The sequence below is a fragment of the Nicotiana sylvestris genome, chromosome 9 (assembly GCF_000393655.2).
Source record: "Nicotiana sylvestris chromosome 9, ASM39365v2, whole genome shotgun sequence".
Classification (NCBI taxonomy): domain Eukaryota; kingdom Viridiplantae; phylum Streptophyta; class Magnoliopsida; order Solanales; family Solanaceae; genus Nicotiana; species Nicotiana sylvestris.
In genome coordinates, this window is record NC_091065.1 from 29,049,480 (window position 1) to 29,110,427 (window position 60,948).

The 60,948-nt window shown below is 41.7% G+C and overlaps 2 protein-coding genes across 2 annotated transcripts; one reads left to right on the forward strand and one right to left on the reverse strand.

Moving 5' to 3' along the window:
* Nucleotides 1–44,797: 44,797 nt before the first annotated feature.
* Nucleotides 44,798–45,208, reverse strand: LOC138877375 (uncharacterized). Its single transcript, XM_070156983.1, has one exon. The coding sequence runs from the start codon at nt 45,206–45,208 to the stop codon at nt 44,798–44,800; it is 411 nt and encodes a 136-aa protein (XP_070013084.1).
* Nucleotides 45,209–56,099: 10,891 nt separating this feature from the next.
* On the forward strand, nt 56,100–56,543 carry LOC138877376 (uncharacterized). The gene has a single exon (XM_070156984.1). It carries the CDS (start codon nt 56,100–56,102, stop codon nt 56,541–56,543), a length of 444 nt encoding a protein of 147 aa, XP_070013085.1.
* Nucleotides 56,544–60,948: the final 4,405 nt, after the last annotated feature.

The following is a 60,948-nucleotide window of genomic DNA, read 5'->3' on the forward strand; positions in this document are numbered from 1 at the left end:
TTTTCCCACCCAATTTCAGCATTTTCATGCTAAGAATGGGGACAGCTGTCCCATACTAGAACATTCTGATATTTTCCCATTTAAAACTCTCAATTTTACCCTTCTAAATTCTGCTTATTGCAATTTTAATCTATTTGACCTAAATTCTGATCATTTGATTGTCCATTAACCCCTTCGAGAACCTCCTAAAACTATCCAGGCCATTCTATCCTTGGATTCCCTGAATTGATTTATAATTACCCCTTTAAAGTTTTCAATATTACCCTTTCAAACCCCTTCAATTCCAATTGGCATTCAAACCTCCCAACTCAAACAATTAAGGCCAAATTAGATATAGACCAAAACAAAACAAATTGTCAATTAACACTTAATTAAAATCTGAATGGACTAAAACTGATCTAATTCACCTAACAAATTGTAGTTGACAAATGAACATTATAATTAGGCTAAACATATTATCATTAACATAAACTAATCTACATTATGTAAAAAAACAAAATGATGATTGGCCAGAAAAATAAAATAAAGAAAAAGAAATGTTAAACCAAATTGACAAGGGAAGGAAAATGAACCGAAGGAATACCTGAGGATGACAAACTATTAATTTCAAGCGATCAGATCCGGGGTCGATATCTTCACACGAGCAACTGACTCTGGCTCAGAGAAACAGGTATAGTGGTTGCATGTTACGATAATAACCCTAGCTTTGCCGGAGAATGTCGTCACAAGACTATGGAATTCCGGTGGATGGTAAGGTGACTGACCGAATTCCGGCGGCTTGAAAAGAACCAACACCAACGTTGATCTATTTCTCTTGCCAAGGGAACTAGCTTTACATAAATGAGTCGGCTTGAACAAACAATATCGAAGAAAAAGAAGAAAGGAGGCAGAATACTGTTTTTTGAGAATTTTAGATCTGAAAATCGGAGCAACCTATGAAGATTTGATAGATGATGTTAGGGGTCTTGGAAAGAGGAGGGTACGTGGACTATCTGGCGAAGATTTGGGCTCATTTGGAGGTATCTAGGGCAGTGGTTTAGGGCGGCAGCGCCGGAAGACAATTTCCGACGGCTAGGGTTCTTTGGAGACGTAGAAGATGAGAGACTGAAGGAGTTTAGGGGTTTGAGGGGTATGTCTCGTTCAGACACTTTTAAAGGGGGAGGGAAAGGTGATTGTCGGGTGTTAATTTGGAGTAGTTTGGAGAAGCTCCGCTGCCATAAGGCGATTTCCGGGCGGCGGAAAGAGGCGGAGCCGGCGAGGGAATCCTAGGGCGGCTAAGGTTTCTTTTGAGAGTATATAGAGATAGAATGAGAGAGGGTCGATGGGGGGTCTCTAGTTTAGGACAGTTATATGTAAAAATGGGATTAAGTTTCGAGCTGTTGGATTAAAAGAATCCAACGGCTATGATGAAAGAACGTAAAAACGAGGTCGTTTTGGGGCTAGGGCACTGGACCGGGTATGCTGGTCTTTGGGCTTGGGTTTGGATGGATTTGGGTACAAAATTTGGCCTTATTTCAAGACCAAATTAAACCTTTTCTAGTTTCTTTTTCTCTTTATTTTCTTTTTCCTTTCTTTAATTAATTAAAATCCTAAATTAATCTAATTTATAAAATTAAACTAATTATATATTTATAATATTTACAAAAATTAGTTAATCCTAAATTAATGAAGAGGAAATTACCAATCTAAAATTGAAAGCTAAAAAGGTAAAAATGAGCACAATTTTGTGATTTTTTCATTTTGATAAAGTAATTAATTAATTAATTAATCCTAAAATATGAACACAAAGTCTAATAAATAATGCATGATGTTTTTGACATTTTTGGGGCATTTTCATGATTTTAATAAAAATTAAACATGCACAAAAATGCAAACAATTAATAAAATTCTACAAAAAACCTATAAAATTGCAAACAATTGGGAAAAAATCTATTCCTTTAATTTTGTAGGAGTATTTTGAATAGGGCAAAAATCACATGCTCACAGCTGCCCCTCTTTTCTCGGAAACACGAAGAGTTTTCGGGCAAAGATAAGATGAGCAACTACGAGCGATTTTTGCCCGTTTGAAACTCCATAGGAAGCATTTTATTTTTGGAAAAAGTCTGACCGAACCTTACTTCGAAGGTTGCCTACATATCCTTGGCTATGAAGGATTCAGGTCAATGTAGTTCAGGAAGTTTTGGTAGCTGGGACTACCGAGAAACTGTGATTTCACTACTGTTGCGTCTGTTTCTGCTTGCTGAGCTCCTTATTACACCAAAGTGAAAAATTAAAAGACAAAACTAGCTAAGCGTATCAACTACGAGTTACAAGATTCCTATCTATAAACCTGCTAAAACTGGATCTTGAGTCTTGGGCTGGTTCTTCCTACAGACTCTGATCTGAATCTTGATGCTCGTTAGCTGCAAACCGCTGGTTCATTCTTCTTCAGCTTTTCGGATCAAGGCGGGACATGCAAAGCTTGTGACTTCAATCATATCTTGAGCAGTCCGTATCTTTTCTCCGCTTCTACACTTAAAGTTCAACTTCTTTTCTTGTTTTTATCTTCTTTTATTCGGATTGAGACTTCTTTTTTTGGTCATCTCAAACCTCGTGCCTCATGGTAAAACCTGTTTAGACACCATAATGAACAAACGAACGAAATTTTTCTTACCCAGTTTTCACTAGGAAAATTTTGTGAGTTATTGTAACAAAATAAACTACTTCTTTATTGAAAACAATAAAATCAGGATTGTGTATCCTTGAAAAAAAAGATTATGGAGCGAAGACCCTATATCTAAAATGAAATCATATGGGGATCGGAGGCCGTCAGTTAGAAAAATTACCAGGTTATGCTGGCATCATCTAGGGAGGGAGCCCTATACTGGAAAAGACTACTAGGTTATGCTGGCAGAGTCATCGGGTTATGTCGGGGAAGTCCTTGGGTTATGCCGGAAAAGTCATCGGGTTATGCCAGAAAGGTCCTCAGGTTATGCCGGGAAAGTCATCGGGTTATGCTGGTAAAGGTCCTCGGGTTATGCCGAAAAAGTCATCGGGTGTCGAAAAGGGTCTTCGGTTATGCCGGGAAAGTCATCGGGTTATTCCGAAAAAGGTCCTCAGGGAAAGTCATCGGGTTATGCCGAAAAATGTCCTCGGGTTATGCCGTAAAAGTCATCGGGTGTCGGAAAGGGTCCTCGAGTTATGCCGGGAATGTCATCGGGTTATGCCGGAAAATGTCATCGGGTTATGCCAGGAAAGTTATCGGGTTATGCCAAAAAAGGTCCTCGGGTTATGCCGGAAAAGTCATCGGGTATGCTAGAAAAGGTCCTTGGGTTATGCCGAAAAAGTCATCAGGTTATGCCGGAAAAGGTCCTCGGGTTATACCGGGAAAGTCATCGGGTTATGCCAAAAAAGGTCCTCGGGTTATGCCGGAAAAGTCATCGGGTTATGCCAGAAAAGGTCCTCGATTATACTGGGAAAGTCATCAAGTTATTTCGGAAAAGGTCCTCAGGTTATGCCGGGAAAGTCATCGGGTTATGCCGGAAAGGTCTTTGGGTTATGCCGGGGAAGTCATCGGGTTATGCTGGAAAAGGTCCTCGGGTTATGCCGGAAAAGTCATCGGGTTATGCTGGAAAAGGTCCTCAGGTTATGTTGGGAAAGTCATCGGGTATGCCCGAAAGGTCCTCGGGTTATGCCGGGATAGTCATCGGGCTATGCCCGAAAGGTCCTCGGGTTATGCCGGGAAAGTCATCGGGTTAAGCCCGAAAGGTCCTCGGGTTATGCCGGAAAAGTCATCGGGTTATGCTAGAAAGGTCCTTGGGTTATGCCGGGAATGTCATCGGGTTATGCCGGAAATATCTAGGGGGTGAGACTCTATGTTGGAAAGATTACCAGGTTATGCTAGCATCGACTAGGGAATGGGACCCTATGTTGGGAAAAACATAGCTAGAGATTGGAGACCCTATGCTACCATGATTTTGAACTTTTCTTCTTCTTTCTTTTTATTTCACTCTAGAATTTTATTTAGGAGAATGAATGAAGAGTTTGAAAGGGACTTCTCTTTTTTTTTATCTAACTTTTGCTGCAGAACCATTTTGGTTTCTGCGTACCTTGCTTTTATTGCACCTGCTTCCTGCGAGGTTGTTTTGGATTGCACCTATTTTCCTGTTTTCCAATGAAAGAATGATTTGTCAGTTTGAAACGGTGGTTGGTTTTGTGGCCTTGCTTATTTCAATCACTTTATCTGGGCCCAACTCTTTCAGTAAAATCTCCATTGTTTGCTGGCTCTCTGGAAATTAGTTTCGTTTCTAAAACCTGGGAATCTTGACTTTTCCTAAATTCCACATGATGATTGACCCGTATGGGGCTTGGCTTTTTCCATCTTATTTTGCCTTTATGGTCACCTGACTTTGATTTCCTTTATTTTCAAGAGTTTTTGACTCTGGAGTATCGGCCATCATGGCCAGTCGAGGTCGACTTGATGCACCTACTGAGGTTGGGTGCTTTTCTTGAATTTTAGCTTTTGTCAACAAAAACCCTGTAAAACCAATCTTGCCATCTCTTCTTTGTATTAGTTTCGGGGAGGAATTAGACCAAAAGGGATTCAAAGAAAAGTAAACAACGGACAAGATAATGAATTTAAACGAGAAGTGTCCATTTCGAATAAAGGAAAGAAGGACTTATATGGAGTGCATGCAGACTTCAATAGATATGACATGCTTCTTGGACTGGATGCCCGATCTGTGCAAACCATCCAACTCTCATAAAACCATCATAACTCATACCTCAAAACCGAGAAACCTTGCCAGGACTCTATCGGTGTCGATGGTTGTAAGGGATTCCTTTTTCGATCAGTGGTGCCCTTTGTGGGTTTTCACTAATCGACCTCTCTTATTTCTCTTCTCACCGTCGCCTTATAGTGCTCTTTGTGAGTTTTCACTAACAAGACTCTCTCATTTTCAATTTCTCAGCTCACCATCGCCTTACAGTGCCCGTGTGATTTTTACTAAGAAGACTCTCTCATTTTATTTCTCTCATTTGATTGTATCAGATCCAAGTAACCAACATCCTCCCCTTTTGAACATCTTTACCGATTGATCAGAAGGACTTTGAACAGGATTTAGGGTAAAAAGAGTTTGGATTGAATTACAATTTTGGAACATTTCAAGTGAACCGTCGTTGAACCGTTATAAATTCTGCCCTAGTTTCAACTTTTGGGGAAACATGGGTTTTTGTTTTGGTGTGACTGAACCCTAGAGAGAGGCTGCCTACATATCCTTTCGGAATCAAGTCGAACGTAGTTCAGGAAACTTTGTTTTTGATTTTCTTTTTGTTTTTGTTGTTTTGTTTTGTTTCTTCTTTTTCTCTTTCTCTCTCTCTCTCTCTCTCTCTCTTTTTACACTTTCGGGTTCCAAAGAGGGTAATCAAAGAAAGATAAATGGCTCAAAGGGTTGTCAAAGGGTTAAACGTGTTTGGGTAGTGAGAATGAAAGCCTTCGTCATCCCAGTCGGAGAATATCTGCATCGTAGAAGGGTTAAACGTAATACCTTTTGACCGTGTCCGCATTGACAGCTGCTTCGGGGTCATTTCCTTCAATGTCTCCTAAGTACAACGCCCTTTTTGGCAACAATTTTCTTATAATGTATGGACCTTTCCAATTTGGAGCAAATTTGCCTTTTGCTTTCTTATTGTGCGGGAGAATACGTCTCAAGACGAGTTGCCCCACTTCAAAGTTTTTGGGCCGCACTTTCTTGTTGTAGGCGCGGGCCATTCTTTATTGATACAACTACCAGTGGCAAAATGCGGCCATCCGCTTTTCATCAATCAGGGTTAACTATTCTAGACGGGTCTTGACCCATTTATTGTCCTCAATCTCAGCTTCAACGATGATTCGAAGAGACGGAATTTCAACTTCTGCGGGTATTACTGCTTTAGTGCCATAAACCAATAGATAGGGTGTTGCCCCAACGGATGTGCGCACAGTGGTGCGATATCCCAACAATGCAAAAGGTAACTTTTCATGCGATTGTCTAGAACTTTGAATCATTTTCCTGAGGATCTTCTTGATGTTTTTGTTCGCTGCTTTAACAACACTATTAGATTTAGGCCGATAAGGGGTAGAATTCTGATGCGTGATCTTAAATTGTTCGCATACCTCCCTCATCAAATGACTGTTGAAATTTGCAGCATTGTCCGTAATGATAGTTTTAAGATTACCAAAACGATAGATAATGTTGTAATGCACGAAGTCCACCACTGCTTTCTTGGTGACGGCTTTGAGAGTGACTGCTTCAACTCACTTTGTGAAATAGTCAATGGCAACTAAGATGAATCTGTGCCCGTTTGAAGCTTTTGGTTCAATTGGCCCAATGACATCCATACCCCAAGCAACAAATGGCCACGGTGCTGACATAGGATGTAATTCTGAAGGCGATGCATGAATCAGGTCACCGTTTACCTGATACTGATGACACTTTCGGACAAAACTGAAACAATCTTTTTCCGTAGTCATCCAGTAATAACCTGCCCGAGGATTTTCTTTGTGAGGACGTATCCGTTCATATGGGGTCCACAGACTCCTAGGTGCACTTCATTCATGATTCTTCCAGCCTCTTGGTCATCCACGCATCTTAAAAGGTTCAGGTCTGGAGTCCTTTTATGCAAGACTTCTCTACTCAAGAAGAAACTACTGGCGAGCCTTCTAATGGTTCTCTTTTGATCTCCACTGGCTTGCTAGGGATATTCCTTTATTTTCAAGAATCTTTTGATATTATGATACCATGGTTAAACATCTGGATCTATCTCAACTGCATTGTAGTAACCATGTCTTTCTCGAATTTGGGTTTCCAGTGGGCCGATGTGGACATTACCTGGATATGGCAGCATCGAGGCCAAAGTAGCTAGTGCATCGGCTAACTCATTTTGAAACTGAGGAATGTACCTGAACTCGATGGATTTGAACCGCTTGCTAAGATCTTCCACATGTTGCCTATACGGAATAAGCTTGATATCCCGAGTTTCCCATTCACCTTGAGCTTGTCGAATAATCAAGTCGGAATCTCCCGTGATTAACAATTCTTCCACATCCTAATGGATTTCCATGTTCATGCCCATAATGCAAGCTTCATACTCGGCAGAGTTGTTCGTACAGAAAAATCAAAGCCGGGTTGTAGCCGAATAGTGCTGATCAGTGGGCAAAATCAAAATTGCCCCAATCCCGACACCTTTTGCATTCATAGCTCCATCAAAGAACATTTTCCAAGCATTGGTGTCTTCTAGAATTGCCTCAACGAAATTTACTTCCTCATTCGAAAAGTAAGTACTAAAAGGATGATATTCATCATCAACAGTATTTTCATCTAGGTGATCCGCCAAGGCTTGAGCTTTTATTGTCGTGCGGGTGACACAGACTATGTCAAACTAGGTGAGAAGGATTTGCCATTTCGCTAACCTTCCTGTGGGCATCAGCTTTTGGAATATGTACTTCAAAGGATCCAATCTGGTGATGAGATAAGTGGTGTAGGCCAACGAGTAATGCCTAAGCTTCTGGGCAACCCAAGTTAGGGCGCAACAAGTTCTTTCCAACAAAGTGTACTTGGCTTCATAACTAGTGAACTTCTTTCTCAAATAGTATATGGCTTGTTATTTCTTTCCGGTCACATCATGTTGCCCGAGAACACATCCAAAAGAATTCTCCAACACTGTCAAGTACAGGAACAAAAGTTTTCCATGCTCGGGTGGGACCAACACAGGTGTCGACAGATATTCTTTGATTTTGTCGAAAGCTTTCCGACACTCATCTGTCCATCTAATCGCCGCATCTTTCTTCAACAGCTTAAATATGGGCTCACGCGTGGAAGTCAACTGAGCAGTGAACCTGTTGATGTAATTCAACCTGCCCAGCAGACTCATAATCTCTTTCTTAGTTCTTGGAGGGGGCAATTCCCGAATGGACTTTATCTTTGTTGGATCTAGCTCGATGCCCCTCCGACTGACTATAAACCCCAACAACTTTCCAAATAGAACTCTGAATGCGCATTTAGCTGGATTTAATTTCAAGTCATACTTACACAGGCACTCAAAGAACTTTCTCAAATCTCGTACATGGTCGTCCTGTGTTCTAGATTTAATAATTACATCATCCACATACACCTCAATTTCCTGGTGCATCATGTCGTGAAAGATGGCAGTCATAGCTCTCATGTAAGTTGCCCCGACATTCTTCAAACCAAATGGCATGACTCTGTAGCAGTAAGTACCCCAAGGTGTGGTGAAAGCTGTCTTTTCTGCGTCTTCCTCATCCATCAGAACCTGATGATTCCTAGCATAACAATCCATGAAGGACTGTATTTCATGTTTGGCACAGTTGTCAACAAGGATGTGGATGTTTGTCAATGGAAAGTTTTCCTTGGGGCTTGCTTTGTTCAAATCCCGATAATCAACACACACTCGAGTTTTCCCATCTTTTTTTGGCACTGGGACCATATTAGCCAACCATTTGGTATATCGAACCACTCGGATCACACCCGCTTTCAACTGTTTGGTGACTTCCTCTTTGATTTAGTCACTGATGTATGTTTTAAACTTTCTCTATTTTTGTTGGACAGGGGGATAACTGGGGTAAGTTGGCAATTTATGCACTACTAAATCAACACTCAGTCCTGGCATAAAATCATAGGACCAGGCAAACACGTCTTTGAATTCGAACAAAAGTTGGATATATGCATCCCTAGTTCTTTCATTAGCGTAAATACTTATCATGGTTTCCTAGACCTCTTCTGACTACCCAAGTTAATTGGCTCAGTTTCATTTAAGTTCTGCTTAGGTTTATTCTCAAATTTTTCTATTTCTTGATTTATTTCCCTAAAAGCCTCATCTCCATCATATTCTAGTTCTTGATTCATTATTTCACAGTTAGACAGTGTGTTAGGATCTGGGCATGAAGTCCGCAAACATGTCATATTATTTAAGTCCGCATTATTAGAACTAAAAAAGAGAGATAAGAAAAGATAACAAAAATCAGAAAGAATACAGAGAGAGATTCATAGACGATGAAATATTGATTTCATTTCATTGAATGAAGATAGAAGGGTTTACATTGGAATTTAAAAGACAATAAACTAAACACATTTGAGTTACACCTTGAAATAACTCAGAATGTAGAAAAGATGGCAAGACTGAACTACCGGACTTCCCGCCTAACTGGGAATGAAGTAGCCTTCCAATTTTGAAGTTTGGCACATGGCCCCATATATTGCACCTCAACAGTGCTTGAGCCTTCACCCGGCTGGACCATGTGAGCCTCATATAACATTTGCCGCATTGCTTCACATATGTCTTCAATTTCTTCGGTCGTGAAGGCCTCTTCTTCTTCTTCTTCTATGTACCTTGGCTTAACAAACATTCTAGCGAGATGCGAAACCAGCTGAGGCAGAACCCCCCATCGTTATTACGTTTATTAGCCCATTTTACGTTAGCTTCTGTAGCTCGGAAGACGACACCAAAGAAGTTTTCACTGGTAGTCAAAGTGATGGGCTCTGTAATGCCTTGCAAAGATGCCCCAAGCCCTTTCCCGGGCTTGTAGCCATGCTTGATCATCGCACTAGTGATCATGATTGATGTGTTTGATAAGAAGGGTTGAGGACATGGGGTTCCTTCCTCACACTAGTCTGCGACCACGATCTCAAAATCTTGGTAGACTATGTGCTCGGTACCTTCTCTAGCCTCCAGACATGGTACTAACGGGTCCCTATAAATTGATTGTTCATCTTCTCCGTGGACCACTATTTCCTGGTTTCCATGTTCAATCTTAACCATTTGGTGGAGAGTAGAGGGTACGGCCCCTGCCGCATGGATCCAAGGCCTTCCTAGGAGAAAATTGTAGGAGATGTCCATGTCCAAAACCTGAATGTTACTTCAAAATCCACAAGGCCGATGGTTAAGATCAAATCAATCTCCTCGATCGTATATCTTTTGATTCCATCAAAAGCATGTACGCCAACATTGTTGGGTCTAATCTTTCCCGTCCAAATTTCCATTCTCTGTAGGGTCGAGAGAGGGCATATGTAAACCCCATATCCGCCATCCAACATAACTTTTTTCACGTAGTATCCTTCACACTTAACGGTCAAATGAAGAGCTTTGTTGTGGGCATCCCCTTCTGGTGGCAAGTCATTTAAACTGAAGGAGATCCGGTTGACTTCAAAAAATCATTCCGCTATTCTTTCCAATTGCTCAACTGTGGTCTCGACCGCAACATATACTTCATTGAGCGTCTTTAACAGCACTTTTTGATGCTCATTCGAGCTTATCAGCAGGGACAAAAGTGAGACCTGAGAGGGGGACTTTCTGAGTTGATCAATCACGATGTAGTCCGAGGTTTTCATCTTTCGGAAGAATTCCTCTACCTCTTCAGCACTTACTAGCTTCTTAAGCGGAAAACGCTTCTGTTTGATCTTGTTCAATTCTTCCAGGTTGAGGTACTTTCCATATGGGTTCGTTTCATTCACTTCCCCTATGATTTCTTTTCCTTTGTACGTCACCACTGCTTTGTTGTAGTTCCAGGGGACGGCAGTGGGTTCCTTTATGGGATTCTATGGTGCGCGGCTGATAACCACAAGCTCAGTCAGCCTGGGTGAAATTACCGGCCCCCACACCACATAAGTCCCTTTTTGTACGTACATCTTTGGTACCTTAAGCGAGACCTTGTTTTGCTCAAACCTTTTGAGCGGACTCAACACAAACTGTTCTTTTCTAGGGGCCCTAGGAACATAGAGAACGACAACTTTAGGAGGCACTGCCCCTATCTTGGATTCCACAGTCTTTTCTACACTTTGAGGAGTGGAATTGCTTTTCTTCTCATCCTTAGCTTGCTTTGTTGCCGCTCTGTTCTTCTTTTAAACATCAGCAATGACAATGATAGCTTTCAAAGCTGGGTCGAAATCTCTATCCTCATAAATCATCCCAATGACTTGCCCGTTGTCATGAGCCGGCAATGGGTTATTAGTTACATTGGGGACCTCCTCATCCCTCAACACTACCCGTTTTTGCTCTATTAGATTTTCGATCGCCCTTTTAAATGTCCAGCAATCCTCAGTGTCGTGCCCTTTTTCCATTGAATGATAAGCACATCGGGTACCGAGTCGGTAGGAGGGTGACTTTAGGTTTTGCCTGTTTGGAGGTACGGGTTGCAACAAACCCATTTGGACCAACTTTGGGAAGAGGCTGGAATATGATCCACCGATTGGTATGAAGTTGGTTTTTCTGGTGGTTCATATGCACGGGCGTTATAAGGAAAATTATTCTGTGGTGGACGGGGATTATATGGAGCTTGGTGAGGAGGGTTATTTCTGGGAGGTGGAGCTCGGTTCTGGTTATACTGTTGTTGCGGCTGAGCGTATGGCTAGGCGTTCATCACTGCATAAGGCTGGGGAGTCATGGCGTATGCCACATCTTGGTAAGGGTAGTAATATTGCGAGGTGATGGAAGAGGAACCAAAGTAACCTCGGGGTTGATGGGGGTTTCTCAGACTTCAGGACATCATTGCCACTTTTTTTCTGTTTTTGGTTTGCTGCAGCCCCCGACCCGCTCTGGATTGCCTGAGAGGTGGCTCTTATAGCCTATTGGCTCAGAATGTAACCCGTTTTCAAACCATTCTCCACCATTTCCCCAATCTTTATGGCTTCTGCAAATGGCTTGCCCATAGCGGACATCATGTTCTAGAAGTAGTCAGTCTCTTGGGCTTGCAAGAAGACACTGACCATCTCGGTCTCATCCATTGGGGGTTTCACCTTGGCGGCTTGTTCACGCCACTTGATGGCATACTCCTGGAACCTATCTGAAGACTTCTTTTTGAAATTGGACAAAATGTTTCGATCTAGAGCTATGTCCATGTTGTACTGGAACTATCTGACAAAGTCTCGGGCCAAGTCATCCCATATGTGCCAGCGGGAGATGTCTTGGTCCATATACCATTCAGATGCAATTCCGGCTAAACTCTCCCCAAAGTAATCCATCAAGAGTTCTTCTTTTATGCCCGCTCCTCTTAACTGATTGCAATATCTTTTCATGTGCTCTATGGGGTCTCCATATCCGTCATACTTTTCAAATTTGGGAGTCTTGAAACCGAGTGGCCGGTGAACATGAGGGAACATGCACAAGTCAGCATAGGAGACACTCTTCTGGCCACTCAAGCCTTGTATGTTCTTAAGACTTTGTTCTATGCTTTTCATTTTTCGAGTGATCTCTTCTTGCTCGGGATTCTTTACAGTTCTCTCTTGTCCCATGGTAAACTCATACTAAGGTGGTTGAGGGTAAGAGTTTGGGGTGACATGATCCATGTCCGATTGAAATGGTGGTATTTGGGAAGTATAGGATGAGGGCTCAAAACTTAGCTTGGGCAATGTTGGTTGTGCCGTAGTCAAGGTTGGTGGTGCGGTGAATATGTTAGATTATACTCTAGAAATCGATGCCCGGGGGCGAACCTCAGAAGGCGTTCTGGCTAAATGGGCTAACATCGTGGGGTATCCGAATGGGGTGGTCGGGTAGTTTACATGGATGTTGGAGGTTCCACTTGTTCTGGGAATCAGCTCATGAAAACTAGGTATTGCTCTAGGCAGATCTCTACCGTTAGACCAAGAGTCCCACATTTCCAACATGCAGAGGCGTAGTGTCCTATTTTCTTCAGCAGTTGTTGACTCTGACGTCGGGATAACCGACAACGGGCTATCCTCTGAGGGGGTAATTGTTGGTAGCTGACTCTCTGACATCATTTCGACACTTCCTTTGGACCTTGTAAAGTAAGGGTGCGAAGCCAGATTACCACAAAACCAACCACCTAAAAACAAAATCTATTCTCAATAGCATACACAACAAACCAGTTAGTTTGAGACAATTAACACATAGGGAATCACACGTTGGGGAATGCAATGCACCTAGACAGTTAAATGTTTTTCTATATATTTTGCAATAGTTGCATGTCTCATCCCAGCTTTTGTGACCTCCCAGATCCTTGAATCTTTTCTTTTCTTTTGGGCTTTTCATTATTTGCTCTCCTTTCTTTGTACTCTCTCTTTTGCATTGTTTTCTCTCTTATTCTTGTTTTCTCTCTTATTCTTGTTTTCTCTCTTTTCTTGTGTCCTCTTTTCATCATTTTCTCTCTTATTCGAGTTATCTATAGCTATGACCGGATCTGATGGGGATTGTCTACGTATCACAACGCCGCGTGAATCAGATCATTATGTAGTTCATGGGATAAATGCAAAATGAAAGAAAGAAACAATTTTTGGGTTTTTTTCAATTTTTTCATTAAACTAAAAACTTCTAATTTTCTCTATTACAACGACTCCATCATATTGACTTAAGGACTGAAAAAAATAAAAACATACTCAAAGTAGACTAAAAGATTCTAAAAAAGCTGAAATACAGACTCGAAAAGAAAAATCAAGAATACATAAGTGCCTCCAAAACTACTCTAGGGGCCCGCAGGACATCAGTCGGTCTCGATGCGGGCCTACGTGCAAGATCTCCTTGGAGGCGATCCAGGTCATCCATTATCTGCCGAACAAAAGTCATCATTACGGCGAAGAAAGTGTATCTAGTTATATCCTCATACTCGTGGCATTTCATGACGATATAGTCAGCAATTCCTCTAATCTTCTCTCTAATGATGCCTTTATCTTGGAGCAGGCGCCCAATTTGTCGAGATCTAGCTTTCGGAACTTGGGTGTCATGATGGCTTTGCTCCTGCAATAGTTGTAGGTCCTCTTCCAGTCGAGACATCAATGCATAACAATATTCCATCTCTGCCTTAAAGTTCTTTGTCTGTTTAGCCATTTCACTCTCGAGGGTAGCTAGCTTTTTCTTTAGATTTGCGACCTCTCTATCATATTTTTCTTTTAATTGCTGAACAAACTCTGCCCGTCCTTCAGCGTTCTTCGCCAACTTTGCCTGGGATCTTGCCAGACTACCTTCGAACTTTTCCAAATCAGCCCCATACTCACATACTTTCCGCCTAAGACCGTTTATAAGTCTTACATTTGTTTGGCTCCTTCTCGGGTTTTCAGCAGCTACCTTCACTTTCTGGATTTGGGCTTGGAGGGCTTCATTTTCTTGCACCAATCTTTTCTTTTCACCCTCATCTGCAACGGCTTGCAAGCCACTATCAAATTTAAGATCTCTGACTTGCTTTTCCAACTTGCTTATGGTGGCCATGTATTCATTTTTCTTGGTCAACCAAGCCCATTGTTCCTGCGACGCTTCAACAAATTCTTGGATGGGAGGCCTTTTGGTTAGCCTTTCAGGTTCATCCCTTGCAGTGATTTTCTTTCTATACCAAGCAAGATAACCAGGCAAGACCTCGCCCCTGGACAATTCATGTACTCGGGTGTTCGCTGTCAAATATTGGCACTTGTTCCAAATGTGGCGAACCACTTCTTCATGAAATTGGCCATCCATACGGATTTCAACTGCATGAACACTAAGATTTTCATCCTAGGGAACTATCTGGGATCTTCCCAATTATCTCAACACCCAGTCTGGGGCATAAGGCTGGATGCCCTGAAGGCCCATTAGGAGGAAGTAAGGACCGGTGGCAGGCATGTACACAATTTATTCAACAGGAAGCAAACTTAGTGTCCACTCTATCTGCCCTGCAGCTATGGAACGAAGGCAAGATATCCAATCCCCGACCCCTTCTGGCATTTTGAACCCTGAGACCCTTATGCCAAAATCTTCAATGCAGCTTTTCCCTATAGATCCGTACTTCATATATCGAGGAAAATAACACAGGTGCTCAATCATCCACATTTGTAGTAACAAATTTCACCCTTCAAAAGAATCTGCTCCGGCTTTGCATGCTGTGAGAGCTCGGAATATCTCATTTACTATCATAGGAACGAGGGTGCTCTTAGCATTGGTAATCAAAACTTTGATGACTCCAGCTACCCGTAGATCAATATTCCCGTCCTTCCTGGGAAACACTAGAAGACCTAAGAATGCCACCATGAAAGCGAAGCATCTATGCTCTTCCCACTTTGATCAATTCCCTTTGCTACAGATTCCACTTTCCGGGTTGTCAAATCCTCTTACATGCCCGTATCGCTGTTATATGAAGTGTAGAGAGGAAAACCCACCCGCCAAATCTGTATACTGGACCTGCCTGCTTATTTTTAGCAAATCCAGAAACTTGTAAGGGGTGACGACCCTTGGAGCAACCAAGTATTTATGTCTTAGACCCTTGGTACTCCCAGCATAACCGTTATCTCCTCCAAAGTAGGTGTGAGTTCGAAGTACGAGAAATGCAGAACGTTGTGAGCTGGGTCCCAAAATGTCACCAGTGCTTTTATTATGTCTCTCCTAGGCCTGATCTTTAGTAATCCGGTGAGCTTCCCCAGGTAGTGGTTGAACTGTGTCGCCCCGGCTTACCCAAATCTTCCCACCACATGTGTAGTTCCAAGAGAATCTTGGTCATAACCTTCATTGATAAATTTTGACTCGTGCTCATTCTTCACATTTAGATTAAGGTGATTGGTTTAAAACACAGTGAATTTTATTAAAACTGATAAAAAGGGGTCATTTTGCAAAATGCAAATAAACACAGCTACTTTTGCAAATACGACCCTTCAGCACTTCAAAAGGGAATATTTTAGGGCTGTGCTTGCTAGGTGGCCAAAATTGGCAAAGAAACCGTCGGTGTCTATTCTTGCAAAAACGGCCTTCCGGCGTCCCGTCGGGACATTCGGCTATTTAGACCAATGAGGGTTGCCTACGTATCCCATACCTGGTGAGAATCAAACCCGCGTAGTTCGGTCAGTTTTGACGCAACAGAAAACATGAAGCATTTTGAAACAATTTTCCCTTTTTTCTCTTTTTTTTTTCAAAATTTCGGCAGAGTTTCGGTGTATTTTAGGCACCAGATTTTTCAAGGACAGGTAGTTATCTCTCTCATACCTCAATTTGTTTTTTATAATTTTTCTCCCTATTCTAGAAACCGATCAACATGCAAACCGAAGCAAATAATTATACAAGTAGCACGTAAAAATGCATCAGGATGGTCTTTTGATTTTTGGGTACACCTGTCCTAGACGGACCCAACCTCTGTGTTGAGTCCCCATAGTCAAATGCACATGATGCAAATAAGCGTTCCTACTACGGATACGGCATGAGGCTCTATTATTCTAGGATTTAAAACCTGGGTGTATTGTTCTAGACCTAGCTTACCCGAGCGGACAACTCGTGCCGGGGGTGCAGCGTACCGGTAACCAAAAGATCATCCGGCTTTGCAACTTGTCTGAACCTCGTTCCTAAATTGGGATATGACACTAACAGAAAATAAGTCACGCCAGCGTGCACTTCCCAGAAGATTAGAAGAGAAGGGTTTCGCAGCCGTTTTATATACAGTTCAAATAATATCAAAGCGGTAAAAAGCGACATTTAGCACATTAGGCCCAAGCATGTAATAAAAATCAGCTAATAAATAAAAGCCAAATATAACAATTATTCTAAGCTCGAATTCATAAACCCTGAACCAAAGATTTTTGGGTTCTTATCGCCAGCAGAGTCGCCAGAGCTGTCACACCTTCTTTTTACCACCGAAAGGGGATATAAGGGAGTTTTTCCAATTAAAGTGACATTATTTGAAATGGGATTATTTTTTATTTATTTCAGAGTCGCCACTTGGAATAGTTTATTTGGTGTCCCAAGTCACTGGTTTATTTTAAATCCCAAATCGAGGAGAATTTTGACTTTATTTAAAAGTCTGCGAAATCAGAAATTCTAAGTAAGGAATTCTGTTAACCCGGGAGAAGGTGTTAGGCATTCTCGGGTTCCATGGTTCGAGCACGGTCACTTAACTATTAATATTGGCCTAATTATCTTATTTACTACATGTTTAGAACCTAGTGTGCATTTTTAACTTTATAACCACTTTTAATTATTTTAACCATTTTTTAGGATTTATGGAATTATTTCTTGAACAAGTTATGATTGTCGTACACTTGTTTATTTGATACATACTGTGAATCGTGTCACGGGAACCGTGCCCACGATCTACAACATGGTTAATTTATTAATGTTATTAGAAGTTGTGGACAGGTCACATAAATGTACCCCCGAATTTGAAAATTATGTATCACAATTACGTCACGGGAACCGTATCTATAGCTATGATAATTTTATTACAAACGTGCCTAAAGCAAACTACGAATGTTCAAAGTATTTTCTATACTAGTTATGAATGTTCCAAGTATTTTTCACACTAGTCTTAATATTAATGTGAGGGCCATAGATTATGGGATTCATTTGTGAATGGCACGCCTCAATTTATTTCAAAAGGTTATACTCAACTAAAGCGAACTACGAATGTTCATATTTAAAGTTAATTTGAAATTAGTTATCACAACTACGCCACGAAAACCATACCCGTAGTTGCGATGATTTAATTAAGTGTCTAAAGCAAACTACGAGTGTTCATATGATCATTTTTTTCTAAGGTTTGCAGTCAAGTGAATGTCAAAGAATGGGGTCGGGTAAAGTGTGAATTCTGTTAATGCGGGGACATGATCTAAATGTGTTTTCCCTTGGAGCCAATGATATCACTACAAGTTAATGAACAAACTTTGACAAATCATGCCACGATTGATTGGATCCAACATTGTGTAAAGGAAACTAGTAATTACTTAACATACTTTTGACAAAATGTTAAACTTAAAAATCATTTGTATTGTATAAAAGGCTAGAAAGAGTTCAAACACCACATTGGAATCTCAAAATCCTTGCCAAATATAGATGTGCACAAATTAGCGATTTTCAAAACCTCTATACTAGTTATTTAAGTCACATTTCAGGAACACACAACATATCCTAAACTGGAGAATCTTAAGTTAATATGTACTGGTCCTAGATATGCTTAAATGAAATGGGCCCAGTTTCAAATTCTAAATCAAGAAACATTTGGGCTGCTGTAAAGAAAAAAAAGCTGAAACAACTATAATTTAAACTAAATATGGATACATCTTATACACTACCAATAATGAATAGCTTCATTGCATTTCTACAAATAATTACAGACCTTGAACTAAATTAAGAAAAGTAATCTGTATAGGCTGAAATCAAATTAATTTTGAATCCGCCTAGTGATCAACTTAGCAACATGTTTTTGAAGCTGCCTATCATTCACAAAAGACTAACCAACCAGTGGCTAGATTTGTAAATCTGGACCTCATGCCAAGCACTCACAAACTCCTGCATTATCAAATGCCAACAATACCCAAGACAAAGTGATTTCCAGAGGAGGAAGGCTTTACATACAAGAGAATGCTGCCAAAACTTCTAAATCTTAAACATTTAGGGAATTTTTAGAACTTCAAATTTATTTTAACAGTCCAAGGCTAAAAGAAAGAACTAATTTTAATGCAATGTTTCCTACTCCATAAAGTTTTGAAACATTCAACACATCTGATACTTTAAATCAAACTGGAAATCTGAGTGTTACTTCACCTTAAGTGCTCAAACTAATGCAACCAAAAATCCATGATTAACACAACATTAACAAACAAGCTCATAGTTATAATACTGTTACATGTTGAAATTTCAGACTCTGTTCTGTTAGACAGTAGACATGGTAGAAAACATTCAAACAGCGCATAGATTACCAGATTAATGGGTAGAACATTTAACAAATATGTAATCAATCCAAAGTTGCAAATCTGATGATATTTATGGCATTCTAAAAACTATTACATTTGATGAGAATGAAATCAATACCTTAATGGCCACAGGTACAACAAATATTAAGAAATATGCCTTTGACTTTGGAGAAAAGAAAATAGAAACTTAGTTTTCACCAGTAACTAGAGCAGAAATCAGAGTATTGGGGACCAAATAAAATTCATAAAAACCTGAGGAAATAGAGCTCAACAACCCAGAAAACCGCAGTAACAAAACACACTAACAACAAAAAACAGCTCTAGATTCAAACTCCATTTTTGAGGTATCTTAAGGATTCTATGTGCGTTTTCTATTATGAATGCCAGAAAAGAAGGATGCTTGAGTTTTCTATGTATTCAGAGGACCCTTTAGAGTGAATATATTGATCAAAATCTGTCCAAGAATCAGTAAAGTTCTTTTTCTTTTATAGAGTGTATAAAAACAGCAATAAAAAGGCATATTCTGCCCTAAATTCCTAAAATGTCAGATAGTACAACATCTTTTAATAGTTGTCCGTCCTTTTTCCCACCCAATTTCAGCATTTTCATGCTAAGAATGGGGACAACTGTCCCATACTAGAACATTCTGATATTTTCCATTTAAAACTCTCAATTTTACCCTTCTAAATTCTGCTTATTGCAATTTTAATCAATTTGACCTAAATTATGATCATTTGATTGTCCATTAACCCCTTCTAGAACCTCCTAGAACTATCTAGGTCATTCTAGACTTGGATTCCCTGAATTGATTTCCAATTACCCCTTTAAAGTTTTCAATATTACCCTTTCAAACCCCTTCAATTCCAATTGGCATTCAAACCTCCCAACTCAAACAATAAGGCCAAATAAGAGATAGATCACAACAAAACAAATTGTCAATTAACACTTAATTAAAATCTCAACTGACTAAAACTGATCTAATTCACCTAACATATTGTAGTTGACAAATGAACATTACAATTAGGCTAAACATACTATCATTAACCTAAACTAATCTAAATTATGCAAAACAACAAAATGATGATTGGTCAGAAAAATAAAATAAAGAAAAAGAACTGTTAAACCAAATTGACCGGGGAAAGGAAAATGAACGGAAGAAATACCTGAGGACGACAAACTGTTAATTTCAAGCGATTTGAGCTGGGGTCGATATCGTCACACAAGAAACTGATTCATGTTACGATAATGACCCTAGCTTGGCTGGAGAATGTCGCCACAAGACTTTGGAATTTTGGTAGATAGCAAGGTGACTAACCAGATTCCGGCGACTTGAAAAGAACCAATACCAACGTAGATCTATTTTTCTTACCAAGGGAACTAGCTTTACGTAAATGAGCCAGCTTGAACAAACAATATCAAAAAAAAAAGAATAAAGGAGGCAGAATACGGTTTTTTAAGAATTTAAGATCTGAAAATCGAAGCAACCTATGAATATTTGAGATATGATGTTAGGGGGCTTGGAAAGAGGAGGGGACATGGATTATCTGGTGAAGATTTGGGATCATTTGGAGGTATCTAGGGCAGTGGTTTAGGGCAGCAGCATCGGAAGGCGATTTCCGGCGGCTAGGGTTCTTTGGAGATATAAAAGATGAGAGACTGAAGGAGTTTAAGGGTTTGGGGGTGTGTCTCGTTCAGATACTTTTAAAGGGGGAGGGGGAAAGGTGATTGACTAGTGTTAATTTGGAGTAGTTTGGAGAAGTTCCACTGCCATAAGACGATTCGAGGGAATCCTAGGACGGCTAGGGTTTCTTTTGAGAGTATATAGAGACGGAATAAGAGGGGGTCGATGGGGGGCGGGGGGGTCTTTAGTTTAAGATAGTTATATGTAATAATGGGATTAAGTTCCGAGCCGTTGGATCAAAAGAATCCAACGGCTGTGATGAAAGAACGTAAAAACGGGGTGGTTGTCGGGCTAGGGCACTGGACCGGGTAAGTTGGTCTTTGGGTTTGGACGGATTTGGGTACAAAATTTGGCCCAATTTCAAGACCAAATTAAATCTTTTCCAATTTCTTTTTCTCTTTGTTTTCTTTTTCCTTTATTTAATTAATTAAAATCCTAAATCAATCTAATTTGTAAAATTAAACTAATTATCTATTTATAATATTTACAAAAATTAGTTAATCCTAAATTAATGAAGAGAAAATTACCAATCTAAAATTGAAAGCTAAAAATGTAAAAATGAGCAAAATTTGTGATTTTTCATTTTGATAAAGCAATTAATTAACTAATTAATCCTAAAATATGAACACAAAGTCTAATATGAAATGCATGATGTTTCTGATATTTCTGGGTCATTTTTATGATTTTAATAAAAACTAAATATGCTCAAAAATGCAAACAATTAATAAAATCCTCTAAAAATCCTATAAACTTGCAAACAATTGGGAAAAAATCTATTCCTTTCATTTTGTAGGAGTATTTTGAATAGGGCAAAAATCACATGCTCACAACGATATAAATCTCTCAAATGTCATATCTTATCTCAACAGATCAGAAATATCAAGTGTAATCTCAAACGGATAAGGAATACCATATAAATGCCAGGTCTCAACAAAAAGGAGAATCTCAGAATATCCGGACTGCTAGCAGTATCACGCACGATTATGCTGAGGTCTTACGACCCGATCCAGAGTGGTGTGTACACTGTCAAAGGTCAACCGGCACGAACCAGAGATGCATCTCAATATACTTCTGAGGCGTTCTGTCCGATCCACATGAAAGGAAGAAACTTATCTAATTTCAAGTCACATGCTTAAAACACAGATAGAGGAGCATAAAGTAAATATTACTTTTACTGTTTATCAAATAACTCGCCAAACAACTTAAGGTGATAAAGATCGGCCTAATATATTTCCAAATCAATTTCAATTATAGATTCACTTAATTAAGCTGGAAAAATGAGTTCAAATAATTCAAATATTAGATGATAAAGTCCTAAGTCTACCCGGACATAATATGCTTTTAGCTACGTACGAAATCTCGTCACCTCATGCATACGTAGCACCCACAACTAGTTGCACATAACAATTTTAATCCTATGGGGTAATTTTCCCCTCACAAAGTTAGACAGGAGACTTACCTCGCTCTGAAGTTCCACAACCGGCTTCAATGACTCTCTAGCACCTCAAACCAATGTCCATCGATGTGAAACTAGTCAAACAATCATCCAAACGAATAAAATTATACTCCAACACTTATAATAAATCAATTTATAATAATTCCCAACTATGCTCGAAAAGTCAACAAAGTCAACTCTTGGGCCCATATACCCAGATTCCGAAATTTTTTGAAGATAAATATTACCACAACACCACGAACTCAAATATATAATTTATTCCCATTCTATGTCCAATTTAATCGTCAAACTCCAAAAATATCAAATTCTAGATTTTCTTCAAAATACCTCAATTTCTACAAATATTTATATTTAAATCCGTATATAACTCATGTATTTAACTTACAACAAGTGGGAATAACTTACCTCATGATAGATGATGAAAATCTCCTCTTCAAGAGTTCCAAAAATTGCCCAACCAAGTGAAAATGAGAGAAATATGAGCCAAACCCCGCATAAAAATCGAGTCTGCCCAGGTCCTTCCTCTTTGCAATCGCAGAAGCTCATTCGCAATCACGAAGGCAAAAAATTAGCTGCCCTAAATTCCTTCATCGCGTTCGCGACCGCAGAGTCACGTTCGCGATGCCTCCCAGTCCCCGCTGCTTCGCGTTCGCGGTCATTGAACCGCATTTGCATAGGCTTAACGCCTCCAGTGGCAGCTCCCCATCCTTCTTCGCATTCGTGAACGACACCTCATCATCAGCTCCGTGTTCCCGACCCCTCTTTCGCGTTCATGATGTACATTTTCCATTAGCCAAAATTCCTTCTTAGCGAACGTGTTCATACTTCTTCGTGAAGAACAACACCAACCTCGGCAAAACAAGAAAAAATGGTCCGAAACCACCCCAAAACACACCCGAGGCCCTGGCACCCCGTTCAATCATACCAACATGTTCCAGTACCTTATCCAAACTTATCCAAAGGCTCAAAACTCCATGACTAACATCAAAGTCACGAATCGACGATCAAAATCCTTCTTTCAACTTTCAAACATTCAAACTTCGACGAACGCGTCCGAATCATATCTAAACACTCGGGAATGATGCCAAATTTTACGTACAAGCCACAAATCACAATAAGAACTTATTCTAAGGCTTGGAATCCCAAACGGATATCGATAACACCAAAGTTCACTTCAACTCAAACTTAGGAAATTCTAAAACCTTCAAAATGCCAACTTTCCATAATAAGCACCGAAACGCTCCCAGACCATCCGATACTGAACCCGAATATGCGCCCAAGTCCGAAATCATCATATAAACCTACTGAAACCTTCAAATCCTGATTCTAAGGTTGTTTACTCAAAATTCTAACTTTGGTCAACTCTTTCAACTTAAAGCTTCCAAATTGAGAATTTTCCTTCCGAATCAACTCCGAACTTTCCGAAATTTAATTCTGACTATGCGTAGAAGTGATAAAACATGAAATGAAGCTACTCAAGGCCTCACACCGCCAAACGACTCACTAGCGCTCACAACGACCGGTTAGGTCTTCACATTCTCCCCTACTTAATATACGTTCATTCTCAAACGTGCCAAGAATCAATCTGGAGCTGCCCATAATCGTTGTTTAACACCTCGTGCAGCTGCCCGTTCCACTACAACCCATGTGAGCACATTAGCTCAAGCCAGACTGAATATCCTTCCTGCTACCTTAGTCCACAAGCCTTAGAACCAAATTCCAACATTCGGAATTCTCTACGAGACCTGATTTTAATATACATACACAATATCAATCTTAACACGTTGAACCCAAAACATGATCATCCACCCATGCTTTAATCACACATTGCACCGCATAATTCATATGCCCCATATAACATCCTCCAACCACCATTGATGCAACTTCACGAATCTGATGCCCGTTGTATATATCATAACATATATAAGACTGGTTCCGACCCTCGCAATATTGCAATGATGAACGAGATGTGTAGAAATTCATAACCACCTGCCAGATCAATAATTCATGAAATTCCTCCGCTCAACAAGAACCCTTGCCTCATTCTGAAATGAATGGTGACATTTTCCTTATAATATACATTATATAAATCCGATTGAATTGATTTCAAGCCCGACAACCTCATCTCACCCAGTACAAGCTGCTCGATCGAGAAGCCACATCAAACCACCTAAAATCTCATACGACGACATTGATGCGCCAACAAGCTACAACTCGAATATGACCTATACAAAAGAATGAAACTCTAACAAAGATCTATATAGCCCGCACAATGAATAAAACTTCCAAACAGATTCCATGAACCTATCTCAGAGAAGAGAAACAAGGCATTCAAAAAAAGTATAAGGAACCGTACTCAACATCTCACTGTTGTGGCATGCTACCCGATCCACATATGAAACCGTTACGGCGTGTAACCCGATCCAAATATGATACCGTTGCGGCGTGCAACCCGATCCAACCATGATACCATTGTAGCATGCAACCTGATCCAAACATCATGCCCGTAGCGGCGTGCCACCCGATCCACACATAAACAATCAATAAGGAAATACCCATCAAGCCACAATGCTCATACCCATGAAATGCCCAAATATTGAACACAAGCATGCCAAGTGCATAAATACAACCCTAGAGAGACGGATAGCACCACGCACTACAAAAACCCAAGCACGACTAAGGTGGAATAAATGACTTGCATCTCGAGAGTGATATTTCTCATATAACACCTCAAGCTACACGGGATCACAATACATGCGCAAATAATCAACCTGTCTCACAACCCATATGGCATAATAGAGTAGAACATGAATTAGACAATGCTTGAAACATCATTCACTAAGCCCGAAGAATTCTCCATAAGAAATGCTACACTGACTCAACATATCTGATCTGATATAAAATATATATTCACATTAGGCCTACCAATGGACCTCAAGCCGATTCAGATCATCCCAAAATGGGCCAATAACCTACCAAAGATCCGCAATGACCCTATTCACGACATATACGAGCAACCATCTAATCCAGAACAAACTCCCACAATCCACAACCAAAGAAATAGAGTGCCTCTCAGGCATTAACTCTCCTATTAGCGGCAACACCAGAATCCTCATATCTCATTTCAATCTCTAACACTTAAATGAATAAGAAATCACACTTATACAATATTCCCGTAGGATATACTCCCACAACCTTCCACACCAGGTAGTAAAATCTACACATCTATGGAAATAGATCATGTTATATCTATAATACAAATCATGAACCTGCAATTCAATGCACAATGCCTCTTCCACAAAACAAACCATCCTCAGACTGCCAAAAAATAGTGCCAGCATGCTCTGAACATCTTAAATCCTCCCATGCTCTTCTTAGCTCGTGATGTTCTTATCAAAACCAAACCGCAACATTGATCCTCAACTTCCAATTTCCATACTGCTCACTGCTCCTAACATGCTGCTACACGAGAATACAAAAATTTCATCATAACTCCTGAACCACTAGTATAATAAACACTTCATCGGCTAGAAGCCTTTCACTTAACTCATTTCAAAAGACGAATCGCAACACACAACAAACTTCTCATAACCGCGAAGACACAGAGCTCAAGTCGTGGTCTAAACCACCATAACTCTTTCGGGATCCATTTACACATAACCAAGACATCAGAATCAAATACCTCCAAATCAATCAATTCACGGTGGTTGTCAAGCCCGCATGTACAACCACGAATCACTTGTATAGCCTTAACACACTGTAGGAACTAGTCATTTCCACAACCCTGCTGATTCAAACCAGTATTAACTGACTCAACTTCTTCCAATTTACTCCCGACCTGCTTGTGAAATAATATTTCTATTTAACACACAACAGACCTCAAACAACACTCATCCAGAGTGACCCAAGTCACGAAGCCACATCGTCTCAATACCCATAAGCCATTTTATACCCTCCACATGCACTCAATAGTATCTCCAACTGATACCCCCGTTCTGAAAGATCTCATGCGAATCCAAAGATGTTTCTCCCATTTGTCCAACACTGCACCGGAGACCGGATGATAGCATAGAATTTTCCTAAGTATCCTTCACACTCTGCTGCCAAAACTAGTCCTCAGCCACATAACAAACCCAAAATCCTTAGACACCGCACTTAAATTCTTGAACCCACTACAACAATTTCTAAGAGTCACCCACTCTAATCTGGTCTAGAATATAACCGGACTCTAGTGTTCTGTTATCACATGAACACTCCCAAAGAAACAATCAGATAAATTGTTTTCCTTGTACATCACATCCACAAGAAGCATAAACTCTGAGTCAACCCAAAATTTTCACATGAATGGATAAGGCTAAATGTAGCACAAATTCATCAAGTTCTTTGCCCGAGTTACCCTTGATGTTTTCTTTCATTAGTCATAACTAATCCATTAATGTATCGATAACCCGATATTGCCAAGCCGCATAACCACGTGACCCAAATCATAGATGGTAGACTCCCCCAGTTAGCTTTATTCTACAACACATAAATCCAAACCCCAAAATGACTACTTCTTCTCATTACCATGATCTCGCACCACCACTCCACCATATTCCTCGAAATCTCTTGTTTAACCTTCCATAACATAACTTGAATCATCATCGCTAAACACATATTTGACCTCTTGACCGCTACACCATCTTTTTCACGTGGTCCTAGCACGCATCGTAGTACATACTTCATGTTAGATAGAAAATAGAATTCTTCATATGATTTTATTAAAAATCACACAACCATCAACCTGCTCATAGAAGATAGCCCACCTGTGGGATTCCGTATCGACATCTACCAACAAATTACCTTGGTTACAACTACCACAAAGTCAGTAAACCCTCCTGAGCCTATGCTCGTCCACCATCTATAAAAGTCCATTTATTCCCCACTAGCATCAACTAAAGGACCAACTATACGTTCCAAAAATCTAATTCAATTTTCATCCCAAAACGATAATCAAGTTTCCAAACCCCTCGTCATTTCAAGCAAACTCCCTTCCATCATATTCAAACTTTCTCAGTACATTAGCCACCATCCCAAATGAAATTCATAAACTTAGTCATTGTCCACAATGATCCCCAAATTGCTCTAAACTTTCTCAAATCATATGGCAATCCTACCACATAATCCATATGCTACACTACCACTCCGACTTTGGTTAAATCGTCTCCTTAAGCAACTAATAGGCCTATGATGTTCCTACTTAACTTACTAGCAATTCAACCATCACGAGACACCTCCCACCATGTCCTTCCACATTCTTCGCTGCCCAAATATTGCCTCAAGTCAAAATCAATCTCTATAGCTCCCGAACTAATAAATTGCTACCAACTCTAAGCCTCCTCCAAGATCATCTTTCTCGAGCATCAACATTAGACCAATTCGACTCTGAAACCACTGCACACTGCCATCTCTAACAACCACTTCTTAGGCACTATTTCACAACACCCTGCCCAAAGGAAAATTAAAGAAGACCATAACATCGACGAGCCTTAATACGTTCAAACAAGGACGACGACACCACATCACAAATGATAATTTCCACCAAGTTCGAAAATATCCGATCTCGATACTTTGTCAATCAAGGCCTGAACATCCATAGTCTAATTGCTTTTCCTCCTCTGGAATTAAATATTGAACCTCTAAACCATGCACCGAGAAATCCTCCTTTCGAGTCATTTACTGCCTCGATACATAAATAAGCACCCTAATATTACATCAACACTACGCGAACAACGCATGAACATCATACTAATAGCCTCGATATCATAGGCAACAATAATACTAGGCTGAAATGATAGAACACCTTTCCACAACGCGACAATAAAAGCCTGCCCGAATACGCATGGAGAAACATCTGGCACCATATCTGCAGTAACACTACAACTCTTCGATGCCCAATTGATAACAAGTGCTCAACATCTTATATGAATGAGCAAGAAGGAAAGGAAAGTATAAGCTCCAATGGAATCAAATTGCACGACGAGGAATCAAGAAGGAAAATGCTCCTAACAGCCTTGTAACCTCGCGAAGATAAGTACAGACATCTCTTTACTGATCCGCAAGACTCTACTAGACTTTCTCATGACTCGTGAGACCTAAGTGAACCTAGTGCTCTGATATAAAGCTGTCACGACTCAACTCCAGCTATATATAATGATGGCGCCAAACGTCGCCGTTAGTCAAGTCAATAGTGAACTATCAAATTAATTTTTCACATTATTAATATTGAAATCACGAGATTTATTAAATAAAGAAATTATCGTACTTAAAATCATGTGTACATACACAATTAGTAAAATATAAAAACAAAAGGTGACAATGTTATGCAATTCCATAACATCAACCAGAATATCCCAAAACCTGGTGTCACAAGTGCATGAGCGCCTACTAATGAGCGCCATAATAATACAACATCTGTCTGGAGTTTAAAATAGACAGGATAGAGTAAATAAATAAGATAGAGACTCTGTGGGCTACGGTGCATAGCATGAAAAGCATCTCACCATAACGTCCCATCAACTGTTGTGCTTATGCGCCAAGGTGACCACCAAATGAACCTGTCAGATCCTGCACATATAGTATAGAAGCGTAGCATGAGTATGTAAATCAATGCGTACCCAGTAAGTATCTAGCCTAACTCTAGAGAAGTAATGACGAAGGATCAACATCGAAACTTAGTAGTGGTCTAATAAATTAATATGATAAATCAAAAATAGATATGAAGCACAAGAGTAATCATGAGGTAAATGCGGTAACTATCATAATCGTTCAAAATTTATTTTGACGATATAAATCTCTCAAAAGTCATATGCTATCTTAACAGATCAGAAATATCAAGTGTAATCTCAAACGGATAAGGAATACCATATAAATTCTAGGTCTCAACATAAAGGGGAATCTCATGAATATCCGAACTGCTAGCAGTATCACGCACGATTATAGAGATGTCATACGACCCGATCTAGAGTGGTGTGTACACTACCGAGGGTCGACCGGCTCGAACCAGAGATGTATCTCAATATACTGTCGAAGCGTTCGGTTCGATCCACAAGAAAGGAAGAAACTTATCGAATCACGAGTCACATGCTTAAAGCACAAGTACAAAAGCATAATGTAATCATGACTTTAACCGTTTATCAAATATCTCGCCAAATCACTCAAGGTGATAAAGATCGGCCTAATATATTCCCAAATCAATTTCAATTATAGATTCACTTAATTAAACTGGAAAAATGATTTAAAAAAATTCAAATATTACATGATAAAGTCCTAAGTCTACCACAAAATAACGTGCTTTTAGCTAAGTATGAACTCTCGTCACCTCGTGCGTACTTAGCACCCAAGACTAATAGCACATAACAATTTTAATCTTATAGGGTAATTTGCCCCTCACAAAGTTAGACAGGCTCTGAAGTTCCATAACCGGCTCCAATGCCTCTCTAACACCTTAAAGCAATGCCCATCGATCCGAAACTAGTCTAACAATCATGCAAAAATATACTCCAAAACTCATAATTAATCAATTTATAACAACTCTCGACTCCGCTCGAAAAGTCCACAAAGTCAACCCTCAGGCCCACATGCCCAAATTCTAAAATATTTTGAAGATAATATTACCCATAATACCACGAACTCATATATATAATTTATTCCCAATTCTATGTCCAATTTTGTGGTCAAAATCCCAAAATATTAAATTCTAGGTTTTCTTCAAAATCCCACAATTTCTACAAATTTTCATATTGAAATCCATATATAACACATGTATTTAACTTACAACAAGTGGGAAACTTACCTCGTGAAAATATCCTCTTCAAGAGCTCCAAAAATTGCCCAGCCAAGTGAAAATAAGAGAAAAATGAGCCAAACCCCACATAAAAATCAAGTCTACCCATGTCCTTCCTCTTCGCGATCGCGGAAGCTCCTTTAAGATTGTGAAGGCCAAAAATCAGCTGTCCAAATTTACTTCTTTGCGTTAGCGACCACAAAGTCGTGTTCCTGATGCCTTCATGTCCCTACTACTTCATGTTCTCGGTCATTGAACCGCGTTTGCATAGGCTTAATGCCTCTAGGCTCATCTCCCCATCCTTTTTTGCGTTCGTGACACCCTGTCACGTTCGCGAAGGGCACCTCATCCTTGCGACCCCTCTATCACGTTCGCGATGCACATTTTCCAGCAGCCAAAATTCCTGCTTCGTGAACGCGTTCATACCTTCGCATTCGCGAAGAATAATACCAGACACCAGCACCAGCCTCAACAAAATAAGAAAAAATGGTTCGAATCACTCCGAATCACACCCGAGGACCCCCAAGACCCGTTCCAATCACACCAACAAGTCTCAAAACCTTATCCAAACTTATCCACAGGCTCGAAACGCCACGAATAACATCAAAGTCATGAATCAGCGATCAAAATCCTTCGTTCAACTTTCAAACATTCAAACTTCGACGAACGTATCTGAATCATATCTAAGCACTTCGGAATGATGCCATATTTTACGTACAAGCCACAAATCACAATACGAACCTATTCCAAGGATCAGAATCCCAAACGAAAATCAATAACACCAAATTCCACTTCAACTCAAACTTTGAAAATTCTAAAACAATCAAATGCCAACTTTCCACAGTAAGCGCTGAAACGCTACCGGACCATCTGATACTCAACCCGCACATACGCCCAAGTCTGAAACCATCATATGAACCTATTGTAACCTTCAAATCCCAATTCCAAGGCCGTTTACTCAAAATTCAAACCTTGGTCAACTCTTCCAACTGAAAGCTTTCGAATTGAAAATTTTCCTTCCGAATCAAATCCGAACTTTTTGAAATTAAATTCCAATTACACGTACAAGTCATAAAATATGAAGTGAAGCTATGCAAGACCTCAAACCGCCAAACGAAGTGAGAGAGCTCAAAATAACCGATCGGGTCGTTATAGAAAAACTCAAGTCCAGCTAGATCTGACGGCGATAGATCTGAGGAAAAATCGACCACAACTCGAAATAGAGCTACATATATGAAGGTTCATGGTGAGTAATTCTATTTTCGGCCAAAATCTATTGGCTTCGACCATTTCAATAAGGTTTGCCGGAAAACTCACAAATACGATTCGAAAATGGTGAAGCTTACTCCAACATTTAGATCCATTAACCTGTAAAAGGATAAAAGAGAATGATTGTGAGAAGACGAAAGAAAACGTCACCGGTGTCAGCCTGATTTTTCCGACGAGGCGCCATGGTTTCTGGCACCTTAGGTGCAAGGTTAAGGGGAAGTACACGAGGGGATGTTTAGGGTAGCCGGCCAGCCAAGCTCACATGAATGTTGGCGGTGGCGGCTCATATGTGGCAACCTCGACATGAGAGAGAGAGACGATGGTCTCTCTAAGAATGAGGAGAGAGATTTTAGTGTTGGGCAGCTGCTCTCCTCTTTTGAGAATGAGAGGGATGGTAGACATTAGTGTTTTGAACCCCCTATAAAAAGATCAGATTTTTTGTGGTCATGTGTGTGTAGTGTTCCCAAAAACTAAAAAAGAGACCCCTTCCCCTATTTATAATAAAACCAAATCCCCCCTTTACCCAGTAGGTAAAGAATATCATCATCGTTTTTAGTTTGTCCCATGGTTATTACCCAATGAATAAAAATCATGTTAAGTCAAATTAAAGGTCATGAAACATCAAAGTCACATCAGATGTCTAGTCATATCAAATGTGTTATCACATCAGACGTTAACGGGACATTGGGTTTGATTGGAAATGATCCGTATTTTGAAATAATAGTCTACTGGCTTTCATGTAATTAATAAATTATGCTATAAATTAAAAGATAATTATTTAATTGAAAAATATGGCTTGTGGTATTTATTTAAAAATGCCAACTACTACAATAGTGTTGTAGTAATTATTTTATTTTTTTAAAGGATAATAAATTGATAGAACATCCTAATACTTTGATAAATATGACAACTATTAATAAATTATTTTGAAATTTCGAAAAATGCATAAAAATTATAGTATTTAACTAATTGCAATAAAATGATAAAAATACCTATATTTTGTGCAAATAGGAATAATTATCAATAAATTGCATTAAATTTGAAAATATGCAGAATACTATATTTTATCATTTTTTACTAGGAAGCCTACAGAAGTTAATTTTTAAATACGGAGGGTCAAAATTGCGTGTCTACAACTGCTCCTCTTTGATCGAAGATAATGTAAGAGTCTTCGGACAAAGATATTGACGTCATACGCAATTTTGTCCCAATATGACAGGGTGGGGATGGGGAGGTTTTGAAGATTGTGATTGAACTCTGGTATTTGAGTTGCCTACATATCTCGGGTTGCACGAGAATCATGTCGCGTGTAGTTCTAGAATGCAATTGAGTGCTACTCGTGGAGCTTCACGGAGTGGAAGATAAATATTCAGGACGAATATGATTCGTTTGATCTCGACATTACTTTCGAGATAACCTTAGTGTCGGACTGTGGTAACACTGGGATGTGGATGTTGGATGACATGTGGATTGATTTAGATGGATTTTGATACGTGTGCGGCCGAGCTCTATGTTAAGTTTCCTACATATCTCGAAGGCAACGAGAAATAGGCCGATTATAGTTCGAGAAGTGATGGGATCATTTGATTTATGATTTTTTATTTTTAAAATTTCCCCAGCATCAGGCTGTGATGACACTAGGTTTTATTCTAACTATAAGGGTTCGGATTCTCTACACACCCAATGTCAATAGGACGAAAGATGAATGATACTTGGGGACAAGCCATCGATTGTCGTTGGAAAGCTCGACATCCGTCTCCAAATTTGCCCCAGTTTATTTGTTGGAAGATAATTCCATGTTGTGTCGCGTCTTTGATCAGGATAGCTGACGAAGTGTGGACTATGCTTTTGCTTGACTTGAGGAAGATGGATTGTAGTGGTTTTAAATAATGCATGGGGATTTGAAGCGAGGGTGATGTGATTTTTCTTTTTGAATGAAATAGGGTCCCATATTGGAACTCTAATTTAAAAGAGATCCGGGATAGTTATTGGTCCGAAGTGATTGGAGCACTTTAGATTTTGAAAGAAATCCGGGCTAGGTACCGGTCCGAAGTGATCAGAGCACCTTGGATTTTGAAGGAAATCTGATCTAGGTACGGTCCAAAGCGATATTGGAGCATTTAAATGTTAGACATGCTTTGTAGTTACTATTCCAAAGCGATATCGGAGCATTAGACAGGCTTTGTAGTTACTATTCCAAAGCGATATCGGAGCATTTGAATGTTAAATCCGCTGGTAGTTATGGTTTCAAAGCGATATCGGAACATTTGAAATCTAAAATACCCGTATTAGAAGGTGGACGCCTGTAAAATTTGACTTTGAAATAAATGCCCATTGTCCAGGAGGGCACCTGGAGAAGCAAGAAGTAATATTTCCTATGTAAGAAAATTGATGAAAATGGTTCTGCTTAGTTTTTTAAAATGACCCAGCCGGTTGTTTTGTGTATTGTAGAGCCGTTTCTTATTTATTGCATCTACTATGTTGATTTGTGGCTATGTGACTTGCTGGGATTGTTGGATTGGTTCCGAGAAAGTTTCAAAGTGAATTAGGATACTTAGTCTCAAGGTTGAAGGCTTAAGTTGAAAGAGTTGACCGAATTTTGACTTTTATGTACACGACTCCAAAATAGAGTTTTGATGGTTCCAATAGCTTCATATGTTGATTTTGGACTTAAACATAGGTCCGGGTATTGATTTGGAGGTCCGTAGGTTGGTTTGAGGCTTCTTGGTGAAAGTTAGAAAGTTGAAGGTTTGGAAGGTTGAGTGGTTTGACCCAGAGTTGACTTTGTTGATATCGGGTTAGAATTTATTTTCGAGAGTTTGAATTGGCATGTTGTGTCATTTGGGACTAGTGTACAAAATTTGAGGTCATTCGGAGTAGTTTTGATATGGTTTGTCATTAATTTTAGAAGCGGGAAGTTCATTAGATTCATTAGGCTTCAATTTGGGTGTGATTCGTGATTTTGATGATGTTCGATGTGATTTGAGGCTTCAAGTAGGTTGGTAACGTATTTTAGGACTAGTTGATGCATTTGGATGGGGTCTGGGGGGGAGCTCGGGTGTGAATCAGATGGCTGACGGATGATGTTTGACCTTGGGAAAATGCGGAAGGTTGCAGGTTCTGGTGCAATCGCACCTGTGAGGATTTGGCCCCAGGTGCGAGGCCGCAGAAGCAAAATTGGATGGAGCTGGAGGAGAATGCATATGCGAGGAATTTTTCGCATCTACGAGCCCGCAGATGTGTAAGGCGTTCCGCAAAAGCGGAGTTTGATTGGATAGGCTTGAGTCTCAGATGTGGAAGGGATTCGCAGTTGCAGATGCGGAGGAATGAGGGTATGATTGCAGAAAAGGTCACGCTGGTGCAGAATAGGAACCGAAGGTGCGTAGTTGCGGGACTTCAGTGATTTTGGCAGAAGTAGAATTTTGACCGCAAAAGCGGCGTCGCAAGTTCGACTAATTTAGCCACATGTGCGAAAATCGCTTGGCAGATGTTAAAAACGAGGGTTTTAGTCATTTTCTCATTTTGGATTTGTGGAGCTCGGCTAATGGCAATTTTTGGGAGACTCTTTGCTATAATTGAAGAGGTACCTGAAGTTTAATCACTTTTGATGTTAGATATTGATTGCCCAATGATTATTACACCTAGTTTATGTGAATTTGAAGTAAAATTTAGGGATTTTAGACTATGTTGTTGGAGAGTTAGATTTGGTTATTTGGGATGATTTATGGATCGATTTGGTTGAAATTAGTATGATTGGACTAGTAATTGAATAGGTGTTCGGACACTGTGAATTTTGTCGGGTTCTGGGGTACAAGCCTGGGGTTGACTTTGCATATTTGATTCAAGACTTTAGCTCTATCATTTGGGATTTTTTCCTAGGGCTATTGTTGATGGTATTAAGTTGCTTTGACTAGATTTGAATCTCTCGAAGGCTGATTTGCGAGGCAAGAGCTTTTTGGAGTATTAAGTTGCGCGTTTTGAGGTAAGTAACATTTCTAAACATAGAATTGAGGGTAATCATCCCTGGGAACCATGTTATTTGTGCTTGAGTTGCAAATGCGGAAGGGTTTCGCAGGTGCAGATGCGGAGGACTGAGGGTATGATCGTAGAAAAGGTCCCGCAGGTGCAGAATAGGGACCGAAGGTGCACAGTTGCGGGACTTCAGTGATTTTGGCAGAAGCAGAATTTAGACCGCAAAAGCGGCGTCGCAAGTGTGACTAATTTTGCCACAGGTGCGAGAATTGCTGGGTAGATGTTAAAAACGAGGGTTTTAGTCATTTTTCTCGTTTTGGATTTTTGGAGCTCGGCTAAGGGCGATATTGGGAGACTCTTTGCTACAATTGAAGAGGTAGTTGAGGTTTAATCACTTTTGATGATAGATATTGATTGCCCAATGATTATTACACCTAGTATATGTGAATTTGAAGTAAAATTTGGGAATTTTAAGCTATGTTGTTGGAGGGTTAGATTTGGTTATTTGGGGTGATTTATGGATGGAATTGGTTGAAATTAGTATGATTGAACTAGTAATTGAATGGGCATTCAGACTTTGTGAATTTTTTCGGCCTCTAGGGTGCAAGCCTGGGGTTGACTTTGCATATTTGATTCAAGACTTTAGCTCTATCATTTGGGATTTTTTCGTATGGCTATTATTAATGGTACTAAGTTGCTTTGACTAGATTCGAATCGCTCGGGGCTGATTCATGAGGCAAAAGCTTTTTGGAGTATTAAGTTGCACGTTTTGAGGTAAGTAACATTTCTAAATATGGAATTGAGGGTAATCATCCCTGGGAACCATGTTATTTGTGCTTGAGTCGCAAATGCGGAAGGGATTCGCAGGTGCAGATGCGGAGGACTGAGGGTATGATCGCAGAAAATGTCCTGCAGGTGCAGAATACGGACCGAAGGTGTGCAGTTGCGGGACTTCAGTGATTTTGGCAGAAGCAGAATTTGAACAGCAAAAGAAGCATCGCAAGTGAGACTAATTTAGCCACAGGTGCAAGAATTGCTGGGCAGATGTTAAAAACGAGGGTTTTAGTCATTTTTCTTGTTTTGGATTTGTGGAGCTCGGCTAAGGGCAATATTTGGGAAACTCTTTTCTACAATTGAAGAGGTAACTGAAGTTTAATCACTTTTGATTTTAGATATTGATTGCCTAATGATTATTACACCTAATCTATGTGAATTTGAAGTAAACTTTGGGGATTTTAAGCTATGTTGTTGGAGAGTTAGATTTGGTTATTTGGGGTGATTTATGGATCTATTTGGTTGAAATTAGTATGATTGGATTAGTAATTGAATGGGTGTTCGGACTTTGTGAATTTTGTCGGGTTCTAGGGTGCAAGCCTGGGGTAGACTTTTCATATTTGATTCAAGACTTTAGCTCTATCATTTGGGATTTTTCCTATGGCTATTGTTGATGGTATTAAGTTGCTTTGACTACATTCGAATCGCTCTGAGGCCGATTCGCGAGGCAAGAGCTTTTTGGAGTATTAAGTTGCGCGTTTTGAGGTAAGTAACATTTCTAAACATGGAATTGAGGGTAATCATCCCTAGGAATCATGTTATTTGTGATGTGTTGGGTGACGCACATGCTAGGTGACGGGCATGTGGGCGTGCACTGGGGAAATCATTTTCCGGGTTGAATTTTGGACTATGTTGCTATCACACCTATTTTATGTTTTCCCTACTTATTAGATTTAGTGAGCCATGATTCATTCAAGAAATCATATTTAGGCTATGTGGTTATTTGTTTGAGATTTAATGAGGCTATTTATGTTGTTTTAGGTATTTGACTTAACTATAATTATACACTCAGTCATGATTCTTCATATGCATATCATATCTCAGTCTCTACTCATTCTTCATTGTTACATTACATGTTGTTATTGTTTTTCCATATAAGGAGATATTGGGATGAGTTATATGAGATTGTGAGCCTTGAGACTTGAGAGTTTGATGACTGAGGTGGGCCTTAGAGCCGTGTTGGAAGTGTTATTTGGATCGGCCTACATACTGCAGCAGGCCATATTGGCTTTATTATTATTTGGATTGGGATGCACGAGGCAACATGCCATATTGGCTTTTGATTAGCATTTGGGCAGTATCCACTCCTCCGGAGTCTAACATACCAGTAGTGAGCGCAGGCACAATTATATACATTCACGTGCTCTGGTGAGGAACATTGATGCCACGTACCCGTCAGTGCTGAGTGATTGTGAGTGCATGATGAAGTGAGTATTTGAGACAAACAACTTGAGTATGTTGAGAGTGAGATAACCTGGGGATACCACCATGAAATCATTCATTTGACATGCATATTTGACATGTAGGCATAGAGATGTATCATTCTTCATGCTAGCTGGTAACTGAAATGTTCTTCTTAGTGTTTGGCTTTAATTATTATACTTGAAAGCATGTCTAAATTCCTACAATGTGAACGATCTTACTATGAGAATTCCTTTGAGTTACTTATGGTTACTGTCATCTTTATATCTGTGTTGTCGTTAATATTGGTTTCTGATTGTCTTCTTCTGAGCTCGTCACTGCTTTTAGCCCACAGATGGTGAGGACACGCACGACCAAGTCAGGCGGATGACTACTAGTACCACCAGCTAGGGTTGCGAGAGGCTGGGGCCACAGTAGAGGCTGAGGTATGGCTTGTACTACGGCCAGAGAAGAACTTGTTGAGCTGCCAGTTGCTCCAGCTGGGGAGCAAGTACCAGATATGGATTAGCCGGTAGGACCAGCTTAGGCATATGTAGTGCCTAATGTTATTCTTGGCCTTAAGGAGGCCTTATCCCAGATTTTGACTGTGTGCACGAGCCTGGCATAGGCGGTTTCGAATACAGCTATACCAGCCACCTTACAAGCTGGGGAGGTACAACTCCCGCCACATGTACTCCAAAGCAGCTTGCTCAAGGTCTTCATATACCTGGGGTGTTATCCAGTTAGTCGGTTATTGTTGCTTGGGCTGAGGTTGGCCCACCTATGAATGATGGGGATCAAAAGAGATTGGAGTAGTTTGGGAGGCTTAAGCCCCTAGATTTTAGTGGAGTAGAGTCAAAGGATGCTTCGAATTTTCTAGATAGGTATCAGCAGATTCTTCGCACATAAGGTCTTTTGGACACTAGTGGGATTGCATTTACTACATTTCAGCTGACAGGGGCAACCTACAGATGGTGGAAGACTTATGAGTTGAGCAGGCGCAAAGTAGCACCACTTACATGGCAGGAGTTCTTGGTTCTCTTCTTAGAGAAGTTTTTTCGCCAGACTTGCAGAGAGGATTTGTGTAGGCAGTTTGAGCAGCTATGCCAGGAGGGTATGACAGTGACTTGGTATAAGAAAAGATTTGCAGATTTGGCACGTCATGCAATATGGCTGGTCCAGACAGAGAGAGAGAGAGAGAGAGAGAGAGAGAATCAGAAGGTTCATTGATGGCCTCAACTATAGCCTACCCTTCAGTTTGGCTCGAGAGGTCGAGACAGATGTTAGGTTTGACTAGGTGGTCGATATTTCTAGGTGCTTGGAACAGGTTCCCAAGCTTGAGCGCGAGGAGGAGGAGGAGGGCAAGAGGCTTCGTGGTTCATATGGTTTCAGTGGTACCTCATTTATAGGCCAGTCACATCACAGCAGAGTTCATCCTTTAAGGCCCGCTCAGATGGCTTGTTTGGTTCATCGAGGTGCATCATCTATCCACGGTTCATACAGTACAAGTTCGATTCAATCATCTTTCAGGGCACTCCAAGCTCAGAGTTCATACTGTGCTCCATCAGTTTAGGGTTTAGTACCGGGTTCTTCTAGTGGGTATTCTAGTTATGGGGGTCTATTTTTGGCCCCGCAATCACCCCTAGATTGAGGTTGCTACGAGTGTGGGGAGTTGGGGCACGTGAGAAGGTTTTGCCCCCATTTTATTGGAGGTCCTATGCAGCAAAGAGGTTAGGATATGACTTCCTCACCAGTTACTACACCACCCGCTCAACCAGCTCGGGGTGGGACCCAGGAAGTTCAAGGTCACCCTAGAGGGAAAGGTCGATCAGGTGGTGGTCAGGCTCGATGCAATGATTTTCCCGCCAAGCAGCGGCAGTTTCTTCCGATGTAGTGATCACAGATATTATTTCAGTGTGCCACAGGGATGCTTCAATATTATTTGATACTGGTTCCACCTATTCATATGTGCCATCATATTTTGCTCATTATTTGGATATTCTCGTGATTCTTTAGTTATGCATGTTCATGTATCTACGCCGCTGGGTGATTATATTATTGTAGACCTTGGGTATCGGTGGTGTGTGCTAACTATTGAGGGTTATGAGACAAGAGTTGATCTTTTATTACTCTACATGGTTGATTTTGACATGATATTGGGCATAGATTGGTTGTCGCCATGTCACGACCTTCTAGATTGTAACGCAAAGACTATGATGTTAGCGATGATGGGGGTGACAACTATGATGTTAGCGATGATGGGGGTGACTAAGTTGGATGGAGAGGCTCCCTGGATTATGTTCCTAGTAGAGTGATTTCACATTTGAAGGCTCAATGGATGGTTTAGAAGGGAAGTTTTGCATATTTGGCCTTCGTGAGGGATGTTAGTGTTGATACTCCTACCATTGAGTTAGTTCCGGTAGTGAGAGACTTCCCAAATGTATTTCCAGTAGACCTGCCGGACATACCACTCGATAAGGACATTGATTTTTGTATTGAATTAGTACCAGGCACTCAGCCTTCTCTATTGAGTTGAAGGAGTTGAAGGAACAATTGCAGAAATTTCTTGACAAGGGATTAGTGTGTTGCCTTGGGGTGCACTGGTTCTATTTGTGAAGAAGAGGGATGGTACTATGAGGATGTGTATTAGATACCAATAATTGAACAAGGTTACTATCAAGAACAAGTACCCACTACTGCACATTGATGATTTATTTGATCAGCTTCAGGGCTACAGAGTGTCGTCAAAGAATGATTTGAGCATTGGGTATCATTAGTTGAAGATTAAGGATTCTTATATTCCTAAGACAGCTTTCAGGACCCACAATGGTCAGTACAAGTTTTTCGTGATGTCTTTTGGGCTGACCAATGCCTCAGTAGCCTTTATACACTTGATGAACAATGTGTTCCATCCACATCTTGATTCTTTTGTCATAGTATTCATTTATGATATATAGTCTACTCACGCATCCAGGAGGATCATGAGCAGCATTTGAGCACGTACTCCAGACTTTGAGGGAGAAGAAGTTGTATGTTAAATTCTCCAAGTATGAGTTTTGGCTTAATTCAGTGGCGTTCTTGGGCCACGTGGTATCTAGTGAGAGGATCAAAGTGCAAACCAAGAAGATTGAGGCAGTTCAGAGTTAGCCTAGACTGTCTTCAGCTTCAGAGATTCAGAGCTTCTTGGGTTTGGCGGGTTATTATCACTGTTTTGTAGAGGGTTTCTCATCCATTGCTGCACCTTTAACTAGATGGAATCAGAAGGGTGCTCATTTTAAATGGTCTGAGGAGTATGAGGAGAGATTTCAGAAGCTCAAGACTGCATTGATAGCACTAGTGTTGGTGTTGCCTACAGGTTCGGGGTCATACACAGTGTATTGTGATGTGTCACGTACTAGGATTGGCCCGGTGTTGATATAGGATAGTAGGGTGATTGCCTATGCATCTTGGTAGTTGAAGGTTCATGAAAAGACTTACCATGTGCATGATTCAGAGTTGACAGTCATTGTTCACGCGTTTAAGAGTTGGAGGCATTAACTGTACGTCGTTCCATGTGAGGTCTTTACTGACCATCGGAGTCTCCAACACCTGTTCAAGCAGAAGGACCTTAATTTGTGCCAGCATAGATGGTTAGAGTTGCTAAAAGACTTTGATATCACCATATTATATCATCCGGGGAATGCCAATGTGGTGTCCGATGCACTGATTAGGAAGGCTGAGAGTATGGGCAGTTTGGCATATTTATTGGTAGCAGAGAGGCCACTAGCCATGGATGTTCATGCTTTGGCCAACCAGTTTCTGAGATTGGATGTTTCGGAGCCTATTCGGGTTCTTACTTGCATTGTGGCTCAATCATCATTGTTGGAGCGTATCAAGGCTCACCAGTTTAATGATCCACATTTGATGGTGTTGAGGGACACGGTTTAATGGGGTGGTGCTAAGGTGGTTGTGATGGGTGATGATGGTGTTATGCGGCTTCAAGGCCAGATTTGTGTGCCAAATGTTGATGGGTTGAGAGATTTCATCCTTAAGAAGGCTCACAGATCGAGTTATTCTATTCACCCAAGTGTCACGAAGATGTACCGTGACGTGAAACAAAACTATTGGTGACGGACAATGAAGAAATATATTGTTGCTTACGTCTCTCGGTGTTAGAATTATCAACGGGTGAAGTATGAGCATTAGAAATCAGGAGGATTGACTCAGAGATTAGAGATACCAGAGTAGAAGTAGGAGTGTATCACTATGGATTTTGTGGTAGTCTTACCACGTACCTTGAAGAAGTATGACACGGTATGAATTATTGTGGACCGGTTGACAATGTCCGCACACTTTATTCCGGTAGTGACTTCCTATTCTTCAAAGTGGTTGAATCAGATTTACACCCAGGAGATTATCCGCTTGCATGGTGTGCCCATTTCCATCTTTTCTGACTGAGGCATGAAGTTCACATCATAGTTTTGGAGAGCGTGTAGCGAGGGTTCGGCACACGGGTAGAGTTGAGTACAACATTCCATCCTTAGATAGACGGGAAGTTCGAGCGCACTATTCATGTAATGACCCAATCGGTCATTTTGATTTCTAGATTCCCATTCCCCTAATTTAAGACTCCCCATATGTGCTTTTACTGTTTATTGCTGGCGGGGATGATTGGCTTATGTTTGGAAGGGTTCGAGTTGAAATCGGAACACTTAGTTCCTTAATAGTGGCCTAGGATGGCCAAGTTTGACTTTAGTCAATATTTTGAGTAAATGACCCCGGAACAAGGATTTGATGGTTCCAATAGGTTCATATGATGATTTTGGACTTAGGCATGTGTTCGGATCGGGTTTCGGGTGATCCTGGAGCGTTTCAGCACTTAGTGTTAAAAGTTGGTTCATTAGAAGCTTTCTAGTTCTATAAATTTGGTTTGGAGTAGACTTTGGTGTTATCAAGGTCCCTTTGGGATTCTGAGCCTGGGAATAGGTCCATATGGTGATCGGCACGTTCAGAACTAGTTGAGAAGTTTGTAGTTCATAAGTTGATCCAATTTGGTTTTGGGATGCGATTCTTAGTTTCGTTGCTATTTTACGTGTTCCGAGAGTTCGAGCAGGTCCGTATTATGTTCATAGACTTGTTGATGCATTTGGATGGGGTCCCAAGTTGCTCGGGTGTGTTTCGAACCTCCCGGAGCTAAGTCAGAAACACCAGAAACTTGTTGTTCTGGTTTCCTTCTTCGCAAGCGCAGAGCAGTGGTCGTGTTCGCGATGAAGGAATGAGACTGGTGGCATTTTTTCCCTTCGAGTTCACTGGGATCTGGGCCATAGGCCTTCTCTTTTGCGCTCAGACCTTTGCGTTCGCGCTCAGGCCTTCGCATTCCGAAAGCATGAGGCCAGCTGGGGAGGGGGTCAGTTGATGTCCACCGCATTCGCGTTGAGGTTGTCGCATTCGCGAGGGGTAGGCCAGCTAAGCCTTCTCATTCGTGAAGGAAATCTTTTCTAGGCTGGGCAGTTTGCATTCGCGATCGCGAGGGCCCTATCATGATTGCGAAGAAGGAACCACTGGACAGTGTTTGATTTAAAGATAGGATTTTGGCTATTTTGTTCCTTTCTCTCATTTGTTGGGCAATTTTAGAGCTTCTTGGAGAGGGGTTTTCACCTAGATATTGAAAGTAAGTGATTTCTACATAATGTGAGTTAAATGCATAGATTATGGGTATATTTTAACATGTAAAATATGGAAACTTTAGGAGCTTGTTGAAAAACCTAGGTTTTGATAAAAATGGGATTAGACCACAAAAATGATTATGGAATTGAGTAGAAATTATATATTTCTATTCGTGAGGTTATGGGTAACTTTTAAAACAAACAACAACAATAACATACCCAGTAATATTCCACATTATGGGATCTGGGGAGGGTAGTGTGTTCGCAGACCTTACCCCTTCCTTGTGAGGATAGAGAGGCTGTTTCCAATAGACCCTCGGCTCAGAACGTATAAGCACCATATTAATGAAAATATAGACAAGAAGGGACAGTACCAAAAAGCCATATAAAAGCAGAATAAAAACAACAAGATAATAAGGAGATCAACAATGAAAGAAAATAACGGTTAGTCATAAAAACCCACTACCAACAGAAAGTGAGACTGCGTGCAAATATTACTATTAGGAACACTCTAGACTACTTACTCTACTACCCTAATCCTCGACCTCCATATCTTTCTATCAAGGGTCATGTCCTCGGTCAACTGAAGTTGCGCCATGTCTTGCCTATCACCTCACCCCACCTCTTTTTTGGCCTACCTCTACCTCTCCGTAGGCCCTCCAATGTCAACCTCTCACACCTCCTCACCAGCGTGTCTGTGCTCCTCCTCTTCACATGACCAAACCATCTGAGTCGCGCTTACCGCATCTTGTCCTCAATAGGGGCCACGCCCAACTTGTCGCGAATAACCTCATTTCTGATCCTATCTAACCTGGTATGCCCGCACATCCATCTCAACATTCTCATCTCTGCTACCTTAATCTTCTGGACATGAGCGATCTTGATTGGCCAACACTTAGCCCCATACAACATCGTTGGTCTGACCACCACTCTCTAGAACTTACCCTTAAATTTTGGTGGCACCTTCTTATCACACAAAATACCGGAAGCGAATCTCCATTTCATCCATCTCTCTCTAATACGATGTGTGACATCTCCATCAATCTCCCCATCTCTCTGAATAATAGACCCAAGATACTTAAAACTCCTTCTCCTAGGGATGACCTACGAGTCAAGCCTCACCTCTCCTTCCCTCCTTGAGTCTCACCACTGAACTTACACTCCAAGTATTCTGTCTTAGTCCTGCTCAACTTGAAACCTTTAGATTCCAGGGTCTGCCTCTATACCTCTAATTGCACATTCACACCCTCTCACATCTCGTCAATCAGTACAATATCATCTGCAAATAGCATGCACCACGGCACCTCTTCTTGGATGTGACGCGTCAGTACATCTATCACCAGAGCAAACAAAAAAGGGCTGAGTTCCGACCCCTGATGCAACCCCATCATAAACTGGAAAATGGTCTGAGTCCCCACCCACCATCCTCACTCGGGTCTTTACTCCATCATACATGTCCTTAATCAACCTAACGTAGGCAACAGGTACACCTCTAGCCTCCAAACATTTCCACAAAACCTCCCTCGGAACTTTATCGTATGCATATTCTTAGTCGATGAACACCATATGCATGTCCTTCTTTCTCTCCCTATACTACTCCATCAATCTCCTAACAAGATGGATGGCTTCTGTAGTCGAACGCCTCGGCATAAATCCAAACTAGTTCTCAGAAATAGATACACTCCTCATCACCCTTAGCTCTACCACTCTCTCCCAGGCTTTCATAGTATGGTAAAGCAGCTTGATACCCTGATAGTTGTTGCAATTTTGGATATCACCCTTGTTCTTGTTTACAGGAACCATCGTGATCCACCTCTACTTGTCGGTCATCTTCTTTATTCTAAAAATGACGTTAAATAACCTAGTGAGTCAATCCAAGCCTGCCTTGCCCGCACTCTTCCAAAACTCCATTGGGATTCCATCCGGCCCGGTCGTTTTGCCCCTACTCATCTTATGCATAGCCCCCTCCACTTCATTAACTCTAATCTGCCTACAATACCCAAAGTCACAAAAACTCCTATAGAGTTCCAAATCACCCAGTACAATGCTCCTTCCCCCCTCCTTGTTCAAAAGACTATAGAAGTAGGTTTGTCATCTCTGACAGATAAGCCCCTCATTCAACAAAACTTTATCTTCTTTGTCTTTGATGCATTTCACTTGGTCCAAGTCTCGCGCTTTCCTTTCTCGCGTCTTGGCTGACCTGAACAACCTCTTATCCCCACCTCGACCCTCGAGTTCGTCATACAAACGACTAAAAGCTATAGTTTTGGCCACCGTAACTGCTAGCTTTGCCTCTTTCTTAGCCAACTTATAATGCTCCCTATTCACCCTCATCTCCTCATCATCTACACTTTCCACTAACTTCAGATACGTTGCTTTCTTGGTTTCCACTTTTCCTTGGACCTCTCCATTCCACCACCAGTCTCTCTTATGACCGCCAGAGTAACCCTTTGTGACCCCTAATACCTCTCTCGTGGCTTCCTTGATGATCTGCGCAGTCATGGTCTACATAGCGCTTGCATCACCACTAGTCCTCCAAGCCCCTATAGTCACTAGCATGACCCCCAACTCCTGGTCTTTAGCTTCCGTCAAGGCTCCCCACTTGATCCTATGTTGGTTGTACTTTGCCCTCTTCCTCCTTTTCCTTGTAATCTAAAAGGTCCATGACTAGGAGCCTATGAAGGGCGAGAGGTTCTCACTTAGGATGACCTTGCAATTCGTGCAAATACCTCTATCGGACTTCTTGCAGAGTAGATAATCAATCTGAGTCTCGCTCACCGAACTCCGAAAGGTGACCAAGTGCTCCCTCTTCTTTAGGAAACTCAATTTTGCTATCACCAAATCAAATGCTCTAGCAAATTCCAGCAGAGACGTTCCTCCTCCGGTTTTATCTCCAAAACAAAAGCCACCATGCACATCATCATTGTTTACCGTGAAAATGGTAACAATTAAAATTTGTAAATGTGGCTCTAAAAATATATGATCTATTTTTATGCTAGTTGTTAGAGCAGTTGATGCTAGGAGTATGAAGTTTAACGATGAGATACAAGCTAAAACGGTGTAGTAATTAAACCGAGCGGCTTGCTGCCCGGGCTTCGGACTGATCGACGGAAAGCCTCGAGGTTGATATCCGGCTCGAGCTCGAGCTATCGAGGGTAGTCGGGAATGGGATAACAATTAAGATATAATTAAAGAAGGCTCCTTATGGCCAATACCAAGCGATAAATGAAGAAAAAGTATGAAAGTAATAAATGGAAAGAGTAGCCTCGAGCGAGTAACTTAGAGAGAAAAGAGAGAGAGATATTATTGATCTTGTTTAGAATGGTTGGAGCAACAGCAGCCCCTTACAAAGTGGTGTGGATTCCCTTTATGAAGGAGGGGAATCTGGTTATAGTACAACATACATTAATTATAAAAGCATGGAGATGGGACGACAAGACGTGAAGCCTCGACACAGGCTCTGGGTAGGCCGGCTCTGTCAGAATTAGCCACGTGCCTTAGGAGTTCCCCTTTTTGCTCTAGACTCGATCTTTGGCTTCTTTGAGTCAGGCCTCGACGAGCCCCGAGGGAGGGGACTCAGTCGCAACTCCATGTCCTCGGGGTCTCGAGATATTCTTTCGAAATGACTTGATAGCAAGAAGTTAGGCCCTCTGATTTTTCTGCATACAGATAGTCTCCGTGTTTCCCAGAATGAAGCAATAGGAAATGATTCGGACACCTAACTCCTTGAGCTTCTCGCGGTGATGTCATACCGATGATGCAACCTGTGGCGCGAGTTTTTGAGATAACCGGGACATCCCATGGACTTGTGTTTTTGACATCATTCAATGCACTTCGATTCCCATTTTCCAAGGTGAAAGTACCGCCATCGATTCAGTTCTATTCGGTTCTTCAAGAACGCAGTAATTGTGTCCGCCGGTCAGTCTTCCAAAGGCCTTAGTGACCGCGTCATTATCTCCAATAAATGGGGGTGCTCTAGCATTGTTTTTCTATCCAAGTACCTTCATCTACTCAATCGCCCATTTCTCTTTACCATCTTCCTCTATTGTTGATCACCATATTCGGAGTCTACGGCCTCAAGGTCATTTGGCATCATTTCGATAGGCCGTGTTGTGGACCTTTGCCTGAGCTCGACTATGTTGTTCCGTCGTTGTTGCGGTTGTTGTTGCATCTGCTGCCGCTGTCCCTATTGGCCTGAGACGACAATAGACGGGGAATCGATTCTCCCTTTTGTAGACAGTCATTCGGACTATGCATCGCTGCTCACTCTCCTACCCAGGCCTGGTGTGGCACTTCATCCCTTGGGTTTCTCCTTTCCCAAGGGATAAAATGGCACCACCGGTAGTTGAGGCTGGGGCCCACCGAATCTTCAACCTTTGGCTTCGGCGGGCTATGTCTCTTTTCTCTGCCTCCTCTGCATCCCCTCCTTTTCCTCTTCTTCATCTTTTCCCTCGGCGAGGACTTTCCGCGGGATTGAGCTTGGAACCTATAGGAGATGGCAGTAGAAGGAATTGCCTTCGAGGATGCGAGCTCGAGTGGGCGACGCTTGAGGATGCTAATACCGGAGATGGACCCTCGAAGATGAACTAGGTTCTTAGGTTTTCACTATAGGTGTATACCCTCTTTGTTTCTGCGTAAGGACCCCTTGCAGGCTATTGTAATTGTATGTAAGGACCCCTCAAGGGTCGTTGTATCCAATATTTATGAAATATGAAGATGTTTCCTTTACTTCTGCTTTTGATTTTTGTCGTGTTCTTGTATACTCTTGTGCGTTCGCGGAGATTTTGAACGTATGCCTCTGTTGACGATCGTCAATATTTTTTCCGGCCTTTGGTCGATAGAAATGGCTCCTTTCTAAGCTCATCATTATTCCCAGAATTAAGCCCAAAGTGGTTTGGTAAACTTGGATCATCGGGGCCCTCGAGCCCCATGGAGATAGAGCACCAAAGTGAAAGTCGACTTCGGGCGCTTGGAGCTTTTACTTTGAGCTTGACGTAGATAACCTTTTAAGGTGTTATAGGTAGGCTTCTGAGGAAGGGGCTATTCGTACTTAGGCGATTTTCTATGGTCGAACCCTCGTGATCGGGGCTCGAAGTGCTTATTTTTTCTTCTCAAGGGAAAACTTCGAGGTCGGGTACCACCTCGGAATTGGAGACAATGTCACTGACCCTTTGTGGCCTAACTTCTTCTTGATGGAGATCTCCGGGGTCGGGCACCACCTCGGCATCCGTTCTAAGGTCGTTGGCCTCCTAAGGCTTATCCTGGGTAGGCGAATTGTTGTTGTATCCCACATATACATGGGGCGACTCTTGCTTTTTTGGAAGATCCCATTGTTTTAGATAGCCATCATTCCGCCTTGGCATCGAGTCCTTCATTACATCAGGCGCAAAAAGTGTTGGCATACGTCCCTGCTTTAGTTTGCCAATTCTACCATAGTTATGACTGCTACTTCAGGGCTTGCCTGGCAGGGAAGGGATAGTTCCACTCCTAGTGCTCAGGATCCGGGGGAGTTTACTCTGAAGACTATGTCTTCGATAAGAGAGGAACATCTGGAGATGGTGAGAAGAGATTGCAGATGGGGCGAGGGGGTAGCATTGCAGGCGCTTTCCCCGGATAAGAGTATTACGGACTCTGCTGATGGATTCCTGAACAGTATACTTATACCCTTTCGCACTAGGCCACCTTAATAGGGTCGTGCTTGATTTCTGCCTGAAGTATCGGGTTACTTTGGAGCAGATACATTTGTCATTTTGGCGAGTGGTGCTGATGATGAGATTCTTTGCGGAGAAGGCCGGGCTTGAATTCATGTTTAGTCACCTCGGCAGGCTGTACTGGCCCTTTCATCATCGAGGCCTGCTAACCTAGCGGTGTCGTTCGCCCACGCCCTTTGTTGTTGATGATGAGGAAGATGGGGATCGAGAGTGGGTCAGTCGATTCATTCGAGTCCGGACGACTGTCATTATCCTTGTGGAGCTTATGCCGTTTCCCGAGGGATAGAATTATGCGCGTAAGTGGAGCGTTTCGTGCTTTCTTAGATTCGCTTATAGCGAAAACTAGTTTAGTAATTGTGTTTCTTCCTTTCCTGTTGCAACTTCGTGGACGCCAGGCGAAGTTTCTGATTTGCCCAGCTGGGTTCGTAGGTTGGCGACCCATTCATCTTGCGACGAGCGTAGGTGGCGAGTTTTGTCCTGGGGAAGATGGGAAGCGAAATACCAAGGTATGCACGTACGCTGATTTTACCTTGGTATTCGTATATTTGAGATGACATTTTCCTCTTTCTTTTGTATTGGCTTTGCCATCGTAGGTATCCGGCGGTCCCTTGAGGCGAGGCTATGTTCCTCCGGAGATGAGGAGGATTCGTCGGCCTCCAAACCAAGGGACGATGGCGATAAATGGGATTTACACTCGCAGTGCAATGGAGCTTTTAGCAGGGCTAAACGGGTCTGTGTCTTCAAGGAGAGAACATCGCCCGAGCCTGTTGTTCCTAGAGTCTTTGGTTCCGGAGAGGTGGTTCCTCCGAGTGATTATGCCACGATAGAGGTTGGTTCTTCTAGGGCCGAAGGGGCTGGACCAACAGGAGTGTGCTCGGCCTTCGAAGAAGTCCGCCGGCTTCATTTTGCGGTGTGTTTCGTCATAGTCCTTCTGCATCTCGCATCTTCCCTTCCTTACCGAGTTTTTCTTCTGCAGTCCTTTGATAGGATCAGGTATGAGCTACTCCATTATGGGGCTAGGCTTCGAAAAACTCTGGATGAGGGTAAGTCCCTTAGGATCCTCAGCGAAGAGAAGGAGGTTAAGTCGATGCACTAGCGATATGAGGCGTACCAGAGCTCGAATTACGATAGCTTTTTGATGGAGCAGGTAACCTCTACCATTAAGGTTAATCTTTTTGCCTATCTTAGTTGCAAAAAAAGATGGAGGCTCTGGAGTACCTTAGGGGCGAAGCCGACTGAGTTAGGAATGCTTGTGGTGAACTAAGGGCTCATGTGCAGGCCCAAGATTCATAGGAGAAGGGTGCCTTGGTTAAAGTTCCTACCTGGCCCAACTCCACTTGGCTCATGACAATGCTTCAGCTCAAGTGGATGTGATCGCGAAGCTCGAGTCCGATCTCTCGAAGGTCAGGGATGAAATAGTCGATGCTCGGGCTGAAACAGCACTGAGTCGTACTAAGGCTGATCAGGAAATTTTGATTTATTTGAAGGACGCTATTGATGCCCAAGTCGAGTTGAAGCGGGTCCTCGATCATGAAAAGAGGTTTCGTGAAAAGATCATGAAAAGAAGTTTCATGAAAAGATCGCGAATAGGGGTACTTGAAGAGATTGGAGCCTGGGGTTTCGTTCTCCTGGAAGAGTTGGCTCAAGAGAGGGCGGACGAGCGTGATGCTCGGTCACTTCTTGTCGACGCCACGGAGAGTGAAAATGGGGCTGGTAGGTCGTAGCCTTCTGGAGCGGAGCGTAGATTTTGCCATTTTATATTTGATATTCGCAGAGCATGTTTGTAGATGGAGAATGCACATTTTGCGTATGTAAATAAAAGAAAACTTGAAGCTTTATCTCTTTTGTATCTCTTTCTGCACTGCTTTTGACTATGCGAGCTGATTTCGGAGTTTGGCGGGAACCCTTAGATTCATAATACGGCTCCAGAGCTCATTAGGCAGGCCTGGAGGCTCTTTTATGCTCGGTTAAGTGCAATTTTTAATGCAAGTAGGCGTTAGAGCTCTTGTGCTTTGCCCAGCTATTTTGGGTTTAGTCTCCGAGTCAGGTTTTGACTCGAGCTTACCTGACCTTCAATCTCATGTGCCTGCATGGGCGGACGACAATGGCTCTTACGCCTTGCTCTTGGGCATTTGTATTTCAACTACTTTGGGTTCAGTCTCTGAGTCGGGTTGCGACTTAAGCTTAACTGACCCTCAAAATTTTTTCTGCATGCATGGGCGGATGACCATGGCTCTTAAGCCTTGGGTCGAGCGACCTTTTAAGTATGTGGCCCTGAGTCTCGTGGAGCTGGCGACAATGGCTCTTATGTTGTGCCCTTAGGCACGTTTAGTTAACTATTGTGGATCCGGTCTCCGAATCGAGTTATGACTCGAGCTCATTTTAATCCTCAAGTTTTCAATTTTAAGCTGGTGACAGTGGCTCTTATGCTTTGGGTCGAATCGACCTTTTAGTGTGTGGCCTTGAGGCTTATTTGGCTGGCGACAATGGCTCTTCCGTTGTGCCCTTAGGCACGTATAGGCTTTGTTTTCATCTCGTTAAGGACTTTTAAAATGATTTTTCCTGACCCTTCATCGGTTCGGGAAGAACCTCGATTTCAAGTCGTTAGCGGCGATGTTCAAGCACCTCGGAAGGTTTAGCTCGTAGGCTGAGTAGCTCGAAGCCTTGTGATTTCGAGCTGACATGGTCGAAGCTCGTTTGCCTGTTGAGGGTAGCCTATTTTAACCGGTACTTTTCGAAGTAGATTCGAAGTAATGGTCTGTGATTTTGTTAGCGACGGTCGGGCGTCCTCGAGTCGCATTAATTTGGCTGGTGCAGCTGTTTTGACCGTAGTCATATGTGTTTGGTCGGAGCCATTTTTAATCCCGAGTGATAGTTTAGGCGTCTACATCGAGGGTATTCCCTTTAGGGAGTCTTAGAAATGCGACACATGGCCTAAACTTCGGGATTTAGTTTTATGCCTGTAGTAAGGTCTTACAAAATTTTCATGTCTGTTGAGGTCTTACATTTTTTCATGCCTATTGAGGTCTTACAGTTTGCTCATGCCTATTAAGGTCTTATAATTTGTCATGCCGTTGAGGTCTTACAGTCTTTGTTGCTATGTAAAATAGGTCTGGCTAGACCAAGTCTGCCCGCTCGGGGTCTTACAGCCTTGGTTTTTCCAGTAAATGGCGATTGACGACAGTCTCCGAGTCATTGAGTTTGCTTAGGCTCGAAGGTTGTTACTCGTGAGCTCGGAATTGCCTCGTTGGGGCCTTATGAGCACAGAGTTCCGACCCTGAGGTCGTGCGGGTGCCAAATTGTTGACTCTAATCTCCAAGTATTTCAGGACGTACTCGATGAGGGGAATTCTTGCCGTGAGCGTGCCGAATTTTTCTATTTTGGAGTACGAGATACTGAAAGATATTCTTTGATTGCTTGGTGTAAATACATGTTGTTTCGTTGCTATGAGCTCGCCCCACGCCAGCACGGCTCCTTTGACCGTTTGGCCCGGTACATGATTTCCTATTGGAACTTAGTATGTCATTCCCCGGACCTTCCGAGAGGACGGCACCTTTAAGGGGTGTGCCCTCCATCGTTCGGGGTTAATTGCAAAAGAAGTCCCGCGAGCTTGTCGGATCCTCCTTAGGGGGCACGTCTCTCTGCTAAGAACTTTGCTGGTGAGACCCTCTTCGGGGCGGAAGTCCAGCCGAGAGGAAAGAGTGTGACGGGTGTCGTTAAGGCCTTGGGATCTTCGGGTAGAGTTAACACTTCCGAACGCCCTGGTCGGGTGTCTGCATACAAGTTAGTGTAAAATAACGAAGGAGGGAGGTAGTTTTACCTTACCATGGGATGCGCAGGCAATGTTTCGAGGTTCGATATTCCCTGTTGTTTTGGAGCGAAGACTCTAGTACAGCCCTCCGATGTGTTTAATCGGGCTCAGACAAAGACATGGTTCGCTTACCCTTTGAGTCTTTCGAGAGTGGAGATATTGGTATCGGCGATACGTTACATGATGCAAACTTTCCCCTTGCCGCGTGTTGCTTTCTTCCGACGGTTTTAATTCCATCCCTGGCGTGGAATTTCATCCCTTTGGCGAAGGGGGGACGGCACTGCCTTCACGTGGTGCGTCCACGGTCGTCTGAATAAGGCGTCCATGCCTTGCGCCTCCTTTGATAATACGGAACTTGGCGTTCCGGTCCGGGCCAGTCATGCTGAACTAAGAGAATGGTATTTCTCCTTGTCGTTGTGATCATCGTTTGGAATCTGCCAAAGATTTGAGAGGCAGGCGTGATTTGACCCGGCGATCCGAGCTGCCCTATCATCATTGGCTCGACAGCGTTGATCGAGCCACTTGAATTCATAAGCACATATTTTATTTGAAATGGATCGAATGAAGAAGAAGGTTACCAGTGTGTCAGTGTGAGGCCAAGACGAGGCCTCGGTATCCTCTTTGCTGAATGTGAGGGCGTCCTCGGGAATATATCCCCGGATATGCTTTTCTCTAGTGACGAGTTTTTTACTCTCCTTTTTATGAGTTCTTGGAGAGTGTCGTCGCTCCTCCATTATCGTGGTAATACGTCGCGGCCCATTTGCTTCGTTCTTCTTAGCCGCCTTCCCTACTCGGGACTGAACTTGAATCCTATTGCTCGACCATTCTCGGCAATGATTTTTGTTTAGTGGTTTGGCTTTTTTCCTTCGAAGCTGGTGGCCATCTTTGGCCCCGCGGCCGTACTTATTATATAGTTCCCACAATAGGCTGTGATTCCTCTAAGAGGGATTCGACTGAATTAGTCTGGGCCATTTGACGTCCCTGGTTTCGCTGATGGTGAACACAATGTTTGGTATAGCGATGTTGAAATTATATTCTGATGGGCGAGGCGCCCTCGCTGGCCTTGCATCCCCGTAGAATCTGGCTCTGCTGATGATTCCTCGAGGATATTCTCCTCGATCAGTTCTCCGATCATAGCGAGGCAGGTTGCGTCTCGGGGCATTCCTCCTATCTGCGGCATACGGTCGGTGTATCTCCTTGTTTGACATCGGTTTCTTTGCTAGGAGCCTGTTTGGGTATACTGAGCCTGAGGGGGCTCCCAGCTGGTTATCTGCGACCCCGATTTGCGACTAGTGCTAGATGTGGGCGTCTGACCAAGTCTTGGCTGGATACCCGGTCAAGTTTTGTTTCAGCTGCCTTGAAATCATCGGGCTTTGTTCGTTTAGGCTTTGAGTGCAGGCATGTACCGCCCAGTCATCCAAGACCGGGGGTAATTTCGTTCGTTCCATCTAGGAATGAGATGCGAATTCTCGCAGCACTTCATTCTCTCTTTGCTCGATCTTGGATGCGTTGGGCTTTCTCGACGTTGCTTCGATGGCACCGGCGTGTGCCTTTATAGAGGAATATACTAGTGCGGTAAGTGAGTTTATGGGGTTGGGAGTTAGGCTACGGTGCCGCATCACAGCCCCTTTCGAGAGAGCTTCTCCGAACCTCTTCAATAAGATGGACTCGATCTCCTCGTCTTTTATGTCGTTGCCTTTTACCGCGCACGTATAGGCAGTGACGTGTTCATTGGGATCCGAGGTCCCGTTGTATTTTGGGAGTTCTAGCATTCTGAACTTCTTTGGAATAGGTTTCGGAGCCGCTTCCTCTGGGAATGGCCATTGCACAAACTTCCTCGAATCTATACCCTTCAGGACCGGGGGCGTGCCCGGTATTTTGTCGATGGAAAGAGTAGCCTCGAGCGAGTAAGTTAGAGAGAGAGAGAGAGATTATTGTCTTGTGTAGAATGGTTGGAGCAACAGCAGCCCCTTACAAAGTGGTGTGGATTCCCTTTATATAGGAGGGGAATCCGGTTATAGTACAACATACATTAATTATAAAAGCATGGAGATGGGACGGCTAGATGTGACGCCTCGACACAGGCTCTGGGTAGGACGGCTCTATCAGACTTAGTTGCGTGCCTTGGGAGTTCCCCTTTTTGCTCTAGCCTCGATCTTCGTTTTCTTTGAGTCGGTCCTCGACGAGCCCCGAGGGAGGGGACTCGATCGCAACTCCACATCCTCGGTGTCTCGAGATATTCTTCCGAAGTGACTTGATAGCAAGAAATTAGGCCCTCTGATTTCGCCGCATACAATCATATCCCCCAGATGTATCTCCAATGTAGCCATTGAAATCTCCTCCTATGAAAAGCTTCTTAGTATGCGGGATACTATGCACCATCTCATCCAAAGTTATAGGTAACTTTTATTTACAATAATTTTTGAAATCCAGACATGTGGGCCCCAAGGTGAATTTTAGGAATCTTCCAATTTTGGGTTGGGTAATTACACCAATAGTTAAATTATAAACTTTTGAGTATGCATTGATTAATTTATACAATATTTTTCTAGTTTTGAATTATGTGGCACCAATTTGAGGCTTTAGTGTGAATTGTGGACCAGGAAGAGGACTTGGAAATGAGGTAAATCTCTTTCCTAACCTTATAAGAGGGAATTTTCCCTGTATGTGCTACAAATAATTGTTTGCTAATAATTGTGGGTGCTACGTGCACGCGATATGATGAGAGTCGGCATGTAGCTAAAAATCATGCTATGTCCGGGTAGTTTTAGGACTCTGCCATGTATTACTTGTATTTTTTGTACCCAACTTGTTAGCTTAATTACGTAAACTATATTGAAATTTGTTAAACGATTTGTAAAGACTGAGCTTCATTACTTTGAGTCTTGGTGGGTTACTTGACTGTTGGTGCAATTATACCTTCCATGAGTATTATTCTTATGTAGTAGTCGTTAATTGGAGTTCGTAGAGTACTCTCTCTTCTTGTGGATCGGGTTGAATGCCTCAGCAGTATAATTGATGCAGCCATGGTTCGCGCCGATCGACCCCCTGAAAATGTACACACTATTCTGGATCGGGCATACGACCTCAGCATAAATCGTGCATGATGCTCGGAGTCCGATTATACTTGATATTTCTTCCATGACTAGATATTTTAATTGATATTTAGTTAAGAACCACTTACTTAGTGTTCATTATTTCGTTATTACCGATGTATTCCATGCCTATCTACAATTTTTGCACTTTATTTATTGAACCTTAGTAAGTGTCGATGTCGACCCCTCGTCACTACTTCTTCGAGGTTAGACTAGATACTTACTGGGTACATGTTGTGAGCTGCTTTCTATGCCCGTTCTGCAGGGCCTGGAGTTTCTTCTTGTTGTATTTATTTTTCTATCTATCTTACTTCAAACAGTAATATAGGAGGTTTCGTATATTTTATTAGTTTGCTCATGCACTTGTGACACGGGTTTTGAGAGTTTCTAGTAGATATATTATGATTTTGATTATTAAATTATCTACTTCACTCTTTCGTTTATTTCATGCTTTACATTACTACAATCATCTATTAATTGTTCTCTTATTAAATAAAATCAATGACTTTAAAAATATTAAAATGAAGAATTACATGGATAGTTCACCGTTGGCTTGCCAAGTTCATGCTCTCAAGATCTAGAGGCATTATCTTTATGGGGTGTCCTGTGAGGTTTACACCGATTATCACGGCTTGCAGCATTTTTTCAAGTAGAGGGATCTCAATTTGGGGTAGCACGGGTGGCTTGAGTTACTAAAGGACTATGATATTACCATTCTTTATCATCCGGGCAAGGCGAATGTGGTTGCGGATGCCTTGAGCAGAAAGGCCGAGAGTATGGGTAGTTTGGCATTTATTTCAGCAGAGAAGAGTCTATTGGCTTTGGAAATTCAGCCCTTGGCTAACCGACTTGTGAGGTTAGATATTTCAGAGCCCGGTCGAGTTCTTGCATGTGTTGTGGCTCAGTCTTTATTATTTGAGTGGATTAAGGCTCATCAGTACGGTGATCTGTACTTGCTGGTTTTTAGGGTGACGGTACTACATGGTGGTGCCAAGGAAGTTACTATCGGCGAGGATGGTGTTCTACGACTCCAGGGTCACCTATGTGTTCTTAATGTTGATGGATTGAGGGAGAAGATTCTAGATGAGGCATATAGTTCTCGGTATTCTATTCATCCAGGTGCTACAAAGATGTATCGTGACCTGAGGCAGCATTATTGGTGGCAGCAAATGAAGAAGGACATAGTTGAGTATGTAGCGAGATGCCCAAATTGCCAGTAGGTTAAGTATGAGCACCAAAGGCCAGGTGCCCTACTTCAGCAGATGGTTATACCGGAGTGGAAATGGAAACGCATCACTACGGATTTCGCAGTTGGGTTGCCGCGGACGTTAAGGAAGATTGATGACGTTTGGGTCATGGTTTACAGGCTGACCAAGTCGGCACACTTTATTCTAGTGATGACTACATACTCTTTAGAGAGGTTGGCCCAGATTTACATTCAAGAGATTGTCCGGTTGCATGGTGTGCCTGTTTCCATCATTTCAGATAGAGGCCCTTAGTTCACTTTGCATATCTGGAGATCAGTGTAGAGCGAGTTGGGCACCCTGATAAAGCTCAGCACAGCCTTTCATCTACAAACCAACGGGCAGTCGGAGCGGACAGTTCAGATCCTAGAGGATATGCTCAGAGCATGTGTGATGGAATTCGAAGGGTAGTGGGATCGATTCTTGCCTTTGGACGAGTTTGCTCATAACAACAATTATCAGTCCATCATTGAGATGGCTCCATTTGAGGCTTTATATGGTCGGCGATGTCGTTCGCCCATCAGATGGTTTGAGCCCGGCGAGGCTAGTTTATATGGCACTGATTTAGCGAAGGATGCCTTGGAGAAGGTAAAGTTGATTCAAGAGTTGCATAGATCATAGGCGTGTGATATATCATTTATGGTGGGCGAGAAGGTTCTCTTGAAAGTCTTACCGATGAAGGGAATCATGAGGTTCGGGAAAAAGGGAAAGCTGAGCCCAAGGTTTATTGGCCCATTTGAAGTCTTGAGGCGAGCCGGGGAGGTTGTTTATGAACTTACCTTGCCTCCTAGTCTATCGAAAGTTCATCAGGTATTCTATGTGTCTATGCTCCAAAGGTACCATGTCGGTAGGTCGCATTTTTAGATTACAACACGGTTCAGCTAGATGAGTGTTTGGGTTATGAGGAGGAGCCAGTTGCCATTGTTGACAGGCAGGTTCGTCAGTTGAGGTCCAAGAATATTTCTACGGTAGAGGTCCAGTAGAGGGGTGAACTAGTCGAGGAAGCGACTTGGGAGGCCGAGAAGGACACGAGGAGCAGATATCCTTACTTATTCAGCACTCCAAGTGTCACACCCCAAACCTGGGGAGGCATGGTCGACAGCCGATTCCATACTCAGCTCGAGCCTCGAGCACCACTCTATAACTGTGAATTGTGGAGGGGTATCCCTCAACTTAGGCTGACGAGGCCTACCTAAAAACTGAAAATACCAATTGAGGCCGATGAGGCAATATTCTGAATCATTTTCAAATAATGTATCTCTCATTTTAGGGTAACATTCCCCAAGATCTCATATACAAAACAGTGTAGGCCGACGAGGCCGCTATGAATTTCTACCAGCAATACCAAACTGAACATGTATATAGGGCTGGAAAGGACACAATATTAATATACAAAATACACAGGACTCGTCTACAAGTCTTTAGAGATAACTGAACTGTATCATGGTCGGGACAGGGCCTCGATCTACCCATCAAACCTGTATGTATAAAATGGACTCCAAGGTCTAGACCGGGTAACTTCGAGGAAGTGGAGCTTATTGACCAAACTGATGTATGACTCTATTTACTGGGAAGGTCTATTCAGCTGTCTATCAAGACTTGTAGGCATGAAATGTAACGTCGCTAGGCAAAAGGGACGCCAGTACAAATAAAGTATCGAGTATGTAAGGCATGAAAAGCAGTATATAAAAGACATGAAAAAAAACATGGAGTAAAGGACTCAACCTATAAGTTTGAATAGCATGTGAATCATGATACATTTATAATGTCATGCATATTCATATAAATGTCATATCATGCATAGGTATATGCGTACATAACATCATCAAGCCTCCGAGGTCATCCCATCATATCATCTCAGCCTCTATGGGCGAAATCTTCAACATATACTAGTTGATCAAGTGGTGGTGGATATATAATGCCATAACATTTTCACATACCCCATATACATATAATATACGCATATATAATGTCATCTGGTTATGGGTCAATGTACATGTATAAATGAATGCAATGCATAAGAAGTAAGTCAATAAGATGTCTCGGGACGTCATAAGATCAATATGCCTTCAGTTAATATCATGAAATAAACTTTGTCAACTTATGTATTTTCTGAGACCCATGAACTGACGATATAATAATAGGACACATGGGGAATCAAGAACATAGGCACCCCTAGTACTTCTAAGAATAGAGTCATTTGTGAAAGTTTCGCGTTTGCTCGTTTCATTTGTACCATATGGATCATGCCAAATGGAAAGATGGAATAACCTTAACATACCTTAACTTCGTTGATTCCTTAATACCTTCCAAGCAATTCTTCAAACAACTCAACTCAATCTACTATGGCATAAGGAGATTCGTAATCAGTGTTAAGTAAAGGCTAAGTCCGCAACTTAAACTAGTAGCTCGTTTATGTAAATTTGGGTAGAATCTCCCCTATAACAAGGGCCTTCTCCAATACCATGTACAAACAACAACAACCAGAGCAATACAATAAAAACAACATTAGCAATAGGGCACAAAATATTTCATTAACAAGTCGTCAACATATCCTGACGAGCGTCAAACTCGAAAATGATCCCTTTACCACCCTTCAACCCCATTATCATTCATTCTTGAACTTAGTAATATATCTAGTATAATAACCAATACCTTCTAAAGGATTTTCAACCTTCTACTCAATTTCAAAGTTACCCGAAATAGCCCAACAAAAGATAATATCATTGTGGACTACTTCTAAGTGTTTTATAGCCATTTCTTTTTACCAATTTCCTTAACAAGATTGACATGTAAACCAACATAATAATACAAACAATATCATAGCCAACTTATTTTCCATAATTTCCAGCCACTTAAAGTTCATAAGAGCAACTTTCAAATCAATCTATCAAGAACAACAACATCTCAAGTTAATTCAAGTATTATCTTGTAATTTATCATCCACACAACTTAACCAACATACAAGCATGCTTAAGCACAGTTAGTAGAATGTTATACTCACCTTAGCCGGTAGCATCAACTTGAAATTTCAGCCAAACACAACCCACAATTATCCTCAATGACAACACACCCTCAAAGAGGTATTGTTCTTCACTAGAACTAACTTTTGATGTTGAAATATGGTGTAATCCCTTTGGAATCACTTCAAACCCTTATGGTATCTGTTTAGGAGGGTTAGAAGGAGTGTAGGGACGAGATTGGGTCTAAAAATGAGAAATAAAGGTCGTCCAACTCGTTTTTAAAGTGAAGTAGGTCGACTACCGCCTAAGTAGGTCATATAGGGAACTGCTTGCGCAGTCTCGTAAAAATGCAAATATCTCAATACTCCGATGTCGTATTGATGAATGGTTTAATGTGTTAGAAACTTAACTTGTAGATCTTCAATTTAATATATGGATCATCCCGTAATTCCAACAATATTAGGAGAAAATCTCTACTATATTTGACCAAATTTTCAGAACATTATGAATGTAACTTATGATAACCTTTGCCAACTTTTGTTCGACAACTGGCTTGACTTCAAAACGTAACACACGACTATCATGCGACTAAAGTAACTCGTAACTTAATCTCCTTATTATGTTAAGAACCCTAGTCTCACCCCAAAGTGCATGTTATAACATTCCAAACTTATCGACTTTCGACAAAACTTATTATTCATTTAGCTTCTAAGCTTCCCAATCCTCTTGGTACTTGTTATACATGATAAAATGATTAACATGCTTTACGTACTCTCAAAAATGATCTCATTTCTAACCTTACATCAATTATCTACGACGTACTCTTATGCACGAAAATATGGGGTGTAACCCCAAGTATAATTCTAGACTAGTTAAAGGACGAACATTCATTTAAGAGGTGGAGATTGTAACAATCCAACCGGTCGTTTTGCTTTCTAGATATTTGTTTCCCTAATTTAAGACTCCCCATATGTGCTTTTACTGTTTTACGACTTGTGAGAATGGTTGGTATAGGTTTGGAAGGGTTTGGGTTGAAATCGGAACACTTAGTTCTTTATTAGTGGCCTAGAATGGCCAAGTTTGACTTGAGTCAAAATTTTGAGTAAGACCTTAGAATCGGGATTTGATAATTCCAATAGGTTCGTAGATAATTTAGACTTGGGCGTATGTTTGGATCGGGATTCGGGGTATCCGGGAGCGTTTCAGCACTTAATGTTGAAAGTTGGTTCACTGGAAGCTTTCTAGTTCTTTAAATTTGGTTTGGAGTAGAATTTGGTGTTATCAAGGTCTGTTTGGGATTCTGATCTTGGGAATAGGTCTGTATAGTAATTTATGAATTGTACGCAAAATTTGGTGTCATTCCAAGTAGTCTAAGTATGATTCGGCACGTTTAGAGCTAGTTGAGAAGTTTGTAGTTC

Bases quoted from the DNA above. Each gene is read 5' to 3' on its own strand.
- LOC138877375 (XM_070156983.1), bottom strand. From the start codon at position 45,208: ATGACTGCGCAGATCATCAAGGAAGCCACGAGAGAGGTATTAGGGGTC.
- LOC138877376 (XM_070156984.1), top strand. From the start codon at position 56,100: ATGGGTAGTTTGGCATTTATTTCAGCAGAGAAGAGTCTATTGGCTTTG.